The sequence below is a fragment of the Rutidosis leptorrhynchoides genome, chromosome 4 (genome assembly GCF_046630445.1).
Source record: "Rutidosis leptorrhynchoides isolate AG116_Rl617_1_P2 chromosome 4, CSIRO_AGI_Rlap_v1, whole genome shotgun sequence".
NCBI classification, from domain to species: Eukaryota; Viridiplantae; Streptophyta; class Magnoliopsida; order Asterales; family Asteraceae; genus Rutidosis; species Rutidosis leptorrhynchoides.
The window spans coordinates 630,539,408-630,611,496 of record NC_092336.1 but is presented as its reverse complement, the minus strand read 5'-3'; the positions used below and the strand labels follow the sequence as shown (position 1 = coordinate 630,611,496).

General features: G+C 33.2%; 5 protein-coding genes and 1 non-coding gene across 7 annotated transcripts; 4 read left to right on the top strand and 2 right to left on the bottom strand.

The window, feature by feature from the left end:
• Positions 1-21,358: 21,358 nt before the first annotated feature.
• On the top strand, positions 21,359-22,456 carry LOC139843120 (uncharacterized). Its single transcript, XM_071833194.1, has 3 exons — positions 21,359-21,541; positions 21,626-21,857; positions 21,957-22,456. The coding sequence occupies exons 1-3, from the start codon at positions 21,359-21,361 to the stop codon at positions 22,454-22,456; spliced, it is 915 nt and encodes a 304-aa protein (XP_071689295.1).
• Positions 22,457-22,967: 511 nt separating this feature from the next.
• On the top strand, positions 22,968-25,167 carry LOC139904226 (uncharacterized). Its single transcript, XM_071886156.1, has 5 exons — positions 22,968-23,065; positions 23,205-23,325; positions 24,502-24,605; positions 24,719-24,850; positions 24,946-25,167. Exons 1-5 carry the CDS (start codon positions 23,063-23,065, stop codon positions 24,970-24,972), a joined length of 387 nt encoding a protein of 128 aa, XP_071742257.1. The 5' UTR covers positions 22,968-23,062; the 3' UTR covers positions 24,973-25,167.
• A 711-nt stretch (positions 25,168-25,878) lies between these two features.
• Positions 25,879-25,960, top strand: TRNAS-AGA (transfer RNA serine (anticodon AGA)). The gene has a single exon. It is a non-coding gene; the product is annotated as a tRNA-Ser (tRNA).
• Positions 25,961-26,107: 147 nt separating this feature from the next.
• Positions 26,108-28,576, bottom strand: LOC139904224 (pentatricopeptide repeat-containing protein At4g32430, mitochondrial). Its single transcript, XM_071886155.1, has one exon. It carries the CDS (start codon positions 28,489-28,491, stop codon positions 26,194-26,196), a length of 2,298 nt encoding a protein of 765 aa, XP_071742256.1. The 5' UTR covers positions 28,492-28,576; the 3' UTR covers positions 26,108-26,193.
• A 10,423-nt stretch (positions 28,577-38,999) lies between these two features.
• Positions 39,000-52,877, top strand: LOC139839846 (nuclear pore complex protein NUP205). 2 transcript variants are annotated; one of them, XM_071830018.1, is made up of 45 exons: positions 39,000-39,236; positions 39,889-39,984; positions 40,063-40,137; positions 40,226-40,330; positions 40,448-40,558; positions 40,661-40,820; positions 41,017-41,102; positions 41,191-41,313; positions 41,390-41,602; positions 41,730-41,819; positions 42,001-42,150; positions 42,436-42,552; positions 42,653-42,859; positions 42,973-43,074; positions 43,154-43,288; positions 43,386-43,516; positions 43,603-43,722; positions 43,812-43,932; positions 44,079-44,276; positions 44,497-44,615; positions 45,055-45,205; positions 45,286-45,398; positions 45,491-45,572; positions 45,657-45,743; positions 45,821-45,898; positions 46,500-46,697; positions 46,782-46,874; positions 46,956-47,063; positions 47,166-47,336; positions 47,424-47,479; positions 47,574-47,646; positions 47,753-47,943; positions 48,045-48,162; positions 48,373-48,450; positions 48,840-49,004; positions 49,123-49,293; positions 49,372-49,509; positions 49,627-49,770; positions 50,090-50,197; positions 50,290-50,385; positions 50,482-50,619; positions 50,905-51,005; positions 51,183-51,302; positions 52,166-52,295; positions 52,418-52,877. In XM_071830018.1, exons 1-45 carry the CDS (start codon positions 39,096-39,098, stop codon positions 52,493-52,495), a joined length of 5,586 nt encoding a protein of 1,861 aa, XP_071686119.1. In that variant the 5' UTR covers positions 39,000-39,095; the 3' UTR covers positions 52,496-52,877. The 2 variants fall into 2 exon arrangements, with proteins under 2 accessions (XP_071686119.1, XP_071686120.1); XM_071830019.1 differs by lacking the exon at positions 41,730-41,819.
• On the bottom strand, positions 52,737-55,203 carry LOC139839847 (uncharacterized). The gene is made up of 9 exons (XM_071830020.1): positions 55,055-55,203; positions 54,748-54,872; positions 54,328-54,415; positions 53,837-53,919; positions 53,564-53,602; positions 53,364-53,434; positions 53,179-53,293; positions 52,995-53,094; positions 52,737-52,914 (listed from the first exon to the last, which is right to left on the bottom strand). The coding sequence occupies exons 1-8, from the start codon at positions 55,098-55,100 to the stop codon at positions 53,026-53,028; spliced, it is 636 nt and encodes a 211-aa protein (XP_071686121.1). The 5' UTR covers positions 55,101-55,203; the 3' UTR covers positions 52,737-52,914; positions 52,995-53,025.
• Between the last annotated feature and the right edge of the window lie 16,886 nt (positions 55,204-72,089).

Sequence of the window (72,089 nt, the reverse complement as noted above, 5' to 3'; positions counted from 1 at the left end):
TATCATTTATATTAAAAGTATCATTTTTACTATTATTATTATCATTATTAGAGAAATTATCATTTTTATCAAAATTATTATTATTACTATCATTATTATTATTTTGACATTAATATTATTATTTTTATATTATCAATATTATTATCATAATAACTATTATTATTATTATTGTAAAATAAAATAACTTTTATGTATTATTATTATCAATATTATTTTATCAAATAACTATTAGTTATATAAAACTATATTTACTACACATAACATAACTATATTAATACTTTTATAATAAATATTAATAAATATAATTAATAAGGTTATCAATGAAAAACCTAATTAAAATAACAATTAAATCACTAATAATATATAAATTTGTTCGATTACCATTTTATGTGTTAATATATATATAAATGATATAGGTTCGTGAATCCGAAGCCAACCCTGCATTGTTCAGTTCCGTCGTATGCATATTTTTACTACAAAATATCATATTGTGAGTTTCATTTGCTCCCTTTTTAAATGTTTTTGCAATATATATTTTTGTGACTGAGAATACATGCGCTGTTTTATAACTGTTTTACGGAATAGACACAAGTAATTGAAATTACATTCTATGGTTAGATTATCGAAACCGAACATCGCCCCTTCAAGTCTGGTAACCTAAAAATTAGGGAAATGGCCCCTAATTGACGCGAATCCTAAAGATATATCTATGGGCCTAACAAACCCCATTCTGGAATTTGGAATGTTTTAGTACTTCGATTTAAATGGTGATTGCGATTGCCAATATTTATGGCATACTTGCGAGTATGCAGGGGATATTCTATATGCATTATGTTAATGTCGGTTACCAGGTGTTCATCATACGAATGATTTTTATACACTTGCGAGTGTAATGTTATCTATGAAAAATGAAATCTTGTGGTCTATTAAAATTATGGAAATGATTGATTACGATAAACCTATGAACTCACCAACCTTTTGGTTGACACTTTTAAGCATGTTTATTCTCAGGTACGAAATAAATCTTTCGCTGTGCATTTGCTCAATTTAAAGAATTTTACTTGGAGTCATTCATGGCATATAGAGGTCAGTACCTCGCGATGGGACCAGATGTTGAAGACTTCATCCAGGAGGATTAGGACGGTTCGCTTCACAGGGATTGTTGTTGAACATCCAGTTGCTCATGTGCATACACAAAATTGGTTTAGCTGAATCAATAGATAAACGCTTGCAGCTAATAACTAGACAATTGGTAATGAGTACAAAACTCTCAATATTTATATGGAGACATGTAAATTTACATGATGCGACATTAATTCGCATTAAACCAAGTTCAAGTCATAAACATTCTCCATTACCAACTTAATTTTGGTCGAGAGCCAAATATTTTCCATCTTAGAACATTTGGTTGTGCAGTGTATTTTTAATTGCACCACCACAACAAATGGTTCCTCAAAGAAGGATGGAAATATATGTTGGATATGAAACAATCATATGATATATTGAATCCATGATGAGTGATGTTTTTACAGCACATTTTGCTGATTGTCATTATAATGAAAAATTGTTCCCTATATTAGGGGGAGAAATAAAAAAATAAAGAAAATGATTTTCTTGGTGTGAACATCAATTAAGGTATCTTGATCCTCGCACAAAAGAATGCGAAACAAAAGTTCAAAAATAATGCGTATGCAAAAACTTGCAAATCAATTACTTGATTCATTTAAAGATACAAAAAGAGTGACTAAATCATATAATAGCAGGAAATGCTCCAGCTCGAATTGAAATTTCAAAAGCTGGCAATAATGTCACTCATAAGTCTTTGCCACGTTCGAAACGTGGGCGACGAATTAGTTCCAAAAGATAAAAATCTTTGAAAAAGAAAATCAACTGATAACGAGGTAAAAGAAAGTGTTCAAGAAGAACCATAAATCAATACTCCTTCTGCAGAGGATATTGATGATATATATGTAGAAATTATGCAATAGTATGGAACTGAAACAAAATGACAAATATTGATTTTTCATATAATCTTACAATGACATCATGAATAAAGATGATAATCTGGAACCAAAATCTGTCATTGAATTTCAAAATAGACATGACCGAGCTCAATAGTAATACGAGCTGAATTTGATTCGCTCAATAAAAGAAAAGTTTTCGGATCAATCGTTTTCACTTTTAAAGATGTGAAACGTATGGGAACAAATGAATTTTTATTCGAAAAATTAAGAAATGAGAAAAATGAAGTTACAAGGTAAAACTAGACTTGTAACTCAAGATTTCTCTCAAATACTAGGAATGAATTATGAGGAAAACTTATCTTCCTGTTACGGATGCAATTACTTTTAGATACTTAACCAGCCTGTCAGTTTCTAAAAATTTAGAAATACATCTCATGGATGTTGTTACTGCTTATCTATATGGATCACTTGATAGTGATATATATGAATTTACCTGAAGGGTTTAAGGTTCAGAAGCATCTAATGAAAAAATACCAGAGAAATGTATTCCATTGAATCACAAAGATTTTTATATGAGTTAATACAATGGTATAACTGATTAAATGATTACTTAATAAGAAAAGGGTATACATATTAACTTATTTGCACATGTGTTTTTATTATAAAAACAATGTTCGGACATGTATCGTAGTTGTTTATGCCGATGATCATAACATCGTGGGGACATATAACGAGATCAAATCAAGCCATTCAATTTTTCAATAAAGAATTTGAAATGAAAGATCTTGGAAAATCAAGTATTGCCTTGGTTTTTAAATTGAACATATTCCTATATGTTTTACTTGTACATCAAACAAATTATACCAAAAAGGTTTTAAAACGCTTCAATATCGACAATGCAAAACCATTAAGTACTCCTATGGTGGCTAGATCACTCAATGTTGACACTGATCCATTTCGTCCCCAAGAAGAACATGAAGATGTTCTTGGTTCAGAAGTTTCATATCTTAGTGCAATTGGAGCTCTTATGTACCTTACAAATTGTACGAGACCTAACATTTCTTTTGCAGTTAATTTGTTGACAAGGTTCAACTCAGCTCCTTCCAAAAGACATTGGAAGGGGATCAAATACATATTTTGATACCTTCGGGGAACTACTAATTTAAAATTGTTTTATTCTAACGATTCAAAACAAGATTTGGTTGATTATGTATATGCAGGTCATATATCTATTCCTCATAAAGATAAATCTCAAACTGGATATGTATTCCTAAATGGAGGTACCATAAAATCATGGCGTTCTTAAAACAAACATTTGTTACAACATCATCAAATCATGACAAAGTGATTGCATTACACGAAACTACTCAAAAATGTGTTTGATTGAGATCAATGACACAAATCATTATTGATTCTTATGGACTAGAATGCTATAAAAGCCCAACAACTATCTATGAAGATAATGCAGTTTGCATAATACAAATGAAAGAAGAGTATCAAAAGTGACAGAACAAAACATAAATGCTGACGAGGCGCTAAAGCCATAGACGGTCTTAACGGTCATAAGTTTGATGGAAAAGAATGGTGTGTTGGTAAAGCTCAGAAAAAAACTGAAAGAGATAGGAATTGAAACAACGGTTTGAGCAAACCACGAAGGAGACTGCAGACAAATCACAGAGGCTAAACTTGTACATAAAAGATTTAGATGTACACACGTTCACAATATTGGCATGAGGCAAGTTCAAAAGATGTGACGACTCAGCGATGTCTACTTGAGGGGGAGTCAACTCTATGCTGCACTCTTTTTCCCTTGGCTAAAGTTTTTATCCCACTGGGTTTTTCTTTAGCAAGGTTTTTAACGTGACAGTACTAGTTGATCTTTAAACGAAAAAAAATTATCATCCAAGGGGGAGTGTTAAGATATATATGGATTCTCATTTTGTACGCATGCAGATGAATAGAGATGATTGATAATTTTGCACAGTAAAATTATGAATTATTGATTACTATTTCACTTACTCTATAATTGATTGTGAAAACGAATAATGTACAGTTAACTTTTAGTATCATAAATACTCACTCAATTGTAAGGATATGTACACCATTCTTGAATAAGAATTTAATCTCTTCTATCTTCCTTCATATTAGTATCTTCCTTCGTATTAGTAGGATATATGTCATATACAATATGAAGTCATAACAACAAGACTTAAATTACTAGTCATTTTTTTTTTTCGAAATGACTTTTTTGTGCCGTTGGTCCCTTGATTATACTCCAAAAAGTGGACAGCGTCCCTATCATTTTTTTCTGCTTACAACATCCCTCCATTATCACATTTAAGCATACCGAGTCCCTCCGTCAACTTTTCGTTAAAAAAGTCCGTTAACCCTTGTCATGTGACTTGCATGTGAGGGTAAAATCGTCCTTTTCACTTCTTCTTCATCTTCTTCACTTAAATAGAGGGACCACTGACGCAATTTTTTTTATAATTTATATATTTTTAATTTCTAAAAAAAAAATTTAAATACTTTATTATTTATAATAATAATAATAATAATAATAATAACAATAATAATAATAATTTTGATAATAAAACTACCTTTAATTGCTAATCCAAAAAAATGCCTCAGGCCGGGCTCGAACCCGAGACCTCTCACTAACCCGAACACCTTAAAAACCATCCAGCCATTTCTATTTTTCTGATTAAAATTACGTCCTAATTATATTTATCCCGTATTATTTATGTTTTCCATTTTCATCTTCTTCATAACCACAATCGACCAGAGAATAATGGTAACATTGAATTAATTGTTTTAGAATTTGAAAACGAATCAGAAACAACTTGTTGTGATGATTGGATTTAACAGAAAAAGAGTAAATAAAAGAAAAAGCAGTAGCAGTAGCCTGATGAACACGCGAAACAACTCAAACATGAATTTCGAGTTTCAGGATGTTTTAGATCATACTTTCTTCATGAAAAAGGTTTTAAATCACTCATAGAAACTTTCTCAATCATTAATTGCTCCAGAAACATTAAAATGAATTCGAAGTTTACCAAGAACACTTCGGTTGACTTTTTTTGAAATTTAACTTTGACTCGAAAATTCAACATCAATTTGAAAAATTGGATCGTGAAACTTAGCAGATAGTTTGAGTACAAGATTCCTAACACGACTGCATTATTAGATTTTGAAGTTTGATTCGAATTCGAGCTTTTGATTTAAACGTGACATAACAGAGGTATCCAAAAGAAGAAAAAAAATAATAAATTTCTGTATGGATTCGTTTAAATAAACTTATACCAGTTATAATTGATAATTGGTGATAGAGAGTAGAATGAATTCACGAGCTAATCGATTCATTATATAATTTATGTAGTTATTATTATTATTATTATTATTATTATTATATATAATAAAGTATTTTTTATTTTTTAGAAATTAAAAATATATAAATTATAAAAATATTTTGCGTCAGTGGTCCCTCTATTTAAGTGAAGAAGATGAAGAAGAAGTGAAAAGGATGATTTTACCCTCACATGCAAGTCACATGACAAGGTTTAACGGACTTTTTAACGAAAAGTTGACGGAGGGACTCGATATGCTTAAATGTGATAATAGAGGGATGCTGTAAGCAGAAAAAAAACGAAAGGGACGCTATTCACTTTTTGGAGTATAATCGAGGGACCAACGGCACAAAAAAGTCTTTCGAAATAAAACATAAACGACGTTAGTTGGTATAAAGTTACTAAGGAGGTGTTTGTGTTTGCGATTTGAGCTTGATTTTTTGATTATCACGTTTGCAAATCATAAAAAATCAATATTATAGTGTTTGGCAAATAAATTTCAAAATCGATTTTTCACGTTTTCTTGGCTCAAAAATGCGTTTTCCAAAAAGTGGGTCAGGGGTCACTGTGGAGAAAACGCGGTATTCTATAAATCTCCCGCTAAATTTTTTTACCGCTATACCCTTATAAATAATAATTTAAATCTCTACAAGAAAAACCTTACTTTATTCACTGCGGCTATCTTCAACTTTTTATACTCTAGGTAAGCTACACCTATTCTTTTTCTTGACTTATCTTATTGCATCTGACTTTTTGTGATTGATGAGTATGACAATTCACTTTGTACTTTGTATGAATATGAATTCTTGTGCACCATAAAATTAAACTATAATATGTACTACTCCGTAATATATTGATTATGATATTTTTATTGGCCTACATAAATTACGATTCATGACTAAGGATATTTTTTTTGCTTCTATTTTATTTGACGAAATCCTTTTTGCTTATATTATACTTCATTATTTACGTTAATTATACTGTTATTATATGATCATTAGGGTACCTTTTTTTCAATAGCATTAGTGTTATTCTACTGTTATTATATGATCATTGTTTTTGTAATTCTATTAAACTAACTCGTGTTGACTAGTTACACAAATCGTTTGATCCGAAACATTTTAAGATAACACAATAAGTTCGTAATATACAGATTGATTTTTATTTGTGATATTCTCTCAAGTATAAGTTAAAGTTTGATCAATATGATTTTTGGTTGTTTGGAACCAAACCATGAAAATATGTTCAACTGGAGTATTTCGTTAAATAAACATGCACCGTCCAATCACATAACTACCATTTATATCTGAATGATGTTATACTATTATAAATTTAGGATATGGATTCGAATAACGAAAATGCCAATGTGAAACTGACAACCGCGAAGGTTAATCCTCGAAAAACTGTTTGGAATCCCGACACTCATATGACATTTGTTGAGTTGTGTATTGCGGAGGTTAAAAAAGGTAATAGGCCAGGGAGCACCTTTAATAAGGTTGGATGGGCAAATTTAGTAGATGAACTAAACAATAGAACAGGAAAAGTGTTTGTAAAAGATCAACTTAAAAATCATTGGGACTCAATGAAAAGAGATTGGAAGTTATATGATCGATTAATGAGAATTGAATCGGGTCTTGGATGGGATCCTGTTAAACATACGATCAATGCAACACCCGATTGGTGGGATGAGAAAATACAGGTATATATTATTGCTAATGTTTTCACAATTTATTATTGTTTAGTTTCTAACAAAAACATATAAATTATCTTAATTTTAAAGGCGAAACCAGATCTTGCAAAATTTAGAGGCAAAAACTTGGAGATGTATCAAGTCTATTATGAGCCTTTGTTTCGTGATTCGGTTGCTGTTGGTGATAGGACTAAGACTCCAAGTCAGTTGCAAAATGAGTTTGGTCCGAATAATGGTCAAGATAAGATTAATCCTACGGATGTAGAAGAGAAAGAAGATAATGATGAAGTAAATTTAAGTGATGATATTGAAATAACATTCCCTGAAAGTAGCTTGGTTAAGAGAAATAAGACACATGATAATGCTAATCGTCTCAAAAAGAGTAAAACCAACGTGACTTCCTCTTTTGAAGAAAAATTGGATACGCTATTGCAAGCAATAAAATCAAGAAGCACGCAAACTGTTCCATCTGTGCCTTCTATTTCAGATTGCATGGATATTGTTACAACTTGTCCAGGTTCCTTGTCTTATAACAAAGCACTGCGAATATTCTGTAAAAAGGAGGCAAGAGAATCCTTTATGTATCCACCAACTACCGTCGACAAGATTAGCTTTCTCTACTCACTTATGGATGAGTGACATTACATGTTTTGTTTATGTGTTTTTTATCTCCCGTTAGATTTGTCTTGAATGTTTAATTACATAGGTCTCATAATTTGATGTGTGAGATACTTAAAATAAAGTCATTAGTATGTTATGAATAATGTTTCATATTGTTTTATCGTTATATTCCGTATAACGTATTGAAGCATATTTTATATTGAAAAGTATTTTATATAATTTGTTAATGTATATTGGTACTGTAATAGGATGGACATAGTGAATGCGGACGTATATATTAATTCGGATGGTGATGATGACAAAATTGACTTGGATGAAGAAGATTGGATCGAGGATGAGCAAAGATGGCTATTATTATGTGGTATAGCCATTAAAGGGGTAATTATAGGTCATAATATGTTGAATAAGTCTCGTATCCCTTGTCATACATCTTGTCGTACAGGCAATATTTTTATTCAAGAAATACTAAATGGTCATGCTCGAAGATGTTATGAGGATTTTAGGCTACATATTGATGTGTTTAATGAAATGTCCCGTTCTTATTGATTAAAAACGTTCCATATTAATTGATTTCGTTGCGAGGTTTTGACCTCTATATGAGACATTTTTCAAAGACTGCATTCATTTTTAAACAAACCATAACCTTTATTTCATCAATAAAGGTTTAAAAAGCTTTACGTAGATTATCAAATAATGATAATCTAAAATATCCTGTTTACACACGACCATTACATAATGGTTTACAATACAAATATGTTACAACAAAATAAGTTTCTTGAATGCAGTTTTTACACAATATCATACAAGCATGGACTCCAAATCTTGTCCTTATTTAAGTATGCGACAGCGGAAGCTCTTAATAATCACCTGAGAATAAACATGCTTAAAACGTCAACAAAAATGTTGGTGAGTTATAGGTTTAACCTATATATATCAAATCGTAACAATAGACCACAAGATTTCATATTTCAATACACATCCCATACATAGAGATAAAAATCATTCATATGGTGAACACCTGGTAACCGACAATAACAAGATGCATATATAAGAATATCCCCATCATTCCGGGACACCCTTCGGATATGATATAAATTTCGAAGTACTAAAGCATCCGGTACTTTGGATGGGGTTTGTTAGGCCCAATAGATCTATCTTTAGGATTCGCGTCAATTAGGGTGTCTGTTCCCTAATTCTTAGATTACCAGACTTAATAAAAAGGGGCATATTCGATTTCGATAATTCAACCATAGAATGTAGTTTCACGTACTTGTGTCTATTTTGTAAATCATTTATAAAACCTGCATGTATTCTCATCCCAAAAATATTAGATTTTAAAAGTGGGACTATAACTCACTTTCACAGATTTTTACTTCGTCGGGAAGTAAGACTTGGCCACTGGTTGATTCACGAACCTATAACAATATATACATATATATCAAAGTATGTTCAAAATATATTTACAACACTTTTAATATATTTTGATGTTTTAAGTTTATTAAGTCAGCTGTCCTCGTTAGTAACCTACAACTAGTTGTCCACAGTTAGATGTACAGAAATAAATCGATAAATATTATCTTGAATCAATCCACGACCCAGTGTATACGTATCTCAGTATTGATCACAACTCAAACTATATATATTTTGGAATCAACCTCAACCCTGTATAGCTAACTCCAACATTCACATATAGAGTGTCTATGGTTGTTCCGAAATATATATAGATGTGTCGACATGATAGGTCGAAACATTGTATACGTGTCTATGGTATCTCAAGATTACATAATATATAATACAAGTTGATTAAGTTATGGTTGGAATAGATTTGTTACCAATTTTCACGTAGCTAAAATGAGAAAAATTATCCAATCTTGTTTTACCCATAACTTCTTCATTTTAAATCCGTTTTGAGTGAATCAAATTGCTATGGTTTCATATTGAACTCTATTTTATGAATCTAAACAAAAAAAGTATAGGTTTCTAGTCGGAAAAATAAGTTACAAGTCGTTTTTTGTAAAGGTAGTCATTTCAGTCGAAAGAACGACGTCTAGATGACCATTTTAGAAAACATACTTCCACTTTGAGTTTAACCATAATTTTTGGATATAGTTTCATGTTCATAATAAAAATCATTTTCTCAGAATAACAACTTTTAAATCAAAGTTTATCATAGTTTTTAATTAACTAACCCAAAACAGCCCGCGGTGTTACTACGACGGCGTAAATCCGGTTTTACGGTGTTTTTCGTGTTTCCAGGTTTTAAATCATTAAGTTAGCATATCATATAGATATAGAACATGTGTTTAGTTGATTTTAAAAGTCAAGTTAGAAGGATTAACTTTTGTTTGCGAACAAGTTTAGAATTAACTAAACTATGTTCTAGTGATTACAAGTTTAAACCTTCGAATAAGATAGCTTTATATGTATGAATTGAATGATGTTATGAACATCATTACTACCTTAAGTTCCTTGGATGAACCTACTGGAAAAGAGAAAAATGGATCTAGCTTCAATGGATCCTTGGATGGCTCAAAGTTCTTGAAGCAAAATCATGACACGAAAACAAGTTCAAGTAAGATCATCACTTGAAATAAGATTGTTATAGTTATAGAAATTGAACCAAAGTTTGAATATGATTATTACCTTGTATTAGAATGATAACCTACTGTAAGAAACAAAGATTTCTTGAGGTTGGATGATCACCTTACAAGATTGGAAGTGAGCTAGCAAACTTGAAAGTATTCTTGATTTTATGAAACTAGAACTTTTGAAATTTATGAAGAACACTTAGAACTTGAAGATAGAACTTGAGAGAGTTCAATTAGATGAAGAAAATTGAAGAATGAAAGTGTTTGTAGGTGTTTTTGGTCGTTGGTGTATGGATTAGATATAAAGGATATGTAATTTTGTTTTCATGTAAATAAGTCATGAATGATTACTCATATTTTTGTAATCTTATGAGATATTTCATGCTAGTTGCCAAATGATGGTTCCCACATGTGTTAGGTGACTCACATGGGCTGCTAAGAGCTGATCATTGGAGTGTATATACCAATAGTACATACATCTAAAAGCTGTGTATTGTACGAGTACGAATACGGGTGCATACGAGTAGAATTGTTGATGAAACTGAACGAGAATGTAATTGTAAGCATTTTTGTTAAGTAGAAGTATTTTGATAAGTGTATTGAAGTCTTTCAAAAGTGTATAAATACATATTAAAACACTACATGTATATACATTTTAACTGAGTCGTTAAGTCATCGTTAGTCGTTACATGTAAGTGTTGTTTTGAAACCTTTAGGTTAACGATCTTGTTAAATGTTGTTAACCCAATGTTTATAATATCAAAATAGATTTTAAATTATTATATTATCATGATATTATGATGTACGAATATCTCTTAATATGATATATATACATTAAATGTCGTTACAACGATAAACGTTACATATATGTCTCGTTTCAAAATCATTAAGTTAGTAGTCTTGTTTTTACATATGTAGTTCATTGTTAATATAATTAATGATATGTTTACTTATCATAATATCATGTTAACTATATATATAACCATATATATGCCATCATATAGTTTTTTTACAAGTTTTAACGTTCGTGAATCACCGGTCAACTTGGGTGGTCAATTGTCTATATGAAACCTATTTCAATTAATCAAGTCTTAACAAGTTTGATTGCTTAACATGTTGGAAACATTTAATCATGTAAACATCAATCTCAATTAATATATATAAACATGGAAAAGTTCGGGTCACTACAGTACCTACCCGTTAAATAAATTTCGTCCCGAAATTTTAAGCTGTTGAAGGTGTTGACGAATCTTCTGGAAATAGATGCGGGTATTTCTTCTTCATCTGATCTTCACGCTCCCAGGTGAACTCGGGTCCTCTACGAGCATTCCATCGAACCTTAACAATTGGTATCTTGTTTTGCTTAAGTCTTTTAACCTCACGATCCATTATTTCGACGGGTTCTTCGATGAATTGGAGTTTTTCGTTGATTTGGATTTCATCTAACGGAATAGTGAGATCTTCTTTAGCAAAACATTTCTTCAAATTCGAGACGTGGAAAGTGTTATGTACAGCCGCGAGTTGTTGAGGTAACTCAAGTCGGTAAGCTACTAGTCCGACACGATCAATAATCTTGAATGGTCCAATATACCTTGGATTTAATTTCCCTCGTTTACCAAATCGAACAACGCCTTTCCAAGGTGAAACTTTAAGCATGACCATCTCTCCAATTTCAAATTCTATATCTTTTCTTTTAATGTCAGCGTAGCTCTTTTGTCGACTTTGGGCGGTTTTCAACCGTTGTTGAATTTGGATGATCTTCTCGGTAGTTTCTTGTATAATCTCCGGACCCGTAATCTGTCTATCCCCCACCTCACTCCAACAAATCGGAGACCTGCACTTTCTACCATAAAGTGCTTCAAACGGCGCCATCTCAATGCTTGAATGGTAGCTGTTGTTGTAGGAAAATTCTGCTAACGGTAGATGTCGATCCCAACTGTTTCCGAAATCAATAACACATGCTCGTAGCATGTCTTCAAGCGTTTGTATCGTCCTTTCGCTCTGCCGATCAGTTTGTGGATGATAGGCAGTACTCATGTCTAGACGAGTTCCTAATGCTTGCTGTAATGTCTGCCAGAATCTTGAAATAAATCTGCCATCCCTATCAGAGATAATAGAGATTGGTATTCCATGTCTGGAGACGACTTCCTTCAAATACAGTCGTGCTAACTTCTCCATCTTGTCATCTTCTCTTATTGGTAGGAAGTGTGCTGATTTGGTGAGACGATCAACTATTACCCAAATAGTATCAAAACCACTTGCAGTCCTTGGCAATTTAGTGATGAAATCCATGGTAATGTTTTCCCATTTCCATTCCGGGATTTCGGGTTGTTGAAGTAGACCTGATGGTTTCTGATGCTCAGCTTTGACCTTAGAACACGTCAAACATTCTCCTACGTATTTAGCAACATCGGCTTTCATACCTGGCCACCAAAAATGTTTCTTGAGATCCTTGTACATCTTCCCCGTTCCAGGATGTATTGAGTATCTGGTTTTATGAGCTTCTCTAAGTACCATTTCTCTCATATCTCCAAATTTTGGTACCCAAATCCTTTCAGCCCTATACCGGGTTCCGTCTTCCCGAATATTAAGATGCTTCTCCGATCCTTTGGGTATTTCATCCTTTAAATTTCCCTCTTTTAAAACTCCTTGTTGCGCCTCCTTTATTTGAGTAGTAATGTTATTATGAATCATTATATTCATAGATTTTACTCGAATGGGTTCTCTGTCCTTCCTGCTCAAGGCATCGGCTACCACATTTGCCTTCCCCGGGTGGTAACGAATCTCAAAGTCGTAATCATTCAATAATTCAATCCACCTACGCTGCCTCATATTCAGTTGTTTCTGATTAAATATGTGTTGAAGACTTTTGTGGTCGGTATATATAATACTTTTGACCCCATATAAGTAGTGCCTCCAAGTCTTTAATGCAAAAACAACCGCGCCTAATTCCAAATCATGCGTCGTATAATTTTGTTCGTGAATCTTCAATTGTCTAGACGCATAAGCAATCACCTTCATTCGTTGCATTAATACACAACCGAGACCTTGCTTTGATGCATCACAATAAATCACAAAATCATCATTCCCTTCAGGCAATGACAATATAGGTGCCGTAGTTAGCTTTTTCTTTAATAACTGAAACGCTTTCTCTTGTTCATCATTCCATTCAAATTTCTTCCCTTTATGCGTTAATGCAGTCAAGGGTTTTGCTATTCTGGAAAAGTCTTGGATGAACCTTCTGTAGTAACCAGCTAGTCCTAAAAACTGGCGTATGTGTTTCGGAGTTTTCGGGGTTTCCCACTTTTCAACAGTTTCTATCTTTACCGGATCCACCTTAATACCTTCTTTGTTCACTATGTGACCGAGGAATTGAACTTCTTCCAACCAAAATGCACACTTTGAAAACTTTGCGTACAATTCTTCCTTCCTCAATACTTCTAACACCTTTCTCAAATGTTCACCGTGTTCTTGGTCATTCTTTGAGTAAATAAGTATGTCATCAATGAAAACAATGACAAACTTGTCAAGGTATGGTCCACACACTCGGTTCATAAGGTCCATGAACACAGCTGGTGCATTAGTTAAACCAAACGGCATGACCATAAACTCGTAATGACCGTAACATGTTCTGAAAGCAGTCTTTGGAATATCATCTTCTTTCACCCGCATTTGATGATACCCGGAACGTAAGTCAATCTTTGAATAAACAGAAGAGCCTTGTAGTTGATCAAATAAGTCGTCGATTCTCGGTAGTGGGTAGCGGTTCTTGATGGTAAGTTTGTTCAACTCTCGGTAGTCGATACACAACCTGAATGTACCATCTTTCTTCTTGACAAACAAAACAGGAGCTCCCCACGGTGATGTGCTTGGTCGAATGAAACCACGCTCTAAAAGTTCTTGTAATTGGCTTTGTAGTTCTTTCATCTCGCTGGGTGCGAGTCTGTAAGGAGCACGAGCTATTGGTGCAGCTCCTGGTACAAGATCTATTTGAAATTCAACGGACCGACGTGGGGGTAATCCCGGTAATTCTTTCGGAAATACATCGGGAAATTCTTTTGCAATGGGAACATCATTGATGCTCTTTTCTTCAGTTTGTACTTTCTCGACGTGTGCTAGAACAGCATAGCAACCTTTTCTTATTAGTTTTTGTGCCTTCAAATTACTAATAAGATGTAGCTTCGTGTTGCCCTTTTCTCCGTACACCATTAAGGGTTTTCCTTTTTCTCGTATAATGCGAATTGCATTTTTGTAACAAACGATCTCCGCTTTCACTTCTTTCAACCAGTCCATACCGATTATCACATCAAAACTCCCTAACTCTACTGGTATCAAATCAATCTTAAATGTTTCGCTAACCAGTTTAATTTCTCGATTCCGACATATATTATCTGCTGAAATTAATTTACCATTTGCTAATTCGAGTAAAAATTTACTATCCAAAGGCGTCAATGGACAACTTAATTTAGCACAAAAATCTCTACTCATATAGCTTCTATCCGCACCCGAATCAAATAAAACGTAAGCAGATTTATTGTCAATAAGAAACGTACCCGTAACAAGCTCCGGGTCTTCCTGTGCCTCTACCGCATTAATATTGAAAACTCTTCCACGGCCTTGTCCATTCGTGTTCTCCTGGTTCGGGCAATTTCTAATAATGTGGCCTGGTTTTCCACATTTATAACAAACTACATTGGCATAACTTGCTCCGACACTACTTGCTCCGCCATTACTCGTTCCGACACCATTTGTTCCTTTCGTTCTATTAACCCCTGGTCCGTAGACCTCACACTTCGTCGCGCTATGACCATTTCTTTTACACTTGTTGCAAAATTTGGAGCAGAACCCCGAGTGATTCTTTTCACACCTTTGGCATAGTTGCTTCTGATTGTTGTTGTTGTTGCGGTTATTATTGTTGTTGGGATGATTGTTGTAGTTGCTGTTGTTGTTGTTGTTGTTGTTGTTGTTGGGCCGTTTGTTGTAGTTGCGATTGATGTTGCGATTGTTGGGATAATTGTTGCGATTATTGTTGTAATTGCTGTTGTTGTTGTATTGGTGATTCTTATCACCGTTTTCCTCCCACTTTCTTTTGACTTGCTTCACATTGGCCTCTTCAGCAGTCTGTTCTTTAATTCTTTCTTCAATCTGGTTCACTAGTTTGTGAGCCATTCTACATGCCTGTTGTATGGAGGCGGGCTCGTGTGAACTTATATCTTCTTGGATTCTTTCCGGTAATCCTTTCACAAACGCGTCGATCTTCTCTTCCTCATCTTCGAATGCTCCCGGACACAATAGGCACAATTCTGTGAATCGTCTTTCGTACGTGGTAATATCAAATCCTTGGGTTCGTAACCCTCTAAGTTCTGTCTTGAGCTTATTGACCTCGGTTCTGGGACGGTACTTCTCGTTCATCAAGTGCTTGAATGCTGACCACGGTAGTGCGTACGCATCATCTTGTCCCACTTGCTCTAGATAGGTATTCCACCATGTTAACGCAGAACCTGTGAAGGTATGCGTAGCGTACTTCACTTTGTCCTCTTCAGTACACTTACTTATGGCAAACACCGATTCAACCTTCTCGGTCCACCGTTTCAATCCGATCGGTCCTTCGGTTCCATCAAATTCCAAAGGTTTGCAGGCAGTGAATTCTTTGTAGGTGCATCCTACATGATTTCCTGTACTGCTAGATCCAAGGTTATTGTTGGTATGTAGCGCAGCCTGTACTGCGGCTATGTTTGAAGCTAGAAAAGTACGGAATTCCTCTTCATTCATATTCACGGTGTGTCGAGTAGTCGGTGCCATTTCCTTCAAAATAGTTAAATGGAACAAGTTAATCATACAGAATATTAAGAGTAGTTAATAGTATTTCGTAGCATAATATGAACTCATTTATAAAAGCTTTTTCTTCATATTAGCGTTTTATAAGTTTAAATTCGGGTAGTACCTACCCGTTAAGTTCATACTTAGTAGCTAATATACAATTCAACTACTACAATTCTATATGAAAAACTGATTATAATAATATTTCGCGTTCAAACTTTTATACAATATTTTACAAACTTACAATACCGCTTATTTTTCATAAAGCATGAAATATAGCACACAATAACTTTGATACAAGATAGTTGTGAAGACAATTCTAGCTAGTACACAAGTCGTTCAGCAAAGGCAATAAAGACACGTAATTCATACATCCAGAAACAAGTCATGCATTCTGGTCTTACTAGGACTACTTCCCATCCTTGGTCTTGTGCAACATAACCGTTATGGCCGTTGATAAGACAGCGTGTTGTAACGTCATCAAAGGGACGAGGGTTACGTAATGTCCAACAGTCCCGTAATAATCTAAAAACCTCATTTCTTACCCCAATTACCGACTCCGTCACTTGTGGAAACGTTTTGTTTAATAGTTGTAGCCCGATGTTCTTGTTCTCACTTTGGTGAGAAGCGAACATTACTAATCCGTAAGCATAACATGCTTCTTTATGTTGCATGTTAGCCGCTTTTTCTAAATCACGAAGTCCAATATTCGGATATATTGAGTCAAAATAATTTCTTAACCCGTTGCGTAAAATAGCATTTGGGTTCCCCGCAATATATGCGTCAAAGTAAACACATCGTAACTTATGGGTTTCCCAATGTGATATCCCCCATCTTTCAAACGAAAGTCTCTTATAAACCAAGACATTCTTGGAACGTTCTTCGAATGTCTTACAAACTGATCTCGCCTTAAATAGTTGTGCCGAAGAATTCTGGCCGACTCTAGACAAGATTTCATCAATCATGTCTCCGGGTAGGTCTCTTAAAATATTGGGTTGTCTATCCATTTTGTGTTTTTAAACTGTAAAATAGACAAGAGTTAGATTCATAAAAAAAATACTTATTAATACAAGCAATTTTTACATATGTCATAAAGCATAAGCACACTATATTACATATATTACACCACACGAATACAACTATCTTATTCCGACTCGCTCGTTTCTTCTTCTTCGGTTTTGGTTCGTTTTGCCAAGTTTCTAGGGATATATGATGTTCCCCTAATACGAGCCGTAATTTTCCACATTGGTTTAGAAAAACCTGGTGGTTTAGAGGTTCCCGGGTCATTGTTACAACTTAAGGACTTCGGGGGTTGACGATACATATAAAGTTCATCGGGGTTGGAATTAGATTTCTCTATTTTTATGCCCTTTCCCTTATTATTTTCTTTTGCCTTTTTAAATTCAGTTGGGGTAATTTCTATAACATCATCGGAATTCTCGTCGGAATCCGATTCATCGGAGAATTGGTAATCCTCCCAATATTTTGCTTCCTTGGCGGAAACACCATTGACCATAATTAACCTTGGTCGGTTGGTTGAGGATTTTCTTTTACTTAACCGTTTTATTATTTCCCCCACCGGTTCTATTTCTTCATCCGGTTCCGATTCTTCTTCCGGTTCCGATTCTTCTTCCGGTTCCGACTCTTCTTCCGGTTCCTCTTCGGGAACTTGTGAATCAGTCCACAAATCATTCCAATTTACATTTGACTCTTCATTATTATTAGGTGAGTCAATGGGACTTGTTCTAGAGGTAGACATCTATCACATAATATCAAACACGTTAAGAGATTAATATATCACATAATATTCATATGTTAAAAATATATAGTTTCCAACAAAAATGTTAAGCAATCATTTTTAAAGAAAACATGGTCGAAGTCCAGACTCACTAATGCATCCTAACAAACTCGATAAGACACACTAATGCAAATTTTCTGGTTCTCTAAGACCAACGCTCGGATACCAACTGAAATGTCCCGTTCTTATTGATTAAAAACGTTCCATATTAATTGATTTCGTTGCGAGGTTTTGACCTCTATATGAGACATTTTTCAAAGACTGCATTCATTTTTAAACAAACCATAACCTTTATTTCATCAATAAAGGTTTAAAAAGCTTTACGTAGATTATCAAATAATGATAATCTAAAATATCCTGTTTACACACGACCATTACATAATGGTTTACAATACAAATATGTTACAACAAAATAAGTTTCTTGAATGCAGTTTTTACACAATATCATACAAGCATGGACTCCAAATCTTGTCCTTATTTAAGTATGCGACAGCGGAAGCTCTTAATAATCACCTGAGAATAAACATGCTTAAAACGTCAACAAAAATGTTGGTGAGTTATAGGTTTAACCTATATATATCAAATCGTAACAATAGACCACAAGATTTCATATTTCAATACACATCCCATACATAGAGATAAAAATCATTCATATGGTGAACACCTGGTAACCGACAATAACAAGATGCATATATAAGAATATCCCCATCATTCCGGGACACCCTTCGGATATGATATAAATTTCGAAGTACTAAAGCATCCGGTACTTTGGATGGGGTTTGTTAGGCCCAATAGATCTATCTTTAGGATTCCCGTCAATTAGGGTGTCTGTTCCCTAATTCTTAGATTACCAGACTTAATAAAAAGGGGCATATTCGATTTCGATAATTCAACCATAGAATGTAGTTTCACGTACTTGTGTCTATTTTGTAAATCATTTATAAAACCTGCATGTATTCTCATCCCAAAAATATTAGATTTTAAAAGTGGGACTATAACTCACTTTCACAGATTTTTACTTCGTCGGGAAGTAAGACTTGGCCACTGGTTGATTCACGAACCTATAACAATATATACATATATATCAAAGTATGTTCAAAATATATTTACAACACTTTTAATATATTTTGATGTTTTAAGTTTATTAAGTCAGCTGTCCTCGTTAGTAACCTACAACTAGTTGTCCACAGTTAGATGTACAGAAATAAATCGATAAATATTATCTTGAATCAATCCACGACCCAGTGTATACGTATCTCAGTATTGATCACAACTCAAACTATATATATTTTGGAATCAACCTCAACCCTGTATAGCTAACTCCAACATTCACATATAGAGTGTCTATGGTTGTTCCGAAATATATATAGATGTGTCGACATGATAGGTCGAAACATTGTATACGTGTCTATGGTATCTCAAGATTACATAATATATAATACAAGTTGATTAAGTTATGGTTGGAATAGATTTGTTACCAATTTTCACGTAGCTAAAATGAGAAAAATTATCCAATCTTGTTTTACCCATAACTTCTTCATTTTAAATCCGTTTTGAGTGAATCAAATTGCTATGGTTTCATATTGAACTCTATTTTATGAATCTAAACAAAAAAAGTATAGGTTTCTAGTCGGAAAAATAAGTTACAAGTCGTTTTTTGTAAAGGTAGTCATTTCAGTCGAAAGAACGACGTCTAGATGACCATTTTAGAAAACATACTTCCACTTTGAGTTTAACCATAATTTTTGGATATAGTTTCATGTTCATAATAAAAATCATTTTCTCAGAATAACAACTTTTAAATCAAAGTTTATCATAGTTTTTAATTAACTAACCCAAAACAGCCCGCGGTGTTACTACGACGGCGTAAATCCGGTTTTACGGTGTTTTTCGTGTTTCCAGGTTTTAAATCATTAAGTTAGCATATCATATAGATATAGAACATGTGTTTAGTTGATTTTAAAAGTCAAGTTAGAAGGATTAACTTTTGTTTGCGAACAAGTTTAGAATTAACTAAACTATGTTCTAGTGATTACAAGTTTAAACCTTCGAATAAGATAGCTTTATATGTATGAATTGAATGATGTTATGAACATCATTACTACCTTAAGTTCCTTGGATGAACCTACTGGAAAAGAGAAAAATGGATCTAGCTTCAATGGATCCTTGGATGGCTCAAAGTTCTTGAAGCAAAATCATGACACGAAAACAAGTTCAAGTAAGATCATCACTTGAAATAAGATTGTTATAGTTATAGAAATTGAACCAAAGTTTGAATATGATTATTACCTTGTATTAGAATGATAACCTACTGTAAGAAACAAAGATTTCTTGAGGTTGGATGATCACCTTACAAGATTGGAAGTGAGCTAGCAAACTTGAAAGTATTCTTGATTTTATGAAACTAGAACTTTTGAAATTTATGAAGAACACTTAGAACTTGAAGATAGAACTTGAGAGAGTTCAATTAGATGAAGAAAATTGAAGAATGAAAGTGTTTGTAGGTGTTTTTGGTCGTTGGTGTATGGATTAGATATAAAGGATATGTAATTTTGTTTTCATGTAAATAAGTCATGAATGATTACTCATATTTTTGTAATCTTATGAGATATTTCATGCTAGTTGCCAAATGATGGTTCCCACATGTGTTAGGTGACTCACATGGGCTGCTAAGAGCTGATCATTGGAGTGTATATACCAATAGTACATACATCTAAAAGCTGTGTATTGTACGAGTACGAATACGGGTGCATACGAGTAGAATTGTTGATGAAACTGAACGAGAATGTAATTGTAAGCATTTTTGTTAAGTAGAAGTATTTTGATAAGTGTATTGAAGTCTTTCAAAAGTGTATAAATACATATTAAAACACTACATGTATATACATTTTAACTGAGTCGTTAAGTCATCGTTAGTCGTTACATGTAAGTGTTGTTTTGAAACCTTTAGGTTAACGATCTTGTTAAATGTTGTTAACCCAATGTTTATAATATCAAAATAGATTTTAAATTATTATATTATCATGATATTATGATGTACGAATATCTCTTAATATGATATATATACATTAAATGTCGTTACAACGATAAACGTTACATATATGTCTCGTTTCAAAATCATTAAGTTAGTAGTCTTGTTTTTACATATGTAGTTCATTGTTAATATAATTAATGATATGTTTACTTATCATAATATCACGTTAACTATATATATAACCATATATATGCCATCATATAGTTTTTTTACAAGTTTTAACGTTCGTGAATCACCGGTCAACTTGGGTGGTCAATTGTCTATATGAAACCTATTTCAATTAATCAAGTCTTAACAAGTTTGATTGCTTAACATGTTGGAAACATTTAATCATGTAAACATCAATCTCAATTAATATATATAAACATGGAAAAGTTCGGGTCACTACATTTAAGAGCTTATGTTTAGATCTTAAATTGCGTTACGGTGTAATGCCAACTCGTAATGTTTCTATTGAGGAGTCAGTTGGTATTTTTTTTTTAATACTAGCACATGGATGTGGAAAAGATTAGCTCAGGAAACCTTTAACCATTCGGGAGAAACTATTCATAGACATCTTCATAAGATTTTGAAAACTGTGCTTAAGCTGAGCGGGGACATTATAAGGCCAAGTGCTTATTACAATGAAGAAGTACCACCACAACTTTTAAACGATTCTCGCTACTATCCTATGTTCAAGGTAAGTAATGTTACTCTTTTGAAATTTCAGTTGCATCTAACTTATAAAGGTTTCTTATAATTACCTAATTATTTGTGCTTATAGGATTGCATTGGAGCTATTGATGGTACACATGTGAGAGCGTCTGTTCGAGAGCATGAACAAGCCAAATATATCGGTAGAAAAGGATATCCAACCCAAAATATTATGGCAGCATGTGATTTTAACATGTGTTTTACATTTGTCTGGGCGGGTTGGGAAGGCACGGCACATGATACAAGAATTTTTCTAGAAGCGTTACGAAGAAAAGAAGTGAATTTTCCACGTCCAATTGGAGGTTAGTTAATTTACATATTTTAATATTATGTTGTTCTATGTTGTCATGCTTACATGTAATTCTGTATGTACCAATAATGTTCTCTTTAACTCATAACAGATAAATACTATGTTGTTGATGCTGGGTATCCAAATACCAGAGGATATCTTGCTCCGTATAAAGGAAACAATATTCGTTATCATATACCAGATTTTCGTCGCGGTGAAACTGCTACTATGCGTGCTCCTAAAGGAATGAAAGAGACATTTAACTATCACCACTCATCATTGAGAAATGTGATTGAACGAACATTTGGAGTATGGAAGGCAAGATGGGCAATATTAAAAGATATGCATGTAAATTATTCATATGAAACACAAGTTAATATCGTGATAGCATCTATGGCAATTCACAATTATATCAGAATGAAAGGTTACTTTGATGAAGCATTTGACACGGCACAACGAGAAAATTATCGTCCAACTCAGGATTTAGATATTGGGTCGTCAACTACCATTAATGTAACTGACGGAGAGCCAGGTGCACAACGTAGAAATGATGATTTATATATGAGTATAGTAAGAGATAGAATTGCAAATGATCTTATGATGTCTAGGTGAATGTCATTTTATGTATAAGAGGACATTACTTTAGTTTTGAATAATCGTACCGATCTATGTTTATCATGATTGCATGTTTGAAATTTCATAGAACTAATGAATTTACGTTTAGTTTATTAGTTAGCAATAATAATATTGTTCTCACGCTACCTGTATATATATTTATATATGGTCATAATTTAGTACAATTTATAAATAGGTATAATTAAATATTAAATATTATATGTGGATATTTTATTACTTTCAACTAATGTCCTTTTTGGTAATTTTACATGGTAAGCTATCAAATAATCCGATTTTCCCAAACACTCAAAAACTGATTATCTGATTATTACGATATCAAACAGCATAATCAAATTCAAATACCATTTATCAAAACCACGTTTTGCTACAACCAATTATCTAAAATCAATTATTTAAAACGCATAATCAATTTTCAAAACGCAAATTCAAACACCCCTAAAAAGCCCCTAGCAGCCAATTGCTAGTAGCTTCCCCTTTAAACCCTCAACATCAATATCCTTTCAATTCAACTCATATAAACAAGGTAAAACCCTAGCCTCCCTCTATTTCACAAAAACACAGTGTCTTCAGTACGCCGTTAAAATGGTATATTTTTCTTTTCCCTTTTTTATGTTCCTTATTACAATCTTTCATGTATCTATATCTATATTATCTACTTTGTATTTGGGTTCTTGAAAGTTTTGATTTTTTTTTTTTTTAAATTTTTTTTTTTTGGGGGTTGTAGACTGGTGAAGCTGTGAATCCAAAAGCATACCCACTTGCAGATGCTCAACTAACTATTACAATTTTGGATCTTGTGCAACAAGCTGCTAATTACAAGCAGCTTAAGAAGGGTGCTAATGAAGGTATTAAAAAACCTTTCGACCCTTTACAAACTAATTTTTTTTAATTGTTCTATTGAATTTTTGATGGAATCGTGTATGTCTCTTTTTGATGCGGAAGTTAATTTTTGTAAGTACTATCTAGGTCAAATGTTGGTATTTGTTAGGTCAAAGTTGGCTGATTCCATTCTTTTATATGATGTTGGATTGGTATTCATGTCATGTACATAAATTATAGTGAATACAGTTTATATACATATGCTTATTTGAGCTGAGAAAAGTAGATTAATGTTGATAGGATTATCTTTGTTAGGGTTAAATAGGATGTTCCTTCTGTAAATGATACATTTTATAGTGAACTTGTATAGATTTCGATTAAAGGTGAATTAGAGCACTGGTAGTGGTGACTGAGGTCACTTGGCATGTCAGGCGTGAGTTGTTGAGTCAGAAAAAGTGGGGAGTGGTGACCTATGTCGTTAGTGTGTTAGTTAGTGTGTTAAAATAATATTTTATTATATTTAATAATTTATCCATTTGAAGAAAAAAAAGCAAAAATGGAAATAAATGAGGTAAGGTCCATCGCCCATGAGACTGACCAAGGAGGGACTAGACTAAGTGACTAGCAAGGGGAGTGGGGGACTCGGTCACATTGTGTGGGACGAGGGGGTGACATACCACCACTCCCAGCACTCTTAAATGGATATGTGTTTGGATTATCTGAAACATATTCGTGGAAATATTTTATTAATTATGTTGATGTTAATGAATACTATGTGCCTCAAATAGTGTTATTTGATCAGTCAAAGCTGGCTTATTTGATTCTATGTTGTTTATTTGCTATAGTATTACTACTATTATTGTAATTGTAATTTACATAGTGTCAGGGAAATTATTTATATGATATATGTTTGTTTGTGTTGGAAAAGTTTATAATGTTTTAATTATGGTATTTGTAAACCTGATTAAACTTTTGGACTTTATTGGCTACCATTTATAATGTTTTGATTCCATACATGTTTAGTCTTAGATCGATGTAGGTGAATCGTGAAGAAAAAGTCTATATGTGGAGTTAATTGAAGCATTCTATATAAAAAGTTTATTACTTTAGTTGTTTTGTATCTGGCAGTGAAATTTGATCTATGTATTGAGATTTCGGATGAGTATTAACTAATGTTAGTTATATATGGATCTGAATTTCAGCTACGAAGACCCTTAACAGGGGTATATCTGAGTTTGTTGTGATGGCAGCGGATGCTGAGCCTCTTGAAATTATTCTTCATCTTCCCCTCCTTGCTGAAGACAAGGTAAATAAAATTTTTCTTGATATTTTTAATTTACGGGTACTGATCAATTATCTTACTTCTTAGCATTTTTTGCAGTTACTAATAGATAATTATGTGTTTGTCGTATTTGGCAGAATGTACCTTATGTTTTTGTGCCATCAAAACAAGCACTTGGACGAGCATGTGGAGTCACTAGGCCTGTTATTGCATGTTCCGTGACCAGTAACGAAGGCAGCCAATTGAAAACTCAAATACAGCAGCTAAAGGTGTGTGTGTGTGTTGTCTCTGCTCTGATATTTTGTGATTGTTTGTCATTTTGATCCTAGTAATGGTTTCTAAACGAAGTTTATTTGATTTTCAGGATGCAATTGAGAAGCTTTTGATCTGAAAGAGGAAATATGGAAATTCGGTGTGATGGGCCTTCTTCGATGTGATTACCGTTAGAGGCTTTGATCTTTCTTTTCCTATAACAGCTATCTTGAATCATTTTAATGTACTGAATATTTTTATTTTTTCCTGCTTGCATTTTTGAACTGAAAAACACTATGGCCTCTAGCTTTTATGTGACATTGAAGTTTTATCATTTATGTGCCATTTTCTAAAATGTTAAAGAAACACATATCTATAAGAAAGGGGTAGTTTCGTCGTCATTCAGTCATACTCTATGAATTCTTTCAGTTTCGACGCATTTGCACATGAAAGAAACTATTTTGACTTGCATCTTGTGTCAACTGGGTCAAATTGCCAAGTCATTATCCATCTCTTTTGACATGTAATGTAATGAACCATGGTGTCTCGGCCAAAATCTGTTTTTACTTGTCACCTAATCAGCTAATCTGGTGGTAAACTTGCCAGATTCAACAAGTTTGGTTTCTAGTAAGATGAATCATGGGGATTTTATGTGTTAATAGTAGTTTAATACTCATGGTTAATGATCATTTATTTTTTTATTATTATCATACTCTAGTTTTTGTGATTCTTGCATCATCTGTTGGTGTACGAAATGATTTTAAAAAGACTTTTCAAAATTTTTAATTATTTTTATAGTCCAAAACAAGCATATGATACTCCTACTAATCTCTTTCCCTTTTCTAATATACGGAGTATTGGTGTAATTGAAAAGCGCTTACAAAATAGTGTGCATGTAACAACAATAATAATACGTAGTAGTTTATATAAATAAACAAGCAAATACTAATAACAAATGGAATTTGCGTATAAAAATGTACACACACACACACACATATATATATATATGATATACCATAATATTAACTAAATTAAATCATATCAGGTGGACGTGCCGGAGTGGTTATCGGGCATGACTAGAAATCATGTGGGCTCTGCCCGCGCAGGTTCGAATCCTGCCGTCCACGATTTATTATTTTTTACTCCGTATTAAACATTAAATATATTTGCTCTAGTTCTATTAATTTCAGTTCATGGACAACAGTGGCTTCATTCCTTTAAATAGTTTTTCAAATTTTCATTCCAATCAAACATTCAATTCAATTCAATCATATTCTATCAGGATCTTAAGCAAAACAAACACATTCCTGTTGCAATAATTCCTAATAAGAACTACAAACCTGTGAAGATTTTATCACTACTATAGAACTGTAACTTGCTCGATGACATCTTCCGCCTTTACAAACTTCATTTCTGATCCAAGACACCACACCATACGATAAATCTCATCTGTCTGCGGATGAGACGTATCGTCTGATGAAAAAGCATGTGGCGACCCATTACCGTTATAAACATCCGCCCAACTTAACCCCACAACTTTCTTCACACTTTTTTCCCTCATCCCTTTCCTTATTCTTGCAACTTCATCCCAATCACCTCTTTCTGCATACAAATTCGACATCAATACATACGACCCCGACTCTTCAGGCTCCATCTTCAATAAAGCGTCAGAAACTCGCTTCCCCATCTCCATGTTCCCATGAACTTTACATGATCCTAATAAACTCTGCAAAACCGGGAGCCCGATTTGACCTGGTATTTGTTTTATAAACTCTTCTGCTTCCTTTAACCGCCCGGCCCGCCCATACATGTCCACTATACAAGAATAATGTTCTGATGTCGGCTCGATTTTATAATGTTTGACCATTGACTCGAATACTTCCTTCCCCTTTTCCACCATTCCCTTTCTTCCACACGCAGTTAATACAGATAAAAATGTTATGGAATCGGGCTCGAAAGATTGGTTCTTTATGTCATCGTATAATTTCATAACGGATTCATAATCTCCATGTCTTGAATAAGCCGAAATAATTGCAGTCCATGCAACTTGGTTCTTATCCTTGATTTCATCAAACACTTTACGAGATTCGTTTATATTTCCACGTTTAGCATACATGTCAAGAAGAGCACCAGAAACAATTGGGTCGTTATTCAACCCGAGTTTAAATAAATAAGAGTGGCACCATTGCCCGTATCTTAAGGAGATTAACTCGGAAGAAGCTATGGCACTTAAAACGCTCCCGAATGTGTACTCATTTGGTTTTGACTCCATAATTGTGGTGGAAAATGTTACTAAACATTCTTGAAACATCTTGTTTTGAGTAAATCCGGATATTAACGCGTTCCATGAAATAATCACCTTTCGTTCCATTTCTTGAAAAACGTTGACCGAGTCTTTCATGGAGCCAAACTTAGCATACATGGTAATAAAGCTATTTGCAACAACTAGCTCTGAGAAAAAGCTAGACTTTATACATAAACCATGAACCGTTTCACCTTCTTTCACACTATTACTCGCACATATGGCCGAAATCAAGCCAACAAACGTCACCTCGTTAGGATACTCACCGTCCTTTCTCATGTCGTTGAATAAAGATACCGCGTGTTCTTCGCTTATAGAGATCAAAGTGGTCCATGACACTACATTACGATTCACCATATCATCAAACACCAACTTTGCATCTTTAATTTGATCGCATTTTGAATATGCGGAGATCAAAACATTGCAAACCGACTCATGCACTCCATATCCCCTTTTAATCGCCAAACTATGTATCTGTTTCCCGAGAGCCAAGTTTCTAGCATGACCACAAGCTGAAACGGCACTTGTAAACGAAACATGATCAAGCCTTAATCCCAATCTAATCATCTCATTAAAAGTTTTAATCGCTTCTACTCCATAACTTCCTTCTTGACTATAACCTGAAAGCAATGCATTCCATGAAACTAAATCCTTACTCGGCATTTCATCAAACACTTGTTCTGCTTCACCAATACGTCCCCATTTCGAGTACAACGTTACAAGTGCATTCGCAATAAACCCTTCACACTGCATTCCAGCTTTCATAGCAAGAGCATGCAATTGGGTTCCAAACAAAAATTCTTCACAATCCGCACAACGATCCAAGGCAGTAGTGTACGTCACCGCATCAAAACTAACCCCTAAATAGTTCATCCGACAAGCAAAAGCTAACGCATTGTTTTCATCCTTAAACCCTGAAAGCAACGTGTTCCATGAAACAGTATCAGGATTAGGCAAGTTATCAAATATTACAGAAGCTTTATCAAGCTGTCCGGACAGGGAGTACATGTTCATCAATGAATTAGATACGGATAAAAACGAGTCAAGCCCTGATGTCAATGCAAACCCGTGTATCTGACACCCGAGTTTCGAGTCTCCACGACATGCTTTGATAGCGACTGCAGTTGAGGCTTCATCTACATGGGTAACACCTACATCTTGAATCTGTTTGATGAAGATGTCAAGGGCTTGAAATGGGCGATTTTGATGCAGTAGATTAAGCATAGAGTTATGAAGATAGCTGAGGTTTGGTTGAGGCATTTTATCAAACAGTTGGTGACCATTTTGCAATGAATGAAAGCTAACTGTCTTATTAGTATGATGAATACGCTTTAATACTAATTGGCGGGTAATCATGAAAATAGCTCAAGATGGTTGATGGTTGATGGTTGATGGTTCAAGGTATTATTACGGAGTACTAAATTCAGTTATTAGGGCAAAAAATTACTCAAATTCTAAAAGAGGGAATTTATACATGGGTAAATATAGAGTTAAAAAAAACTTTATAAGCTTTAACAAAGTTTGTTTTTGGTGATACGAGTATAATTTATCGACTAGCAAATACTCCTTAAAAAAATTGTATCAATTCGCACATTACAAATTGATGTACTAAGAAAATTATGAATTACTTTAGAAATATCGTGGAGAGGTTTTAAACGCCAATCGTCCCTCAACTTTTATTCAAATTTCACTCGTCATCTTTGATCTTCTTTTTTGCTTGGCTCGTCTATGATGTTGTACAATTTAACGTTTGTCGTCTCTCGGTCAAAATATCATTAACTTTTTCAATTGAGTCTGGTCACATGTAGGGGTGTTCATTATATCCGAATCCGCGATCCGAATTATCCGAAAATCCGATCCGAAAATATCCGAAAAATCGGATATCCGAAAATCGGATATCAGAATTTTCGGATTCAGATATCGGATGGCAGTTTCAAAAAATTTCGGATATTCGGATACCCGAATATCCGAAATTTAATAACTTTATTTTTAATTTATATCTTATTTTATATATATTTCCGTCTAAGAATCTCATATCTCATATTGCTTTAAAGTTAAAAAGAACCCAGATCTGAAAGTTTGCTTGCTCCTCAATCTCATCATCTCATATTCATTCTCTATTTATGCATTTAATGTTCATCTTCATCTTTTCACCTCATCTTCATCTTTTCATCTCTATTTTGTAGATCAAGATCCAAATATTTAATAGTTAATAATTACATTTACTTGTTATTATATGTCCTGTAGCTTCATACAGAGTAGTATGTTAGAATGTATCATGTTTCGGTGCAATCGTCATATACTCATACAATCTTGCATTATTTGACTAATTTTTAAATTACGATTAGGATGCATATTATTTTATTTGCTAAATTTTGAAAAGTAAGTAGACAGTACATGTTTTTACGCCAATACTTGTATTTTTATCAATTTATGAATCAACTCAATTACTGTATATCGAACTATACATCAGATTCAATCAGTTTTGTATCACTTTCAAACTAAAATTCGGATATTCGGATAATCCGATATCCGAATCCGAAAATTCAGATTTCGGATGACCAAATTCACTATCCGAATATTCGGATATCAGAAATTCGGATATCCGAATTTTCGGATATCCGATTGTGAACACCCCCTAGTCACATGACATGCGCGTGAGGATATTTTAGTGTTTTTATCATTTCTTCCTTACCTTCATCTTCTTCTCCAATATTTCACAAACCCTGATATTTTATCCACATTAACATCTCATTTTCCACTTCTTCTCCATTTTTCCTTTTTCATTTATCCTAAAATCATAAACCCTAATATCACTCACTTGTTTAGGTTTAACTATTATTACAAAATAATCAAAATAAATTTAACCATTATTATCAAATAATCAAAGGAAAACAAAATCACAGTTGCTATTGGCACTCATCAAATGACATATTTACAACTCTATTCACATGCAAAATGTTACTCTGTATCATCATCACCATAAAAACACATACACCACACAGTAAGCTCAAAATTGAAATCCATAATACATTTGAAGCACTAGCTTTGTTCAAAGTAGTGATTTGAACATATGAGTAACCAATTCCTGTAACCAAATTCGGTAACTCGAAAATATTACAGACCGGTAAGCTTGAAGCACCACATTTTTGTTCATCGAAATCATAGAAGTTACAGTACCGACTTTTCTGAATTCTCAAAGTAATGATTTGATCAAACTATGCCATGAGATTGATTTCAATGAATTTTTAATGATCAACTAACATCTCTTGCGAAGATTCTTCCATCAAAACAACAACAATTGCAAAAATCATTGATAAATATCAGCGATTATCACAAGTTGAACATTAAGATCAAAAATGTATTATGAGAAATTTTAGATAACGAAACCTTCATGAAGGGTGTTCAAAATCACTTTCCTAATCTTTGTCAATCATCATCTTAAAATTAAACAACATGTAGATCTCAAAAATTTAATTCACGAACATTTAGTTTGATTTTTGTTGACAGAGCGAATAGCTTTAGATCTGGAAAGTTTTTGCTTGTTTTTGATTCAACCAAAGGTTTATATATCTCAAATAAGTGATAACAAAAACATATTTGAGCTCAATGCCTAATTTAGAGCTTGAAGATGAAGAATGAAGGTGATGATGATGGTTATGTTTTTGTTTATAAATCTAATGGAGTTTATGATGATATTGTAAGATTTGAAAAGTTTGAATGATGTTGATGATTAACGATGTTTTAGGTGAAGGATAAGATGATGTTGCATTTTGGACTTTCATGTTCAAATTTGGTAAAGAGGAAAGGATATTAAAAGGAGTAAACGAGGAAAGAGACTGAAATACCTCCACGTGATTCGCACAAGATCTACTTTTAAAAGAAAAAGGAACAAAATGTAGATGGAGAGACGACAAGGTTAAATTGTATAACAACAAGGACGAGCCAAAGAAAAAAAAGATTAAGGATGACGTGTGTAATTTGAATACGAGTTGAGGGACGACCGACATAACTTTTTTTAATCCCGATCAACCAATTATACTTGTATTATAATTCATTTTTATTAGTTAGTTAACGAGTTAATAAAAACTAAAAAGCGAACATATCAAATTATTTTAAAATATAATAATGCTTTATACAATTTTAATCATTAATGATCAATTCCTTACGAAGAGGGGGCTTAAATATCGGGTCTCTTCGGGGTAAAAAGATAGCTCTTTTGGGAAAATGGTTTTGGAGGGGAAAAAACCGAGCCCAACTCACGTTGGGTTACGATTATCAAAAGTATTTATGGTTCTAATGGACTACAACCTCCTTCGGGCCTTAATGGGCCGCAAGGGGCGAGTAGTGTTTGGATTAATATTTTGCGTGCAGGGTTTTCTATCGAAGGTTTGGATTTCAATTTTGCAAATTCGTTTTCAAAGTTAAGCAGTGATGGTGTGGACATTGCCTTCTGGAACGACCCATGGATATGCGAGCTGCCTTTAAAAGTCAAATTCAACCGCATGTATCATCTTGAATCAAATCAGGACGTAAGCGTGCGGGACATGATCACTTGGAACGATTAACAGGTGTTGACGAGCTGGAATTGGAACAAAAACCATACATGACGTGCACTCTCTGAACTTGATGTACTCACTGATTTATTACATGCGTACAATAAACATGACAGGGATAGGGATTATTGGATCTGGATACTAGCATCGAGCGGTATTTTCACAACAACAAAATCTTGGGTCTCATCGATGATACGATTATAAGAAACAACAGGAACCAACATGTCAAAACTCTTAAGAATAAATTCATGCCTTGTAAAGTGTTCATCTTCATATGGAGGGTACTGAAAAGACGGATCCCGGTTCGTACCGAACTCAACAAAAGAGGTATCAATCTCGATTCCGTTAGATGCCTATTATGTGATGATGACGTGGAAAGTATCGATCACGCGTTAATTTTTTTGCCGTCATGCGATGGATATTTGGGAACGTGTTTACAAATGGTGGGGATTAGGTGCGGTCACAAACTTAAGCATAAATGAAGCTTTTCGTGGAAATTGTAGCCGCACATTATCTACACTAAGTTCGAGCGTTTGGCAAGCTATTGAATGGTAGTGTGCTTATTTGATTTGGAACAATCGCAATCAAAAAGTGTTCAACAACAACTATTTGAATGGTGCTACGGGTGTAATGGAAATTCAACTAAAGTCATATGAATGGATATCGAGTCGTCTAAAGAACCACAAATTGAATTGGCTAGTTTGGATCTCGGGTCATTGGTCATGTTTTGTTTAATGTCATGTGTGTAGAGTTGCTTACTCCGCAACTACCTCTCTTAATGTTTGTACATTAACATTTACGTGTTTCATTTTCGGGTCTCTTGTAATAGGCTTGTCGTGACCCGTCTTAATCCATCTGGACGAATACATTACATTTGGTTACATCGCGAGGTACTTGACCTCTATATGATACATTTTACAAACATTGCATTCGTTTTTAAAAGACAAACTTTCATTACATCGAAAGTTGACGGCATGCATACCACTTCATAATATATCCAACTATAATTGACTTAGTAATAATCTTGATGAACTCGACGACTCGAATGCAACGTCTTTCGAAATATGTCATGAATGACTCCAAGTAATATCTCTAATATGAGCAAATGCACAACGGAAGATTTCTTTCATACCTGAGAATAAACATGCTTTCAAGTGTCAACCAAAAGGTTGGTGAGTTCATTAGTTTATCATAATCGATCATTTTCATCATTTTAATAGACCACAAGATTTCATATTTCAATATACATCCCATACATAGAGATAAAAATCATTCATATGGTGAACACCTGGTAACCGACCTTAACAAGATGCATATAGAATATCCCCTATCATTCCGGGACTCCCTTCGGACATGATAAATTCGAAGTACTAAAGCATCCGGTACTTTGGATGGGGCTTGTTGGGCCCAATAGATCTATCTTTAGGATTCGCGTCAATTAGGGTGTCTGTTCCCTAATTCTTAGATTACCAGACTAAAAATGGGCATATTCGGTTTAATAATCCAGCCATATAACGTAGTTTCGATTACTTGTGTCTATTTCGTAAAACAGTTATAAAAATAGCGCATGTATTCTCAGTCCCAAAAATATATATTGCAAAAGCATTTAAAAAGGGAGCAAATGAAACTCACCATACTGTATTTTATAGTAAAAATACATATAACGATATTGAACAATGCGGGGTTGGCCTTGAATTCACGAACCTATATCATTTATATATATATATATATATATTTATATATATATATATATATATATATATATATATATATATATATTAACACATATAATGGTAATCGAACAAATTTATATATAAATTCATTCGTTATATCTTTATCATATTAATACCTTATATGTTTCATGTACTAATTTTATATATTTTAAATAAATAAAATATTAATTTTGTTATGTTATATGTATTAAATTTATATATATATATATATATATATATATATATATATATATATATATATCATTTGTTTGTTAATATATTAATAATAATACTAAAATAATGTTATTAATGATAAAAATAATAATAATGAATGATAATACTAATACTAATACTAATAATAATGATAATAATATTAAAAATCTTATTAAGGATAATAATAATGATAGTTTTAATAATAAAGATAATCTTATTATAAATCACTAGTTTAATACAACTTTTAAATTTTTAATACTTTATATAATAAGAATGATAATAATAATAATAGTAGTAGTAATAATAACTATAATATCTATAATAATAATACTTTTACTAATAATGATAATAATAACAATAATAATAATAATAATAATAATAATAATAATAATAATAAAAATAATAATAATTTTAGAATACAACCTTCGAAGAAAACAAGCTCCTAAAAATAATACGCCATTGCCCGGGTTCGAACCCGCAACCTCTCGCTCACCCACACACCCCTTAACCATGGCTCCAATTCTGTTTTTGTATTATATCTCTTAACCCAACATATTTAACCCGTCATCTATATAACAATCTGGCCCAACATCTAAATCAAAGTTTACGGCCCAATAGCTAAATCTCACGGCCCAACCAAAAATATTTTGATTCGGCTCAAACAACACGGACTAGCAGCCCAACAAAGCAGGGAAAATACGGCCCAACAAGCTAAGAAACTTATCGGCCTGTATGCACAATAATTCGTGGCCCAGTAACTTTTTAGAATCACGGCCCAAGCTAACCAGTTTAATCGACGAGCTGGTTGATCAATAAAAGAATTTAGGCTTCTCTCCTTTTTTATTTATTTATTTATAATTAACTAGTGGGAAGTGGGATGAATGTGGGGTTAACTTGTCTGCCATTTTCTTAACCAACAATAAGTGGCTCCTTTTTTAATTCATTGAATTGAAATAGAAAAGAAAAAAGAAAAAAAACTGTTAACTCAATCCTCGTTAAATCAGTAACTCGAAGAAAACAAATGTAACAGCTGTCGAATGTTAAAAACTAGAGCAAGTGGGTTTTGGGTTTTGATAACAAATAGGAATGGAAAGTTGCAGTAATTTTATATACTTCAAATAGTAAATCGTAGCAACAAAATAGTAGGTTTCGTGAGCTGAACCTAAACAGTTTGCAGCACCTGACGATGGCGGTTTAAGGTGACAGAAAAACAGAAACATATCAGCGTAACATTGATTCGTTTATGGTGTGTGTTCAAGGTTGAAGATGGTGGTTTGGTTTAGTGGTTGTCTTCGAATTGATTAGAAACATAAGTTAGTGGCAGTGGTGTTTGTTAAACAAAAAAAAATGAATATAGCAGCATCCATAATATTGCATCGGTGGTGGTGTTTCGTAGGTTGAAACATTAATATCATAGTAGGAGAGTTGGTGGTTTATGAATGGTTTGTTTAGAAACAGAAAACGTAAACAGTAGTCACAAAGTATCACAAAGTGTGTTGATTTTTGTCGAGCTGTTGTACAAAAAAATGAGCAGCTGCATGTGGTTAAGGTGGTTGTTTGTAGTTGGAGTTGGATGGTGGTTATCAAATAGGTGCCGAGTGATAAGGGTGGTTCAAGTTCACGCAGATGGTGGGAGATGGTTGTCGGTGATGGAGTTGTAGAGGTGATGATTGGCGAGAACCAAAACAGGAGAGAGAGAGAGAGAGAGAGAGAGAGAGAGAGAGAGAGAAAGATGATCATGGTGTTTTAAGTTTGAAGGTGGTGGAATCCGGTGGTTGGAAGTGGTGGTGGTGATGGATGGGATATATATTCTCATATATGTATATATATAAGGTGGTTCAACGAATTGGTGATCAATTGAAGGTGAAGGTAGGTTGTTTAATGGGTGTTGTTCGAACAATAACACAAGCAACAACGAGTAACAAAAATATATATATGCAATAGCAGTTTTGTCGATGGTGGGGTTTCGATCAAGAGGGGTGTTCAACGATGGAGTGGTGAGAGAGTAACCGGACGGTGGAAGGTGTAGTGTGAAAGTGATGATGTGATGGTGATCGAATAGAAGTCTTAGTGATGATGGTTCTATGGTGAACCGAAAAGGAAATAGAAAACAGAAATGTAACCACGAGTAGCCATCGAATAATTAGAGCAGGTGGTTTCGTAGTGTTCTAATGGTGGTGGATGCCGGTGATGGTTGGCGGTGGAAGACCGAAGATGCAAATGGGAATAAGAGATGGTTTAATGTTTTATAGATGGATCATTCATATCTCTAAATATCTACATACTTATTGATATATATTTTATATACAATATAATATATCATAATCCATGTATCATGAAAGAGTTAAAAGAAAAACAGTGAAACACAGTACATATAATAAATAATATAATACTACTTCACAAAATGAATGTGTAAAAGTTTGTGGATATTTTAGAATTTAAAAAGCACAGCCATCGGACTCTTGTATTCTTTCTACGCCGACATCCAAATACATCGGGTCCATTGCTAAACAGTTTCACATAAAAGTCTTCAGAAAAATTCCCAAATTTTTAAATTAAATATATTTATTTATTTTGGTCATTATGGTATAAAATTCAATCCTTAATTTGTTAAATAAAAATTACATCAACTGTCCCTCTCTTTTCTGAGTAAAATATAAAAAATTCTAAAATTTAAAAACTATATCCTAATTACATTTTTAGTAAGCCTAAAATTTATAGAACTCATTTTCGGGTCACCGTTTATTTTAAAATCACATTAGTTCGAATTAAACTTCTCTAAATTATAATCGAAACGTCCAACGAATATTACAATTATTTAATATTTATTTTTAATATACTTTATTTATATATAGTTATGCTTTAAATAATTATAATATCTTTTTTTTTTATTTTTTTTATTTTACATAATTAATTTTAAATATAGCAACCTATAATGTTTAAAATTATATTTCCAATTATTATATATATATATATATATACACACACACACACACATAACAAGTTACTATTAATTGTTCGTGAATCGTCGAGAGCAGTCAAAGGTCAATTGAATATATGAACATCGTTTCAAAATTTTCTAGACTCAACATTACATACTTTGCTTATCGTATCGAAATCATATAAAGATTAAGTTTAAATTTAGTCGGAAATTTTCGGATCGTCACAAGGCTAGCCCGCCTTATTGGGGTTTCGTGTTTAATAAAAAGTTTGCTTTTCGAATAAAAAAATCATTAGTGATCAATTATTTTACGACTTGAATGGAAAGAGTTAGTCAATTGGTTATATCCATGTTTCTCAATATAAACGGGTAGATCCTGATAACTATATGGAATATACGAGGGTGATTGAACAAATATTTGAAGGAGTTCTAAGCAGGTTGAGAACTCGAATTAGTTGGTTTTACATAGATTTTAGAGATAGAAGAAGTATGAGAAATATAGAGTGTGTAATTTGTCATATACTACACAATACTCCCCTCGTCTCATATTATCGTCGTTTGACAAAAAAATATATTATTTGAGAAAATGTCATAAAAGTACTGTACTTTCTGTTTACTTCCAGTTTACCTTTTTTATTTTTCCATTTAATCTTATCCATATACATTAATACATTAAGAACATAATAGAATTTATTTATGAAAATGTACAATTAATTTGGGACATTCCAATATCAAATAATGGACAATAAATTAGAGACAAAGGTAGTATTAATTATCAATATAAGGTATTGTTTACATGAAAGTAATGTAGTTTGTTTTAATGGGCATGATAATGTTGACGTCATCTGATGGACAAGTCAACCTTGGAAATCGAGCTTCAGTCTTTCTGGCCCGATGTATGAAGCTTACACCACACATCCATAACTTGTTTGCATATTATTGTGAATGTAGGACTTATGTGCAAACTTGACCGGATATGTTCTCGTCGTATCCCCAATATTGGTTAGGGATGTCAGTAAGAGTCACCCTTTTGTTGAGTGAAAACATACAGTTGTGACCTAAAAGAACTCGAGCCCGAGCGTGAAAATATTTCGAAGTTCTTCTAGCAAACTTGTTCGAACTTGAGCTCTGCTCGCAAGTCTAAATGAGTTTTTCATGTACATACAATATTTTTTTATCTATAATATAATACAACATATAATAAAACTGTTATATAGACACACACATACACACTAATTTTTTATATTTAAAATATAAAACAATATATATATATATATATATATATATATATATATATATATATATATATATATATATATATATATATATATATATATATATATATAGGGGCAGTATCAATGGGGAAGTAACCAATCGGGGGGAATCGGGGGGAAGCGGGGCTGAATTTTTTGGATTTTTTTTTCCGACATCAAGATCACACGAAAATATGAACATTTAGAAGAGACACTTCGTGATGAATGTCATTATTTAGGCGGGAAAACGATCGACAAAAATTACATTCAAGATAATATTGTTCGTGAAGAATATGAACGTCTTTTTTTCATGTTTTGTGAAGTAAAATTCAGCCCGATTTAGAGTTTAGGGTTTAGGGTTTGGTGTTTTGGGTTTATTCCATAAACCCAAAACACCAAACCCTAAACCCCAAACCCTAAACTCTAAACTGTTCGTGTTAAAAACTCAATCTAAATCCTAAATCTAAACCCTAAACCCTAAATTTCTAAACCCTAATATCTAAACCCTATAAACCCTAATATCTAAACCCCAATAGCTAAAAACTCAACATATGCTCGAAAAACACGATAATTGTTATATATTACTTCTTCGAGCATTTTTCCGCCAAAATAAAAACATTTATCACAAAGTGTCTCTACTAAATGTTCATATTTTCATCTCATCTATAATGTTCGTGAACAAAGTTTTTTCAAAAAACGAAAAAAAAAAGTTTTCGCTTCCCCCCACTTCCCCCCGAATGGTTACTTCACTCTTGATCCTACCCATATATATATATATATATATATATATATATATATATATATATATATATATATATATATATATATATATATTGTTTTATAATAGTAAAAATACACAAAAATATAACAGTTAAATAGTAGAACTTAGTATTTATTACATGTGTATTATAAAACTTGTTATTTATTACATGTGTAAAACTTATTATTTAGTACACAAGAAAAATATATGTATTATAAATTAAAAAATAAATAAAATAAAATAAATTATTATAATAGATTTATTAAATAAATAAATTTCATATTCAAGTTAAATAATTAAAATAAATTCAAATTAACGGTAATACTCGTAACAATTCGCGTATTTATAAAGCAGAACCAAAACTTATATACACAGCCTCAAACACCCCCCTTAAAATAAAAAAAACCCTAATTTCCCAAACCACCACTGCCATCAAAACCCAAAACCCTCAATCAAAACTAGGGCAAATATTTCCCGCCTTTAGCCCTTCTACTCTCTCCGTCTGCAACATCGCCGGAACCGGAGATGGTCTCTGCTAAGCAATTGCTTTCCACCATTGAGTCCACGCTCTTAGGTTCCACTCCTCCTTCGCCGTCGGAGAAGATTCAACTCATTCACACTATTCGTCAATCTCTTCCTTCTCTCCGGTCTCTCCTATCTTTTCCGGTACTAATTTATGTTGACTATACATTCTATATGTATACGCGTGTTTATATCTTTAATCTGTAATCTTGCATCTTTTATATAGACAGTATGCAAGTTTCAGTATATATGATGTATATGTACATATGTACATATGTATATGTATATGTACATATGTATATGTATATGTACATATGTACATACATATGTACATATGTACATACATATGTACATATGTACATACATATGTACATATGTATATGTATACGTACATACGTACATATGTATATGTATATACATATACATATGTATATGTATATGTATATACATATACATATAGATATGTATATGTATATATATATATATATATATATATATATATATATATATATATATATATATATATATATATATATATATATATATATATATATATATATATATATATATATATATATATATATATATATATATATATATATATATAGTTAAGAAACAAGAGCAATTACAGAATTTGAGTTAAAACTTTGAAGTAAAAAGAGGGAAGTTTGATTATCTGTGTATATATTGCTTGAATGGCTTGTGATGTATATCTCTGTTTAACATCTTTCATTGGGACTGGTATGTGGATTGGTTTGGTTAAGTTTTTTGTGTTTGATCTACTTTTTATATGTAGCCACCGAAGCCTTCTGACAGAGCACAAGTTCAGTCAAAAGAAGTCAGGCTTCCTGATTCAGGGCCAATTCCACTCGATGATCAGGATGTTCAAATCGTTAGTTCACTTCACCTAATGGAGTCTTTTATGTTCAGTTGTCTTGGATTTTCTCTCATTTCATTATGTATGATTTAGGCTCTTAAGCTGAGTGATGATCTTCATCTCAATGAAATAGACTCTGTGCGGCTGCTTGTTTCTGCTAATCAAGAGGTAGGCCTTATTCTTATCGTCAATTTACTCAGTCTAGTTCGAGTGGCATCTCTTATATGACTGTTGTGTATGCATTACTTTCGTTTAGTGGGGATTACTAGGGAGAGGCCCGTTGGATATTGTACGCCTTGCAGCGGGGCTTTGGTATACAGAGAGAAGAGATCTAATAACAGCTTTATATACACTGTTACGGGTATAGTTTCATGTTTTATCCCACACTAACTAATTATTTTTTCTTTATATACCCTGGATTGGAAGAATCATCCTTGTATCATTTCAGTCATTATCTACTGTCTCTTGCGTGTTGTAGGCAGTTGTGTTAGATCAAGGACTTGAGGCTGATGTCCAAGGTGACATTTTAAGATACACTGAAGACTTAATTAGTAGCGGGCTTCGACAACGTCTGATTTCTCTTATAAAGGTAATCCGTGTTTTGTTTTATTTATGTATTTATTCTTATCGTACTTTTCATTCTGTTAATAGTTTGTTATCAATGAACCACAATGTTTGTGTTCGCTTCCAGGAACTCAATCGAGAAGAACCGGCTGGTTTGGGCGGGCCCAGCTCCGAGCGTTATATTCTTGACTCGAGGGGTGCTCTTGTAGAAAGACGAGCTGTTGTTTGCAGGGAGAGACTCATTCTTGGTCACTGTCTTGTTCTATCACTGCTGGTTGTCCGTGCAAGTAAGCTACTTAATGATACTTTATGCTCTTTCAGTCGTTTTCTTTATTTTTCATCTATTTAAATTGGTTGCCTATTTCATTATTGTCAACTAGCCTGCTGAGGTTATTAATTGATAGGGGATCACCTCGTTATTGTTATTGTTGTAATTTCAATTTGAAGAGCATAAGTTTTGATTGCTGAGTGCTTCACTTTCAGGTCCGAAGGATGTGAAAGATATATTTACCACTTTGAAAGATAGTGCAGGGGACATCTCTGGCAGTACTGACATTGTAAAAAACCAGGTACGGTTTTTGCCATAGACTAAATTACTTTGTTTTCAGATTCTCTTTTTGCTGTCTGAGTAACTGACCGACCTTTAATCTGCTGCAGATCACATATAGCCTTCTTTTTTCCCTTACAATTTCTTTGATATCTGATGCTCTCAGCGCATCGCCAGACAAAATGTCTATCTTGTCACAGGATGCTTCATTTAAGCATGATTTTCATGAAACTGTAAGCGCAAATCCCTTATTCAATTCACTTTTAAGTAAGCAATATTTGAAACCTGTTAGCTTTGTGTTTCCAACAGGTTATGGCTATTGGGAATGATCAAAGGATTGAGGGCTGTATGAACTGTGTTAGACTTGCTTGGGCTGTGCACCTGATGATAATACAAGATGTAACTGATGTAAGGGAGACAATTAATGACACGAGAAATATTAATTCATGCCTGGAGGTTATTTTTTCGAGCAACGTATTCCAGTTTCTGCTTAACACGGTTCTTCGAACTCCTGCTTACCAGGTGTGTTTTTCTTTTAAAGCTTGTTTTTTTATTAAAGTTGTAAGGATAAAGTCAAATGCCAAAACAAGACGTAGTTGGAAACCTTCTACTTATCGTTTAGCATTTCATGTCGTTATATGTTTCACAGAATGATGACGAGGATATGATCTACATGTATAATGCATACTTGCACAAGCTGATAACATCTTTTCTATCTCACCCACTTGCTAGAGACAAGGTCTGTCATGTCTACATACATATGTTAACATATTTGTTGATTACGGTCTTCCACGATGTCATGATACCTCATATTATCCCTTGAGCTTGAGTCATAATAGTATGCCATATCTGTGCTGTACAAGCCGTCACTTTTTCAAATTGATTTCTTCTTGAAAGGATCGTTTTTGCATGTTTGGCAGGTCAAAGAAACCAAGGAGAAGGCCATGGTTGCTCTTAGCCCATACAAAATGTCTGGCTCACATGATCATGCTTTAGATAATCAGCAAGCTGCTGAATCTGCCCCTCAAACTTTTGTTTCTCTCCTCGAGTTTGTCAGTGAAATTTATGAGGTTAGTATACTTCTCATTGTGTCTTCTTTTAAAGATTCACATGATTAGATCTGAAGTTAATTTTGCTACATTAGAGCTGTGGATATAAAATACATTATTTCTTTTAGTGTGCTGTGATATAAACTCCAAAAGCGTTGTTTGATGTATAACTAGTATGCCATTTTCATTTGTATGGGAGTTTGTATTCATAAGTATGCCCATCTGTTCCTTCATTTCTGATCATATTGTTTTACCTAAGAATTGTTTTATTTTGGAGCTACTTACCATTCTTGATTTTTACCACAGAAAGAACCTGAACTTCTATCTGGCAATGATGTCATATGGACCTTTGTGAAGTTTGCTGGAGAGGATCACACTAATTTTCAGACACTTGTAGCGTTTTTGAAGATGCTTAGTACACTGGTGTGTATAATTGCGATCTGGTCTTTTAGTATCTCTAATACCCTTAATTTTTTTCAATCGATGATGTGTTTTCCAAATTGCATCATATATCTTCTTTCAGGCTTCGAGCGAGGAGGGTGCATCCACAGTGTATGAATTATTGCAGGGTAGAACGTTTCGATCTATTTCTTGGAATACTTTATTTGATTGCTTGTCTATTTATGAGGATAAGTTCAAGCAATCATCTCAGAGCACGGGTACGATATTACCCGAGATTCAAGAGGGAGATGCAAAAGCTCTTGTTGCTTATCTGTGTGTTCTTCGCAAGGTGATAGCTGTTTTATTATATCTTTCAGTAATAAGTAATATTTGGTCTACTTTACCTTTTGTATACACGAACTTGATTAACTGGGTGTGGTATTCTTTTCTCATGTCTGATAGGTTGTGGAAAATGGGAATCCAATTGAAAGGAAGACATGGTTTCCTGATATTGAGCCATTATTTAAACTTCTTAGTTATGAAAACGTGCCTCCTTATTTAAAGGTTTGTACCGATACCTTTCTTTTCGTATAGGGTTTCACAATTCTTTCATTTTCTTCACTTGTTGCCTGTTGTGTTGTAGGGTGCTCTGCGTAATTCAATATTGACTTTTATTCACGTTTTTCCAAACTCTAAAGATACCATTTGGGGTTTTCTTGAGCAATACGATTTACCAGTGGTGGTTGGCCCTCAAGTTGGGCAAACAACGGGTTCTCAGGTTTGTCTTGCTTGAATTTTCACATACTTTTTTTTTTCTTTTTCTTATGAACACTTTGTTATGCAAGGGGAAGATTAACAATGGTGTACCCAAACAGGTTTATGATATGAGATTTGAGTTAAATGAGGTAGAAGCAAGAAGTGATCACTATCCCTCCACAATCTCATTTCTTAATCTTTTAAATGCCCTCATTGCTGAAGAAAGGGACACAACTGATAGGGGACGTAGGTAGTGATTCACTTCAAATATTTCTCTACAAGTTCTCTTTTACTGTTTGCACGTCTTCCTCTTAGCTTAACTGGGATCTTCGACAGATTTATAGGCATCTTCCGATTTATATATGATCATGTTTTCGGACCATTTTCTCAGCGGGCATACGCAGATCCTTCTGAGAAATGGCAGTTGGGTGTTGCATGTCTTCAACATTTTCAAATGTAAGATGACATTGTTGAGTTTTTGTTTTTCTTGTAAAAGAGTTTAGCCAATATCTGATTATTACATATTTTGGGCATGTTATACGCAGGATTTTGAGTATGTATGACATAAAAGATGAAGATAAAGACATCGTGGTTGGTCACTCTCAGCTAGTGGCATCGCAGTCAACTCCACTTCAGATGCAGCTTCCTGTTATAGAATTACTCAGAGTAAGCTCACACATTCATATATCCATGATGATATTTGAGTGGCTATATTGCATGATCTTCATCTACCTCATGTATTAATGTATCCATATCTCTACCCTAACTGTCTGTTTTTATCATTTTGAATGTTCCATATTTGATATTTGCAGGACTTTATGAGTGGAAAAACCGTGTTTCGAAATATCATGGGTATACTATTGCCTGGAGTGGATGCCATAATTGCTGAGCGGACAAATCAGACTTATGGTTTACTTCTTGAAAAAGCTGTGCTTCTATCTCTTGAAATTATTATTCTGGTTTTGGAGAAGGATTTATCGGTTGCTGAATTTTGGTGCCCCCTTTACCAGGTTACTACACATATATTTTTTTATCTGATTTCTCTGATCCTCCTTTAAAGTTACTTGCTTGTAATAGCATGAAATGGTTCATATATACTTCAATATTTGGGTTGTGGTAGATGTTATGACAAACATGTGACATGTTTTTAATTACTAAATCTTGATTACTTATTGGCATCAACAACGTATTTCATTTACTTATATGTCGTGATTGGTTCTTCCGTTGCAGCCTTTTGATGTCATTCTTTCTCAAGATCATAATCAGATTGTAGCCTTGTTGGAGTACATCAGATATGATTTTCACCCACAAATTCAACAGCGCTCTATAAAAATAATGAGCATCTTAAGGTATTTTTATTATTGACTATATCTGGCTTATATTATTAGGGCAAAATGCAAGCAAAAGGTAATGTACTATTCAATGTACTTTTAAACATTTGATACAACATACTTCTTTCGTTTATATATTTCTTTTACCAAATATGCAATTTATAAGCATCAAATACAAACATACCTACCATTATACAACTTATAATGGCAAGACACATTCTTGATCCTGTCTACCATTCAATGGAAGGATATCCACTTCTTGGTATGAATATTGCATAACTGTTAAACATGGAAGTACATTACCGCATATCGCCTATTGGTACAAAGTGAATATTTCATTGTGTTTTTTTTTGCTGTTTGTCTCATCCATCTCCTTTAGTTGGTCATTAGTTATTCAGTTGATGTATTATTTGGCATGCTTGTGATTTTAGAATTATCTTGTGTTTGCACGTGACAGTTCTCGCATGGTAGGGCTTGTACCGTTACTACTGAAATCCAGCTCGGTTGGTCTTCTCATTGAAGATTACGCTGCTTGCTTGGAGCAAAGATCAGAAGGGTGTCAAATTATCGAAAATACCTCTGATGATTCGGGTGTTCTTATAATGCAAGTTAGTAGTTTTGACTTTTCCTTCCTTTCTCTTCTTTTTCTTGTATGACCTGACTTCAAATTTGAATTTATATATTGCAGCTTCTCATTGATAATGTTAACCGCCCAGCTCCCAACGTAACACATTTCCTGCTGAGGTTTGATCTTGATTCCCCTGTCGAGAGGACAGTGTTACAACCAAAGTTCAACTACAGGTAACGTGATATTAAAATGATTGTTTGGTTTTCAGTTTCTGTATATTATGTTACATGGCTTATGTCTTTATAGTAACTGTATGTCTCTTCAGTTGTTTAAAGGTTATTCTTGATATTCTGGAATCGCTACCAAAGCCTGATATTAACTCAATGCTACATGAGTTTGGTTTTCAGGTTAGGTACTCCTAATTATATTTAGATATTACATCTCGATGCTGTCTTTTGTTATATATAAAGATAAGTCGTGCTCTCCTGCAGCTGCTTTATGAATTATGTTCAGATTCACTGACCAGTGGCCCTACCATTGATCTGCTCAGTACCAGAAAGTATCAATTTTTTGTCAAGGTACAAGTGCTTTTTTAAAAGTGGAGCCGTTTTCATTAATTCTCCTACTATCTAACATAGAATTGATATTGCAACAGCATCTGGATAACATTGGTGTTGCACCACTACCAAAAAGAAATAGCAACCAGCCACTTCGAATTAGCTCTCTGCATCAGGTTTGTCTTTTTTTAGGATTCCTGCTGTATTGACCTTCTTTGTGCTTCTTGCTCTAATTTGATTAATATGTTATCATTATGATGTCTGTGTTTGAATGCGGCCACCACTCTCTTGAATGTATTCATTGTTCACATGCTATTTGCTTGAGTAAACTAATATACTTACCGGAATGGTGTAACTGTAAAATCTGTGAAGGTTCATATTATTTATGCCTTTTAATCCATAATATGTTGTAATCAATCAAATTTTACGTGTTATATATTTAGACAATATTAATGTACGTTTGCCAATAATAGAAATGTACATTGATGTATATTTATGATTAATTGAGGACTGATGCACTCTGCAACCCACGTTCGTGGTTGTTATCAGTTATAGCAGGGTTCTGAGGTGGAAATTTAAGAACCTCCATATGGAACTTGTTTACCATTCAAGATACTAGATTACTAGCCAATTATTAAATTTGCCCATGTGTCATTGGTGGTAAATTAGTAGTCAAAAACACACACGTGTGTGTGTGCTGTGTATTTTGTTTTTTTGGCTCTGTTGATGTGCGTGGGTAATATTTATGACTAAAGTAATGTGTTGTCATTGGTTCAGAGAGCATGGCTGTTAAAGCTTTTGGCTCTAGAATTGCACGTGGGCAATGTGTCATCATCCAGCCATCGAGAAGTGTGTCACCGCATAATTGCTCATCTGTTTGGTCAAGGTGAAACCGAATATGGTAGTGATAATAATATTCTTTTGCTTCAGAGTAGTCCTGAAGATACTGCAAACAGAGCCATTGGGAGGAGTAAGGTATGTGGATACTGGTATTATTATGTCTATTGCTTCTTTCTAACACTTGTTTGCTTGTTCATGACTACTGAAATTTACCTGCAGGTGTTAGAGTTGCTTGAAATTATCCAGTTTAGGTCTCCAGATACAACAATGAAGCATTCCGAGATTCTTTCTCACACAAAATTTGGACCAGTGGTAATTTTCAAGTTATTTAATGTTCTCATCACAGATTATAAGTAATTTGATTGTCCTTACGTGATCAATTTCTTCTGATAGGCTGATGATATACTTGGGAATCCAGATGAAGAGGGGGGTGTTTATTACTACTCAGAACGAGGTGATCGGTTGATTGACCTAAATGCATTTCGAGACACACTTTGGCAGGTGCCCTTTTTTTTTTCTTTCCCGACTAAGTCATATATCTCATCCCTATATACATTATATATTATAAATTATAATATAATTGTCTTATTTTTTTTCCTTCAGAAGTGCAATCTTGACAATCCACAGCTGAGTTCCTTTGGCAATGAAGTTGAATTGAACGAAGTAAGAAATACCGTTCAGCAACTATTGCGCTGGGCATATAAACACAACAAGAACCTTGAGGAACAGGCTGCTCAACTCCATATGTTAATGGGATGGTCACAAATCGTTGAGGTGAATATTCCATTTAATTCTATATATAAGTTTTTTTTTTCCTCTGAAACTGTGATCTGAACAATGCTGTATGTATGACTGGTCCAGATTTCAGCTTCAAGAAAGTTGCCCTCCATGGAAAACCGATCTGAAATATTGTTTCAGTATGGCTTTCTCTCTGCATTAGCGTGTTTTTTCGTTGTTTGTGTAACTTTATCTATTCATTTATGTCATATAACGCTCTGCCTTTCCCTATAGGTTGCTGGATGCATCTTTAAATGCTTCTAGCTCTCCAGATTGTTCCTTAAAGATGGCCTTAATGTTAACTCAGGTAACAGAGCTTTTTGTACATGCTGTAATTAGCATGATTATTACGCGGCTGTCTTATTATTTTCAGAATGGCCGCTTAATGAGTTTGTGTTTTTTATTTATTTCAGGTTTCAATTACATGTATGGCAAAACTACGCGATGAGAGGTTTATTAGCCCAAGTGTGTTACACTCCGACACTGTCACTTGTCTTGATGTTTTAATGACAAAGCGGCTTTCAAATGGTGCATGTCACTCTATCTTGTATAAAATCATGATGGCAATGCTCAGAAATGACACATCAGAAGCATTAAGGAGACGGTATGGCCTTAATCAAGAAATTTATTGTCCTTGTTGTATACTATAATTATGTATAATGTATAATGTATAATGCTTGACTATTGTTAATGTGCCATTTTTAGCCAATACACGTTACTTTTAAGCTACTTCCAGTACTGTCAGCACATACTGGATCCAGATGTGCCTACTACAATTTTGCAATCGTTGTTAGTGGATGAGCAAGATTTGGATCTCGAGAAGGTGAGTAGTTTCTTTGGTTATTGAAAATGAAATTTTGGGCTTTTATCAACTCTTTTTTATAAACTCCGATTTATTCTACAAACATGTGCATTTGAGATAATAAAGCATGAGGAATGCTTCAAACTCCTCTCCTGGACTGTCGGTATTTATTAATAACTACCTGGATTGTTGATTTGTGGGCAGCAAGACTAATATTTTATATTTGTTCAGATTGATGAGGATCAGGTTGAGCTGGCACGTGCAAACTTATCTATTATACGAAAAGAAGCTCAACTGATTTTAGATCTGGTCTGTTCCTTACTATTTATGTTAAATATATATGTTATGTGATAATGTGTATCGATGTGATATAATCTACTCCGTAATTTAATATGTTACATTATACATAAATCATCTGCTGTAAGTGGCGTATCATTAAATGAGTTCCATCTTATGCTGAATTGTTTGTTGATATAATACAAGGGTACTGTTTATGAGTAATTTGTACTGTCTTAGTTGGGGATATGGAACAAATTTAACTTGCCATAAATACTTATTCATGAATGTATACATTCAGTATCACTCTTGTTTTTAACTTTAGTGCTATATTCATCTAGAATAGCTACTTGTCATACCTAGCTTCATTGGGTCTATTCTAACTTTTCTTTTTTCTTTTTATCAATTCCTATCATACTTAGGCCATTAAAGATGCAACTCAAGGCAGTGAATCTGGAAAGATAATGGCCCTTTTTGTTCTTGATGCATTAATTTGTATTGATCACGAGAAGTTTTTCTTAGGTCAACTTCAAAGCAGAGGCTTTCTGAGGTCTTGCCTCATGAGTCTCAGCAATGTTTCACATCAGGTTTGTTATGATATATGAATGCACTACATAGATCTTCGCTAGGGCGTTTTTTACTTTCTTAATTAATCTATCTTTTGATTTTTTTTTTATTTTTTTTTTATTTTTTTGCATAATAAAGGATAGCATGCACTCAATAGATCCGTTGCAACGTTTATGCGCTCTGGAGGCAGAACTTGCTTTACTATTGAGAATTAGCCATAAATATGGTAAATCAGGGGCTCAAATTCTTTTCTCTATGGGTGCGTTTGAGCACATCTCTTCATGCATGACTCAAAACATGCAAATCAAGGTTAGTTGAATATGCTTTTCTGATAAATTATTTCTCCTTTTCAAAATTGATATATACGCTACTTATATCTTTACCCAGGGGAACCTAAGACGCTTTGACTCTAATTTTGGGAAGGATTCGTTCGCTGATGTTCACAGACAACGAATGGTCGTATCTCCATCACTTCGATTGGTCTTCTCTTTGACCTCATTGGTCGAGACCTCAGAGTTTTTTGAGGTAAGCGTCGTTTTATCTTTCATTGACATCATACGGTTGTGATTTTCGAAGTTACTTGATCGAATATTGGTTTCTACTACTTTTGTCATGTATGGTATTAACCTAGTGCTCTTGTAGGTGAAGAATAAAATTGTCCGTGAAGTTGTTGACTTTGTCAAAGGGCATCAACTACTTTTTGATCAAGTTCTTCGCCAGGATGTTTCTGATGCTGATGATTTGGCAATGGAGCAGATGAACCTTGTTGTTGGCATACTTAGCAAGGTTTGCAGTTTGACCTATTTTAATAATAATAGTATGCTCTGATAAGCAACCAGTGGTGCAAATGGTTGGGTAGCAGTTAAATCGACTCATTTGATCATGTCCTGAATTTGTTTCTGTTAGTTACAAATAGCTGTCGTGTCAAATATGATTGCAAATTATTTGCAATAGTTTCTTGTTTCAGTAAAGATATCAATCTAATATCGATTAGAATAATGTAGGATGGTTTATGCATTAAAAATATACTTTATGCAACTTTTGACTCATTTGACCATGACCTGAATTTTATGTTTCTTGCTCATCCGTTGCTCACCTTTTTCAGGTTTGGCCATATGAGGAGGGTGCTGAGTATGGTTTTGTTCAAGGGCTCTTTGGATTAATGCACACTCTTTTTTCACGTGACTCGATACTTCTTTCTTCAGCTCAATCAGTAAGTTCTGTTGGCGGAGCCATTAATCATTATCCACAGATGAACCTTAATAGCAATTTTGGCTAATTAATATTCCTCTCAAATAATTTCAGAAACAGAGAAAAATGGAATTAAGTGCATTTCGCCTGTGCTTTAGCTTGAGCTCTTATCTCTATTTCCTCGTTAAAAATAAATCCTTGAGACTTCAGGTTTGTATAGAATGACTGCTATTATTATGGTAAATGTTAAATGTTAATGTTATTCTTGACTATTTTGGGTATGTCTGATCACAATATCATGACCAGGTTTCAAACAATTCAACCGATTATAGTGTGCCACCTGGACAACAGCAACCAACATTAAGCTTGCTTGGGTTCCTTCTGAACTCCGTGACCACTGCTCTTGAAAATGCCGCAGATGAAAAATCTTTATTGCTTAACAAGGTCACTACTCTATATTATATGAATTATTATTATGAGACATATGAATTGGTCGATTTGGGCTACATTTTATCTCAACAGCTCTGAAGTCACCTGTAATGTTTCTGTAGTTCATAAAACTTTCAAAAGTATTTCTTAATTCATATAAATTATTACGGAAATAAAATAATTTTGTGATTGATGACCCACTAACTGTTTTGATTTGTTACCCAACATACCCACACCACCCATTTGGCCATCTTTATACGTGAGTATACATACAGCTGAAATATAATTGTCCGTGTTCAGATTCAAGATGTAAATGAACTACCACGACAAGAAGTAGATGAAATTATTGCCATGTGTGTTCCTGAAGATCAAGTTGCATCGTCAGATAATATCCAGAAAAGGTACTGTAACATTACTAGGACCCATGCTTCAAACTGGATCTTTCACTAATATTGCTGATTTTTACTGACTGAATTTGCATAATTAACCGATTTTCAAAAGAAATTCTTGTCTTTCCCAATTGAAAAATAAAATTTGTTATTACATGCTAATTGATGCTATTGGATTACTTGGTACAGGAGGTACATTGCAATGGTGGAGATGTGTCGGGTGGCTGGAAATAAGGACCGGCTTATAACTCTTGTGCTTCTACTTGCAGAGAATTTGCTCAACATTTTTCTCATCCATTTTCAGAACAAGTATGCCCATAACTCGTGGCGTATATATATATATATATATATATATATATATATATATATATATATATATATATATATATAGGGGCAGGATCAATGGGGAAGTAACCAATCGGGGGGAAGCGGGGGGAAGCAAAATATTTTTTTTTTCCGGCATCAAGATCACACAAAAATATGAACATTTAGAAGAGACACTTCGTGACGAATGTTATTATTTAGGCGGGAAAACGATCGACAAAACTAACATTCAAGATAATATTGTTCGTGAAGAATATGAACGTTTTTTTTCCATGTTTTGTGAAGTAAAATTTAGCCCGATTTAGAGTTTAGGGTTTAGGGTTTGGTGTTTTGGGTTTATTCCCCAAAACACCAAACCCTAAACCCTAAACTCTAAACCGTTCATGTTAAAAACTCAATCTAAATCCTAAATCTAAACCCTAAATTTAAACCCTAAACCCTAAATTTCTAAACCCTAATATCTAAACCCTATAAACCCTAATATCTAAATCCTAATATCTAAACCCCAATAGCTAAAACCTCAAAATACGCTCGAAAAACACGATAATTGTTATATATTACTTCTTCGAGCGTTTTCCCGCCAAAATAAAAACATTTATCACAAAGTGTCTCTACTAAATGTTCATATTTTCATCTCATCTATAATGTTCGTGAACAAAGTTTTTTCAAAAAACGAAAAAAAAAAAAAGTTTTTGCTTCCCCCCGCTTCCCCCGAATGGTTACTTCCCTCTTGATCCTACCACTATATATATATATATATATATATATATATATATATATATATATATATATATTCCCTTCTAGTTTAATGATGTTTTTGTTGATCTGACATTATTATATTTTGGCAGTTCCTTACCCGATTCTAGTCAAGCTAATAAGGCGCTTACATATGCTTCAACTAGAGAAGTCGAGGATGACCTAAATGCATTTTGTTCAAAGCTTCTTCCGATAGTGGAAAGACTTGAGGTGCTAAGAGAGGTATGTTTATTACTTTCAAAACTGTTAGAACTTACAGTTTTAAACGAATACATGTATCTTTAGTTTGATAGAAAGCACAAATATATAATAACGAGTATACGCTGTGTTCTATTATTTTGCAGGACAAAGTCGGTCATAATCTTAAGGTGTTTCAGAGATTAGCAAGTTCTTTGAAGGAACTAACGATACAGAAGCTATGACTTTGACAGGTTGATGAATTTCTTGCCCTCTGTCGCTGCTGGGTGAATTGTTGTATCTTGTATGTATGTTTGGTGCAAAGTTGTCATCAGTTTTGTCGTCAAGTTATATGATAAGAAATTAGGTCTTTATAAGATTAGGTCCAATCAATGAACTCTTACAGGCTTCATTGTATTATCCGATGTACTTGTAAGCAAGTACTTAGAAAAAAAGTATCAAGTCACTCAGTTACTTATGCCTCAATGGATCTAACAAAGATTATGTGTGATCATTTCTTCATTTATACAGATTGTTATGTATCGGTTTGGTAAAAAGTACAATCTTCAATTCACTTAAATATGTATGACATTAACTAAACATTGTATACTGTAACACAAATGTATCTTCATAATGGATACGTTACGGATAGAAAATTTCCTTCCTGCAAAAGTATGGTATGTCATCATAAACAATACCCAAAACAAAACAGCTAACTTTTTATGCTATGTAGAGTTCTTGTACCTCATAAATTCATTTATCTTTACGGATAGAACTACTTTGGGGTACTAGTCTTCGAAGGGCCAGCTCGTTCCACCATAACATCGTACAACTGTTTCCCGTTCTAACAAAAGAGAGACACGTATTAATTATTAACCATGTATCTTCATAGAGGACAAACATTATGTGTTCGGTAATATGTACTCACGAAAATCACTGGGAAGAAATGGACTTGTCCTTCGGGTTTCGTCTGAGCTTCTTTGAAGTACACCAGAATCGGAAAACTTGGCCACCAGAGCTCCCAGTTTATGAATGAAGAGTATCTGTAAAGATGTTAGTTCATGTATCTATTGCTTAATCCTGGGTAAAATTGGAAAAAATACGAACACTCACTTCCAACGGTTTTTGCCGCCAACAAACACGTTTTCACCCGAATCATCAAGTTCTTGTCCCACTTTTACCTCCTTAAGTTGTTAAGAAAACAATGTATACAACTCATGAGAACAACTATTAATCCACTCTTTTATCTAAAACGCATATGTACATATACGCGTTTTGCACTAATTAAGAAAAACAAGGTTTAGGTCACAAACCAGAGCTTCGTCGTCGAAGACAAACCTCACTCTTGTTGTCTGTAAACAATCAGTTAAAAGAAACTCAAATTCAGATTCATTCTTATAGTACAAGTTATGTACAAATTCTGTAGTTGACAGTAATGGTGCTAAAACTTCTACTGCAAATTCTTAAGTTAAATGATTTCACCCACCCTAAACCATGAGATTTATTACTCGACGACTAATCTTAAAACCATAAAATTTGCAAAATAAATATTGAGCTGAAAGAGATAAAATGCAAGTCGTGATCACCTGAAACAATAAAAGTAAGCCAAGAAGACCAACAGGAGCAGCTGCAATTAGATTATCTTGATATACTAACAAACCGGATACACCTGTTTAATCATAATAAAACATTATTTACTAGATTTTTTTCAAGATTTTCAATGATTGTTGTTTGGGGATGTTATCACAAAATATCCCAAAAGAGTCTTAGGTTAAAACCACACTAGTAGGCTAGTAGCACATCTTATGATGACTAGGAAAACAGTCGGAAATGGTCATGCGATAACCCGGATCGCCCTCCTAGGTAACCTGAACAGAGAAAACCTTTCCCGTTCACCTGTTTATGCGTTGTTGGGGGTTGTTCTTTTTTTGACAAGACAAAATCATATAATTTCCCACACTCACAATTAGTCTTTATTTCATCTGGAAGTTTGGTATATAAACCAAGGGAAATATGGATGTGTGTTTAAACATCATTCAAAGCAATTTTATGAAAGGATTATGGAATCAGTACAAACCAAGAAGAACAACCGGTATTCGATAATCTGGATCTGGGATAACAGTCTCTCTTTTAGTTACCTTGGCCTTCTTTTTACCAAGTGAAAACTAAAAAACGCAACAAAAGAACATGAACAGTTGATAAACAAAGCAACATAAAAGTATACAATTATTTTTTATTTTTTGGGTCCCCACTAGCGAGTAAAACTCCTGGGTGACGAGCCCCCGAGCGATGAGACCCGTAACTGGGTGAATTGCGCACATTGACGCCCCTCCGTTCAAGAGCCCATTTTTAATTCGATGTTGGGCATTACCAAGATTCGAACCTGGGTCTTTTGCTTCACAGGGAACTCGCCACTGGGTTATACCCAAGTGGTTTAGTAAACAATTATTTATGTTGCATTGAATTTGATCTTGAATATAAGAAAAAGTAATCTTACCAATGAAGTGATCTTAACAGTGCTACTTTTGTAGTTAGTATATGCATCACTACTTTTAGTAAAGTGAGTGTTAACAAACAATTTGCCACTAAATGAACTCTGAAACTGCCTCACATTGCTGTTGCCTGAATTAAAAATACACGAATTAAAATTATAAAAGAATACACAAACAAGCATTCTAACAGAAAAAGAGAAATTCAAGATAAGCAGAAGCAGGACTTCAATTTTACAAATCTGAAGCTCAAAGTATAATTCATGAAGGTTGTGGTGCATAAATTAAAGGAATTTGAAGCATATAAGGACTTACTTTTTGTGGAAATATATCGTGCAGATGATAAGAGGGTGCTTTCCATTTTTTTTTCTTCTGGAAATTGTGTCCGTATTTTGAACAGCAGAGCTAAAAACACAAGAAGATTGTGTAATATGGAAATGGGTGGATGATACTGCAATTAATAACTTTACCCCTAAACGTTTTGCCTTTAGGGGTACTTTTGGGCATTTGGCACACAACTACTATACGGTTACCTAAAACACACACAGATTGAAATACTCGTGTTTATCAAATTTTATCCGTAACAAATAAATCTTAATTCGCACAAAGACTTAACCACACTCGTAAAAACGAACGTCAAAAGAATCCAAAAGTACATGATGCTACCGACCGGAAGTAAAACAACGGTTAAAATAAAGTCGGCTGCCGGACGAAAGGGTGATGTACAAACCACCTTGACGCCAGCCGGATAAACATAGGACGGGCGAAAGGCTGGCGTATACAACGAATAAGCAGAAGACCGGATAAAACAATAAGACATTTAGAAGATAGCCGGACGGAGAATGCCGGGTGTAATTCCAATATACAACTCATATAAGAGACCATCTGAGTGGAAAGTGCCGTGAAGAAACACTTGACGATTCTAAAGGTTGTGCTTACACGAAAGCCCTTCCACTTCGCCAAGTGTGTAGGATACTTTGTATCCTGCACACGAATACCAAAAGTGTCCGGGCATTAGCACACGAGTGGAGCGCCCATGCCACGTCAGCCCGAATTTTCAGGAAAGTTTGTTACGATAGTTTGTTACAATCATGACAGGGACATGTGTCACGTCATCATTTCCTTTTACAAACCATTGACATCTATAAATACACCTTTGAGTTATTCATTACACATACAATCTAACATATAGTTATGTACAAAGCCTAAAGTCAACATCAAGTCAAAACGATAGTACAAGGACCTGTATTGTAAATATTCCAAAGTCTGGGTGGTGTATTGTATCTTTTTCTTCCTCTTTGTTTTGAATAGCTGATAGGTTAGTTTTTCCCGCTATGAAAAAGGGGGTTTATATTATGATGTAACAGAAGTTTGTTAGTCAGTTGAAATGTATGAGAAACAGTTTAAGCTTCTCATCTAATCGTTCCAAACCCTAATTTCATCGTTGTAATTCGATTTTCATGGTATCAGAGCTACAACGTTGATTTAGGTCGATTCGTAACAATTCAAATCACTGATTTAGTGAATTATTGAATCTTTTGTTCGATTTTGTTTCTTTTGTTCGCTTCCACAATCAATTTTGTGTTCAATTTCTTCGATCACAATGAATCAGCTCGATTTTCAAAATCCTTTATTCGTTCATCCTTCTGAAGGTCCAGGTTCTTTAGCAATTCAGGAGAAATTAACTGGTGCACAGAACTATCGGTCATGGAGGAGATCGATTGAAATAGCTTTATCTACCAAACGTAAAGCATGATTTGTGACTGGTACTGTGGTTTGTCCTGTAGGTGATGATGTTAGGGCCGAGATTTGGGACACATGTAACAATTTGGTTATCAGTTGGATCATGTCATCTGTTTCTGATCCGATAGCTAAATTTGCGATGTTCATTGGTACTGTTGCAGAGATTTGGAGACAACTTGAAAGGCGTTTTGCCTTAAGCAATGGCTCAAGAAAGTACAAGTTTCACAAAGAATCATATTCTCTAGAGCAACAAGGTATGCTAATCGATGACTATTACACTAAGATCAAGTGGTATCTGGGAGGAATTGGATTCCATGAGTCAATTGTCTACTATTGGTAATCTTACACCTGAGATTGTTGCCTTTCTTGCTGCTCATAATCAACAGAAAGAGGAACAACATCTCTTTCAGTTTTTAAATGGCCTTGATGAAAATTATAGTTCTATTAGGAGTCAATTGCTTTTGTCGAGTCCTTTACCTAGTGTTGAAGTGGCTTGTTCTATGCTTCAACAATAAGAGTCACAAAAGGAAATGTTTACAAGCTTTAAAATCACCGCTCTCTATAGCAAGTCAAATAAGCTAAAACAATTTGGTCAAACCGGTCAATTTGGGCATTTAGGTCAACCTGCTTAAGCTAATCAACCTGAGAAATGTGCTACCTGTGGTCATAAGTGGCATTCACCTGACAAATGTTGGGAAAATGTGGGATATCCTGTGTGGCATTATAAGCATAAGCAACAAAAAATGAAGTAGCCTAAAGTCAAAGGAGGTCCAAATAAGCATAATGCTGCTCATGTTCAGGGTAATAAGCACACTGCTGCTCATGTTCAGGGAAATAATGTTGTTTTCACTTATGAACAATTTGAACAACTGTTAAAAAGCTTTCTTCAAATGGCTCAGACTGAAACTCAATGCAATGATGATTCAGATGGTGATGAAGTTGACCATCACTTTGCTGTAGGTATCCTGTCTAATTCTTCATCTATAAATGACTGGATATTAGATACAGGGGCAACTGACCACATGACACCATTGACTGCCAATTTAACTGAATCTAAGTCATTGTTGTAGAAACCACATATTAGGTTACCAAATGGAAATACATCATTGATATCACACATTGGTAGTGTTAAGCTAAACAATGGTGTTAATATGAAAGATGTACTAGTTGTTCCAGACTTCAAATTTAGTTTTTTGTCAGTGTCCAAGCTAACCAAAGATACACCTTGTGTTATCATTTTCTATTCACAATTTTGTGTGATTCGGGACTTGACAACAATGAAGGTTTTGGGACTTGGTGAAAGAAAAGAAGATCTCTATTATTTGGTCAATGTGCCTCATCATCAAGTTGAGAAAAAATTGGCTAAACTGGTTGCTTCTTCTGTTAATAGTCATGGTTTGTTTACTGTAATAAAAGGAACTAGTGCTAGTGCTAAGTCTGTTGTGGATACTTACAGTTTGTGGCATCATAGATGTCATGACCCGGAAATTTCGGTCAAATTTAAACTCTGATAACTCCGACAAGATAAGCAAATTGATGTGTTGCATTAAAATATTTTTTCATACATTTAATTAACCATTGGACTTTACCCTACGATTCACGAACAACCTATAATTTAAAACTTGAACCCGTTATGATTTATATATGATTTTACTTTCTTAAACGAAGACGTTTTATGATATAATAATTTCTATTAATATAACCTCTTAATAAAATGATTTTGAATATAATTAGTTCTAGAAAACTAAATTTTATAATATTTATATACGAAATGATAAAAATTTACTATTGAATGATGCAATTTCAAATTAAAAATTTTACGTATATAATTGTTTTATTTTTATGATGTTTTTTTTATAATTTATAAGAAAAACGCAATTAAATTAAAGGTGTACAAGCTGTAAAGCACAACGTACAACACTGTAACTTAAATAGTTGAATCAAAATTAATTCATTTACTATTTATATGAATAGTAAATGAAAGAAATTAATTAATTTACTATTCACATGAAAACGATAGAAATTATTAATTATAAGTTACATAATATACCCCTAAAGTATTTGAGAAATACAACTTTTTAAAAATTTACGATTCAAATTTGATTCTAAATTTATTATTATATTATTATATTTTATTTCAATATTATTATATTATTATATGTATTATATTATTATATTTAAATTAATATTATATTATATATCTTTGTCCCGTCAAAAACTAGAAAAACACATATTACGCTTATAAACTTTATAAACGAACCTTTTTACAACTAATTTTATAAAGCTTAAGACCAAAACAGATATATATGTATTCAAATATAAAAAGTAGAATTTTTTCTCATACTTTTACCCGTCAATTATTAGCAACAAGAGTACGAAATACCGATCCGTGAAAATTGTCGGCAGATATTATTGAATTCTAATTCACACGTTTTTTTTTCATATTATTATATTATTTTAATATTATTATATTATTACTTTATTATAATTATTATATTATATTTATATTATAATATTATTAATATATATATATATATATATATATATATATATATATATATATATATATTATTTTAATATTATTATATTATTACTTTATTATAATTATTATATTATATTTATATTATTAATATATATATATATATATATATATATATATATATATATATATATATATATATATATATATATATATATATATATATATATATATATATATATATATATATATAGGGGCAGGATCAATGGGGAAGTAACCAATCGGGGGGAAGCGGGGGGAAGCAAAATTAATTTTTTTTTCGTTTTTTTGATTTTTTTTTCCGGCATCAAGATCACACGAAAATATGAACATTTAGAAGAGACACTTCGTGATGAATGTTATTATTTAGGCGGGAAAACGATCGACAAAAATAACATTCAAGATAATATTGTTCGTGAAGAATATGAACGTTTTTTCTTCTTCATGTTTTGTGAAGTAAAATTTAGCCCGATTTAGAGTTTAGGGTTTGGTGTTTTGGGTTTATTCCATAAACCCAAAACACCAAACCCTAAACCCTAAACCCTAAACCCTAAATCCTAAACCCTAAACTCTAAACCGTTCGTGTTAAAAATTTAATCTAAATCCTAAATCTAAACCCTAAATCTAAACCCTAAACCCTAAATTTCTAAACCCTAATATCTAAACCCTATAAACCCTAATATCTAAACCCTAATATCTAAACCCCAATAGCTAAAACCTCAAAATACGCTCAAAAAACACGATAATTGTTATATATTACTTCTTCGAGCGTTTTCCCGCCAAAATAAAAACATTTATCACAAAGTGTCTCTACTAAATGTTCATATTTTCATCTCATCTATAATGTTCGTGAACAAAGTTTTTTCAAAAAATGAAGAAAAAAAAAGTTTTTGCTTCCCCCCGCTTCCCCCCGAATGGTTACTTCCCTCTTGATCCTACCACTATATATATATATATATATATATATATATATATATATATATATATATATATATATATGTTGATGGTTTGCAATCGAACACACACATATACATATTCATATTCTCCATATTAATATTATTATTATGAAGATTATTATTATGAAGATTATTATGAAGATTATTATGAAGATTATTAATTAGTATTATTATTATTATTAGTAATATACATAAAATACTACAACTGGGTTATGTTCAAGTGATTTCAAAATGAGTTTTTCAAATGGTTTAAAGCTAAGGAATTCATGGGTATTAAATAAGGAAATTATGGGTATTGATCGGGGGTATTGTTCGTGAATCAAAGGCCAACCTTGCACTTATCATTTACGTTGCATCTGCATATTTTTTCTGTAATATTGAACCACAATATTGATACGTGAGTTTTCATAGCTCCCTTTTTAATTGCTGTTGTAATACATATTTTTGGGCTGAGAATACATGCGCTGTTTTATAAATATTTTACGAAATAGGCACAAGTACTAAAACTAATTCTACGTGGGTTTGAATCAAAAATCCCCTAGCTTGGTAACATTAAACTACTTGTCTATATACGATAGGCGCGAATCCTAAAGGTAGATCTATCGGGTTTAACATCCCCACCCGGGATGCTGCACTAGACATTAGAGCTAGTGGGCGGGTGTTTAGTACTTCGAGGTTAACGGAATGCACTTGATTCGGTGCACATATTATTATAACTCAGGGGTTCATCATTATTATTGTTAAGGCTTGTTACCAGGTGCCCACAACTTATAGAATGCTTTTTATACACTTGCGAGTGTATGGTTATTTATGAAACTGAAATCTTATGGTTTATTAAAACTATTGAAACTCATCGTTTATGATACAACTATGAACTCACCAACCTTTTTGGTTGACACTTTTAAGCATGTTTATTCTCAGGTATTAAAGAAGCTTCCGCTGTTTAACTGCTATGCGCATGGAGTCTTGCATGGCATATTTTTCAAGGAAACTTTGCATTCAATCATTAATATGTATTATATTCTGACTGTTTAGTCAACATATGTATTATTATGAACTATCATTTATTGGGATTGTCTATACATAGAAATCACCACAGGTCGAAGACATTTATGTACATGCTTTAAAAATGTATACATATTTAAAAACTTTCTTGTATAGAAAGCGCGTCTTTTGAAATGAATGCAATGTTTACAAAACGTATCATATAGAGGTCAATACCTCGCTGTGGGACCGTAGTTAACGTACCGCGTCAATAGCGATTTTGGCAGGTCGTTACATGTGGTATCAGAGCGTTGGTCTAAGTGAACCAGAATTTGCATTAGTATGTCTAACGGGTCTTTGTTAGGATGCATTAGTGAGTCTGGACTTTGACTGTATCTGTTTAGTTATAAGTTTTGCTTATCATTCCTTGTCAGAAATTACCTGCTTATCATTCTAGTCTTGACACGTCTCACTGCAGTTATTGCATAGATAGTGTATAGATAAATTCATATCTTATCGTATCTATTATAGTAAATCTGCCTGACATATTCCGTGATTTCCTCCATACTTTGTGGGATTTTGATATTATATATACATATGTAAAATATGTATTTAGAATATCAATTAAAGTCCTATAATCTTTTTCATATCAAAAATCATTTTCTCTAATCGTACAAAGATGGATTCTGCAACTAGTTCGAATTCCTCGGATTCCAACAGCTATTCCGATATGGAGATTCATTTAAGTTCCGAAAGCAGTGTAACCAGAACGAACCAAACGATCAGTCATCATCAATTCTGGATGAATTGGGGATGGGTTCGTGGATGACTTAACCAGTACAGACAGAAAGAAGGTGATCCTTTCCATGAGCCAAATTCGCCTCTCGGTGGAGAACCTGAAGCACTCACCGGCGAACCTGTTCGAAATACCATTTTCTCTCTCCTTTTCAGGATATGCCACCACGAATATAATATTACTAATATTATTGAGGCTATCAGACCTTTAATCCGCTTAAATAATCAACCAAACCTGGTAGATGAAGTGAATCAACTTCGTGCTCGAGTAGTGGCACTAGAGAATACGGTGCACGATTTGCACGCATCGCATGCACCACTGTAGGTACCACCGTACCACCAACGCCACTAGTACCACCAACAACAATGGTACCATCAACAACAACACCAGCATCCCCACAAGCCTCAAAATCACAATCTGCGCCACGAACATTAACATCATACGCACTATAGATACCAAGGGGTACCAACAACAATAAACGATGAAGTATTGATTCATAACTTCATTGGAGAAATATTCTGCGAAGAATATGTAATTTCTAAAAGTTTTAGAGGTTATTCATTCTAAGTTCCAACCGAAAATTCAATGAGTTTAATATGATATTAACTCATTAAATCTATGTTACATCTGAAGAAACATACATGTACGTATATTTTCATAAGGATTGTAATAAAAATTCTTTTATACAAAATATTACATGTGAAATTTTATTTTAACGGGTAGGTAATACCCGAGAAATACTTAAGTTCACATTAATATGTTACACTGTAAATTTCAATGTTGTTTCAACAATCGTTAATTATACTCTCTGCTTTCATAGCAATATACATCATTTTACAAAAATCATGACAATCATTTTCATATAAAATCAATTACATATTCTGATTTTGACATATCAGAATCCAAGTCAAGATTTAACAGGTATCACCACTCTTAAATTCCTACATCTTTCGAAACCTACTTTGAATCCCAAAGGTATTTTAAAACCACCTTTATTCACAAAACCCAGAAGAATATTTTTGCATCTTTCCGAATTCACGATGATTTCACCTCAGCTATCATATGTATATTGACAGTTACATCCTGCTCTTGAACACCTCAATTCAAAATTCTTGAAAACACCTCAGATTGAAAATCAACGATTGGGACTCGTTATATATGAGAATGCTGATGAAGCAGCCAAAGTTGTTGATGGTTTTAATAGTCAAAAGTTGATAATAAAGTAAAAGTATGTTGGAAAAGCTCAAAAGAAATTTGGAACTGAAGAACAGATTAAGCAAACTATGAAGAAGGCTGTTGACAAATCACAAAGACTAAACCTGTACCTAAAGAATTTAGATGATTCAGTTTCTGATGGAAATCTCAGAAGATATTCAAATCTCTTTACGTATTCTAAATCCTTGCGGAAGAATATTCCTCATCATCCTTCGATTTTAAATTTTTTTATTCTAAGATATCATCGTATCTTCCATTATAAATATCCTCAATATTTTTGAAAAATACCTCCATAACTATTCTTGTCTGAAACTAATTATCTCTTCGCGTTATCTGTATTACATCATAAAAGAAGCTGTTTTAGTTTCTAAATTTCTGTAACATTCGAATTTAAATTCATTGATATTTTAGAGTAGTGTTGGAATGAAAGCATTAGTTAGTGTAATATAATGACGCCCAATCAACGTGAATATATTACAATAAGTCATGCGGAAGTTCTAATGGCACATAAGGAAGGTAGTACTTGATCAACATTACCCTCACCATGTACCATGTTACACGACTCTTTTATTTTACTTAACATCTGAACATACCAAGAATGTATTTTCTTGATATTTCTATACTTTTCGTGATTCCATCAGTTTGCTAATATAATCGTGCCATTACATTTTTCTTTCTGCTTATAACACTAGTTATGCTCATTTGAAATCCTATCTTTCGTATGTCCGGAGAAATCTTTATCATTTCATTTGTATTTCTCAATAGTGAGAAATTATCTATTTATTGAACTTGTGCTTATCATAAAACGGAACCCGACCCATTTAGGGTATTCGAAATACTCCATTCATCGATCTTATCATTTTCTTTGATAATGATTATACTAACAATCGAATTCATTTAAAGAATTCAAGTTATATCATATTTCGTGATACGAAAATATCCTCGTTTTCGTTATCAACTTTCCTTAGCCAAATTTTGGGACGAAATTTCTTTTAACGGGTAGGTACTGTCATGACCCGGAAATTTTGGTCAAATTTAAACTCTGATAACTCCGACAAGATAAGCAAATTGATGTGTTGCATTAAAATATTTTTTCATACACTTAATTAACCATTGGATTTTACCCTATGATTCACGAACAACCTATAATTTAAAACTCGAACCAGTCATGATTTATATATAATTTTACTTTCTTAAACGAAGACGTTTTATGATATAATAATTTCTATTATTATAACCTCTTAATAAAATGATTTTGAATATAATTAGTTCTAGAAAACTAAATTTTATAATATTTATATACGAAATGATAAAATTTACTATTAAATGATGCAATTTCAAATTAAATTTTTTACGTATATAATTGTTTTATTTTTATGATGTTTTTTTAATAATTTATAAGAAAAACGCAATTAAATTAAAGATGTACAAGCTGTAAAGCACAACGTACAACACTGTAACTTAAATGGCTGAATCGAAATTAATTCATTTACTATTCATATGAATTGTAAATGAAAGAAATTAATTAATTTACTATTCACATGAAAGCGACATGATAGAAATTATTAATTATAAGTTACATAATATACCCCTAAAGTATTTGAGAAATACGAAATTTTAAAAATTTACGATTCAAATTTGATTCTAAATTTATTATTATATTATTATATTTTATTTCAATATTATTATATTATTATATTATTATATTTATTATATTATTATATTTAAATTAATATTATATTATATATCTTTGTCCAGTCAAAAACTCGGAAAATACATATTACGCTTATAAACTTTATAAACGAACCTTTTTATAACTAATTTTATAAAGCTTAAGACCAAAACAAATATATATGTATTCAAATATAAAAAGTGAAATTTTTACTCATACTTTTACCCGTCAATTATTAGCAACAAGAGTACGAAATACCGGTCCGTAAAAACTGTCGGCAGATATTATTGAATTCTAATTCACACGTTTTTATTTTCATATTATTATATTATTTTAATATTATTATATTATTTTAATATTATTATATTATTACTTTATTTTATATATATATATATATATATATATATATATATATATATATATATATATATATATATATATATATATATGTTGATGGTTTGCAATCGAACACACACATATACATATTCATATTCTTCATATTAATATTATTATTATGAAGATTATTAATTAATATTATTATTATTAGTAATATACATAAAATACTACAACTGGGTTATGTTCAAGTGATTTCAAAACGGGTTTTTCAAATGGTTTAAAGCTAAGGAATTCATGGGTATTAAATAAGGAAATTATGGGTATTGATCGGGGGTATTGTTCGTGAATCAAAGGCCAACCTTGCACTTATCATTTACGTTGCGTCTGCATATTTTTCCTGCAATATTGAACCACAATATTGATACGTGAGTTTTCATAGCTCCCTTTTTAATTGCTATTGCAATACATATTTTTGGGCTGAGAATACATGTGCTGTTTTATAAATATTTTACGAAATAGGCACAAGTACTAAAACTAATTCTACGTGGGTTTGAATCAAAAATCCCCTAGTTTGGTAACATTAAACTACTTGTCTATGTACTGTAGGCGCGAATCCTAAATTTAGATCTATCGGGTTTAACATCCCCACCCGGGATGTTGCACTAGACATTAGAGCTAGTGGGCGGGTGTTTAGTACTTCGAGGTTAACGGAATGTACTTGATTCGGTGCACATATTATTATAACTCAGGGGTTCATCATTATTATTGTTAAGGCTTGTAACCGGGTGCTCACAACTTATAGAATGCTTTTTATACACTTGCGAGTGTATGGTTATTTATGAAACTGAAATCTTAGGGTCTATTAAAACTATTGAAACTCGTCGTTTATGATAAAACTATGAACTCACCAACCTTTCTGGTTGACACTTTTAAGCATGTTTATTCTCAGGTATTAAAAAAGCTTCCACTGTTTAACTGCTATGTGCATGGAGTCTTACATTGTGACGACCCAGGAATTTCTGACCAAATTTAAACTTAATCTTAATATGAATTCGACACTGTAACGACCCGGAAATTTCCGATCGAATTTAAACCTTAAACTCTATATGTTTCCGACACGATAAGCAAAAACCTTACTGTTGAGTCTAGAAAGCCTGAAATCTTTATTTGGAGAATTAGTTACCCTTTGACCGAGCCTGATGATTCACGAACAATTATGTGTAAACAAATACGTAAATACATATATAGATATAAATATAAAAATAGATGTATATATATATATATATATATATATATATATATTATTTTGAATTAATAAGGAACATTTAATTAGCTGGAATTAAAATGTAAAATCTATAAATAATAGGTAGTACATAATAATTCTATTAAATTTTTTTCATAATATAAAATACAAGCTAATAATATAATTATAAATATTAAATTATGATTAAAAGATTAAGATCATAAAAATAAAATATGTTAACTATTAAATATTATTATATGAACCATTAAAACTAAAATTCTAATATTAGTATCAATAATAATAATATTATTATTATTTTTAATTTTTATTATATGAACTTTTAATTATATTATCAATAGTATACTTTTATTAGTATTAGTATTCCTAATAAAATTATTAATAGAATTATATTATTAATATTACAAAATTTAATAAAATAGAAATGTATAAACAGATAGATATATGAAATCAGTTATATAAATATGTCAATGTATTAATTGATATACATATAAATGGATATAAAATCTAATTATTTATATAATGATATATATAAACGAATAACACAGATAATATTGTCAATCTGTTTCAAGTCACTTTACTCCTGTTATATTTGTCTGCTTAATTGCTTAAAAATCGATATCACATCTCAGATCAATCCAAATTTCGTTGTTCTTCAAGTCTCTGTTTTGTCTGTATTAGTTTATCTTCATCCTCTTAATTTCTATCTAAACGAATATTCACTGCCATATAATTGAGTTATAAAACTAGTCGATTACTCACTAAAACCCTTCATTTTCTTTATCAACTAACAATTAAAAACAACTCTAACCATCACTTTGTCTCCTCTTTCCTGTATTCGGTCGATCCAAGAATCACCACCACCGAAGTTTCCATCACCTTAAATCCGCCATCAAAAATCACATGAACAACCACCATAACCATCGGTTATTATTCCTTTCTCTTGTTTAAGACCTCACACATGAGACTAGTGAATCCGTAACCCACCACCTCAAGTCGCCATTCACCACAACCTTGAACCACCGTAACCACTTCTCTCTATCTTTTCTCTCTCTATCCTTAAAACCGAAACCCTTCAACACCTCTACTATATTTTTGTTTCTGTATAACTTACTCAACGACTTTGAACCGTCATACTACAGTCTCCTAAAACATCTTCACAAAACACCCTCCCATGTATCTGTTTCGAATTACCCATGTCCACCATATCGCCACCAAGAGCCACCCTTAAACCGCCATGTTTATCTCTCTCCCCTCTCTCTCTCTCTCTCATAATTTTCTTTGTAAACTCAAGGTAGCGAAACACCCATAAATAAAATCTCAAAAACCATCTTGTTTACAATCATCTTCGAAGCCACTTTTGTATATCTACTACTACTGTTTTCTGTCTTCTGCCGTTTGAAACATCACAACAACCTTCTTTTTCAAATCCAATACCACCATTCGATTAAACACAAACCCGTTACCTAATATTAAACTGTTTCTATTTCTCAATCCAAATCATCGAACCTGCAACAATTGCTCTTGCTCCTGTTTATCGTACAGCGACCTCGATGATGATATTGATGGTATACGTAAAGAGAGATAGAAAGACGTTTTTTTTTATTGTGGCAGACATGTGATACAAGCATATTTGTGATAGATGATTGTATATATATGACAAAGATGTTGATAATACATAAAGATAAAGATGTGAGCTGTAAAAGTAGCGGCTCCAACTTGCCTTTCTTTTATTTTTTTTTTACACCGAACCCTACACAAAAGAAAATCCATCGGATAATTTTAAAGGTGCTATTGGATTGTTGTTGGGCTGTGGGCTTACTTAAACGAATTGGGCCGTGCTCAGTGTTTGAATTGGGCCGGTTTATGATACTTGTAAGAAGTCTTGATATCCAATAACAATGAAATTTTTGAAAACCGAGAAGTTACGAATTATATATATTAGAAAGATGAGTTAAGTCAGAAGTACAAGGATAGATTGATGGTTAGGAGTGTTGGGTGTAACCAAGAGGTCGCGTGTTCGAGTCTTGGCTCGTGCAATTTCCTTCCTTTTTAGCGATTTAAGGTAGTTTTGTTAAAATTGTTATTATTATTATCATAATCATTATTATTAATATTATTATTATTAAGTATTATTTATTTTCATTATCATTATTATTAAGTTTATCATTTTTTTATATTATTATTAAAAGTATTATTTTATTTATTTATTAAAAACTATCATTTTATCATTATCATTAAAGATATCATATTTATTAAAAATTTATAATATCATTTTTATCACTAGTATTATTATTATTATTAGAATAAAAAAATTATTTATATATAAATATACTTAATGAAACTATATTATATTAATTATCTATTTAATGAATATAAAAATAAATATAGGTAATTTAGTTACTAATAAGACGTGCAAGTTAATTAAATTACAATTAATCATAATATCTAAATTTGTTCAATTAATATTATATGTGTTAATATACATACAAATGATATAGGATCGTGAATCCAAGGCCAACTCTACACATGTTCAATGATGTTATATGTATTTTTACTACAAAATACAGTATGGTGAGTATATAGTCCCACTTTTAAACTCTAAATATTTCGGGATGAGAATACATGTATTTTATGTTTTACGATATGGACACAAGTAACTGAAAAATATATTCTACGTTGAGTTGTACCACTGGCATACTTCCCTGTAGCTTGGTAACTGTTATTTACAGCGGTATTGTAAACGCGAATCCTGTTGATAGATCTATCGGGCCTGACAACCCCAACCGGACTGGACGACCAGTATTCAACGGTTGCACAGTACTTCGTTTCGTGACTACACTTGGTACAGTGTAGTAAGATTTCATAATAAAGGGAATATGCGACGTGATTAAATGTTAAGTATGGTTACCAAGTGCTCAACCACTTAGAATATTTTTATTAAAATGTTTACATATGAAATCTTGTGGTCCATAGTTATATCGCTGCTAGCATCAAACCTATATATCTCACCAACTTTATGTTGACGTTTTAAAGCATGTTATTCTCAGGTACGAATTAAGTCTTCCGCGGTGCAATAACTCATATTAAGGACCTTACTTGGAGTCGATCATCGCAATGGAACCAAATGTTGAAGACCTTGTCCAGGTGGATAAGGACGGGTCTTTACAGGTGGTATCATAGCGTTGGTCTTAGCGAACCAGGCCTTGCATTAGTGTGTCTAACTGGTAGTTGTTAGGATGCATTAATGAGTCTGGACTTTGACCGTGTCTACATGTCAAAAGTTTTGCTTATCATATCTAGTCGAAAATCATCTACTTATCATCCTTAGGAATTGCCTGCTTAGTATTCTTAAGTCTAGACACGTCTTACTGCATTTAGTGCATCGATAGTGTATAGACAAAATTCGTATCCTAGCGTATCTGTTGCTATAGACATTGCCTGACGAATTTCAAAGATTCTCCGTAATTCACTGGATTTTGAGTATTATAAATACATATGTAAATTATGTATTGAAGAATACCAAACCCAACTCCTATAATCTATCCCAAACCAAAAATTCATTTCCCCGACTATACAAGATGAACTCCGCGTCCAGTTCGAATTCCTCCGACTCCGACAGCTACGCTGATATGGATTTCCATTCGGGCTCCGAAGGCAGCGTCACTGGAATGGATCAACCAATTTCTCATCATCTATTCTGGATGAATTGGGGATGGGTTCGTAGTATACTAAATTATTGGAGACAAGAAGAAGGTGATCCCTTTCACCCACCGAATTGCCCCATTGGCGACGAACCTGAAGCACTTACCGGCGAACCTGTTCGAGAAACCATTTTCTCTCTCATTTCTCGAGTATCTCGTCACGATTATATCCTATCCCATATTTCGGATCTTGTTCATTCGCTCACTCCAACCGCCAATCATCCTGGTGTACTAGCAGAAATTAACAAACTACGCGCTCGTGTGACGACTTTGAAGAACCTGGTGCGAAGGTTACGAATACAGCAGCACCAGCAGTATAATCAGTACCACCATTATCGACGTCGACAGTATCCTTATTATCCCTAAACCATAACCGCGCCATAACTCTCAACATCACAACCTGTACCTCGAATATCAACATTACACGCCTCAATATCACCATCTGTACTTCGAGTATGAACTTCGTTCTACACATCAATCTACATCAGCTATCTTCGCTTTACGTATCATTCTACCTCATTTTTCCTCGTTCGGCATGGTGAATATGTAATTTCTAAAGTTTTAGAGATTATGTAATCTAGTATTAACGGTAAATCAGATGAGTTTTTGACTCATTAAATCCATGATTACATCCGATGAAAATATATATGCAAGTATATTTTCATAAAGTTTGTAATTAAAAATTCTTTTGTACAAACTGCTAATGATGAAAATATTTTAACGGGTGGGTAGTACCCGAGGAATATTTAGAATTCGCATTAATAAGTTACACTGTACATTCTTCGAATCTGATTCAACGATCATATACTATCCTACTTACAACTATCGATATACGCATCCGTTCATCACAGAATAACCATTTCTATTCAAAATTCATATTTGGATTTTGACCTATCAGAATCCAACAAGTGGCATAACGAAGAAAACATTGGACAAAAAAAAAAAAAAAAAAAGTGTTAGAAACAAACGAATTAATTAATTGGAATTGTGACAGGATTTCACGCTAACTGTTCTGGCTAACTGTTCCCAGCTAACTGATTAACATTTAATTTATCGCAATTTACATTCTCGCAATTTTATTTATCGTCATTTAATTTCTGTTATTTACTTTTACGCACTTTAAATAACGGGACACGTATGCAAGGTTTCGACTTATCATATCGACCCATCTATATATATATTTCGGAACAACCGTAGACACTCTATATGTGAAGGTGGGAGTTGGCTATACAGGGTCGGAGTTGATTCCAAAATATATATATACTTTGAGTTGTGATCGACACCGAGACCGGTACACGGGTCACGATACGTATTATGTAATTCGAATATTATATATCTAATTTATATATGAATTTATTGGACTATTAGACTGCTAACTTTGGACAATTAAAATGAATTAAAAAAAAATTTGATTATAACATATGAAACTAAACTAATCTTCAAGTTTGCCACTTGATTCCATCTTAAACCTCATTCATATCTTGACGATAACAATCCGCGTTTAAACCTATCATGATTCTTGAACACACCTTGATCGAGAAGTTGAACCAGCTGCACCTCATCTACGGAAGAAAGATTTATGCATACAGTTATGCACCTGAAAAACTTTCGAAACCAAAGTTATAGTTAAAACCTATCCGCGTCGAATTCCTTATCATTCATTAGCAAAAACAACCCTACAATTCCTTTTCAAGAAGCTAATTTTGTCACAGCTCCACTTCGACTTCTCAGTAAGACTACTCCTACTATAACCTTAATATTTATACATTGTCTTTTCGCCGTCATTACCGGAGAACCTTTTATATTTCACAAATACTATCAGCAGATGTACCAGCAACTCGTTATCTCTTTGGCAAAATCCGTAATCAGTATTTGTAAAATCTCGTAGAAATTCTCCCAATTATGCCAAACACGTGTATCCCTAAGAATTTCATACTTCGAATATGAAGTTTTTGAAAAACACCCTGAACTGTGTAGTAGTTCTTGGAATGTTGATGAAGCAGCAAAAAAAAAATCATAAACGACTTTAACAGTCAAAAGTTTGATGACAAAGAATAGTAAGGTGGTAAAGCTAAGAAAAAGAGAAGGGTTGGAACTGGAAAACGGATTGAGCAAAGTATGAAGGAGGTCGTGAACAAATCATGAAAACAGAACCTGTCTTCAAA

Coding starts and splice junctions, on each gene's coding strand:
- LOC139843120 (XM_071833194.1), top strand. CDS start 21,359: ATGTGGAAAAGATTAGCTCAGGAAACCTTTAACCATTCGGGAGAAACT. Junction 21,542..21,625: donor GCTACTATCCTATGTTCAAG/GTAAGTAATGTT, acceptor TTGTGCTTATAG/GATTGCATTGGAGCTATTGA. Junction 21,858..21,956: donor TTTTCCACGTCCAATTGGAG/GTTAGTTAATTT, acceptor AACTCATAACAG/ATAAATACTATGTTGTTGAT.
- LOC139904226 (XM_071886156.1), top strand. Junction 23,326..24,501: donor TAAGAAGGGTGCTAATGAAG/GTATTAAAAAAC, acceptor TCTGAATTTCAG/CTACGAAGACCCTTAACAGG. Junction 24,606..24,718: donor CCCTCCTTGCTGAAGACAAG/GTAAATAAAATT, acceptor CGTATTTGGCAG/AATGTACCTTATGTTTTTGT.
- LOC139904224 (XM_071886155.1), bottom strand. CDS start 28,491: ATGATTACCCGCCAATTAGTATTAAAGCGTATTCATCATACTAATAAG.
- LOC139839846 (XM_071830018.1), top strand. CDS start 39,096: ATGGTCTCTGCTAAGCAATTGCTTTCCACCATTGAGTCCACGCTCTTA. Junction 47,647..47,752: donor TGGCCTTAATGTTAACTCAG/GTAACAGAGCTT, acceptor TATTTATTTCAG/GTTTCAATTACATGTATGGC. Junction 49,294..49,371: donor CTCAAAACATGCAAATCAAG/GTTAGTTGAATA, acceptor ATCTTTACCCAG/GGGAACCTAAGACGCTTTGA.
- LOC139839847 (XM_071830020.1), bottom strand. CDS start 55,100: ATGGAAAGCACCCTCTTATCATCTGCACGATATATTTCCACAAAAA. Junction 53,920..54,327: donor AATACCGGTTGTTCTTCTTG/GTTTGTACTGAT, acceptor ATGATTAAACAG/GTGTATCCGGTTTGTTAGTA. Junction 53,435..53,563: donor TCTTCGACGACGAAGCTCTG/GTTTGTGACCTA, acceptor TAACAACTTAAG/GAGGTAAAAGTGGGACAAGA.